Source organism: Plutella xylostella, chromosome 7 (assembly GCF_932276165.1).
Source record: "Plutella xylostella chromosome 7, ilPluXylo3.1, whole genome shotgun sequence".
NCBI lineage: Eukaryota > Metazoa > Arthropoda > Insecta > Lepidoptera > Plutellidae > Plutella > Plutella xylostella.
This window is the reverse complement of record NC_063987.1, coordinates 6,798,680-6,870,768: the sequence shown is the minus strand read 5'-3', so window position 1 is coordinate 6,870,768 and position 72,089 is coordinate 6,798,680. Positions and strand designations below refer to the sequence as shown.

The 72,089-nt window shown below is 36.9% G+C and overlaps 5 protein-coding genes across 9 annotated transcripts; 2 read left to right on the top strand and 3 right to left on the bottom strand.

Moving 5' to 3' along the window:
• Positions 1-27,482: 27,482 nt before the first annotated feature.
• On the bottom strand, positions 27,483-38,866 carry LOC105393945 (stress protein DDR48). 5 transcript variants are annotated; one of them, XM_048622207.1, is made up of 7 exons: positions 38,673-38,832; positions 37,142-37,212; positions 34,131-34,224; positions 31,660-31,758; positions 31,190-31,288; positions 30,712-30,810; positions 27,483-27,809 (listed from the first exon to the last, which is right to left on the bottom strand). In XM_048622207.1, exons 1-7 carry the CDS (start codon positions 38,737-38,739, stop codon positions 27,694-27,696), a joined length of 645 nt encoding a protein of 214 aa, XP_048478164.1. In that variant the 5' UTR covers positions 38,740-38,832; the 3' UTR covers positions 27,483-27,693. The 5 variants fall into 5 exon arrangements, with proteins under 5 accessions (XP_048478164.1, XP_037962944.1, XP_048478167.1 ...); XM_038107016.2 differs by having other exon boundaries at positions 34,131-34,229; positions 37,147-37,212; positions 38,673-38,827; XM_048622210.1 differs by lacking the exon at positions 34,131-34,224 and having other exon boundaries at positions 37,147-37,212; positions 38,673-38,866.
• Positions 38,867-41,117: 2,251 nt separating this feature from the next.
• LOC105393944 (UDP-glucosyltransferase 2) lies at positions 41,118-47,022 on the top strand. Its single transcript, XM_038106699.2, has 8 exons — positions 41,118-41,357; positions 41,953-42,040; positions 43,145-43,331; positions 44,340-44,537; positions 45,200-45,422; positions 45,716-45,935; positions 46,269-46,488; positions 46,736-47,022. Exons 1-8 carry the CDS (start codon positions 41,205-41,207, stop codon positions 46,992-46,994), a joined length of 1,548 nt encoding a protein of 515 aa, XP_037962627.2. The 5' UTR covers positions 41,118-41,204; the 3' UTR covers positions 46,995-47,022.
• Positions 47,023-47,887: 865 nt separating this feature from the next.
• Positions 47,888-56,706, bottom strand: LOC105393950 (UDP-glucosyltransferase 2). The gene is made up of 8 exons (XM_038106698.2): positions 56,318-56,706; positions 55,388-55,478; positions 55,071-55,263; positions 54,805-54,999; positions 54,293-54,515; positions 52,443-52,662; positions 52,020-52,239; positions 47,888-48,167 (listed from the first exon to the last, which is right to left on the bottom strand). The coding sequence occupies exons 1-8, from the start codon at positions 56,471-56,473 to the stop codon at positions 47,906-47,908; spliced, it is 1,560 nt and encodes a 519-aa protein (XP_037962626.2). The 5' UTR covers positions 56,474-56,706; the 3' UTR covers positions 47,888-47,905.
• Positions 56,707-56,983: 277 nt separating this feature from the next.
• LOC119690826 (UDP-glucosyltransferase 2) lies at positions 56,984-61,784 on the bottom strand. Its single transcript, XM_038106697.2, has 8 exons — positions 61,521-61,784; positions 60,014-60,104; positions 59,636-59,834; positions 59,034-59,228; positions 58,609-58,831; positions 58,101-58,320; positions 57,584-57,803; positions 56,984-57,337 (listed from the first exon to the last, which is right to left on the bottom strand). Exons 1-8 carry the CDS (start codon positions 61,668-61,670, stop codon positions 57,073-57,075), a joined length of 1,563 nt encoding a protein of 520 aa, XP_037962625.2. The 5' UTR covers positions 61,671-61,784; the 3' UTR covers positions 56,984-57,072.
• A 2,079-nt stretch (positions 61,785-63,863) lies between these two features.
• On the top strand, positions 63,864-68,829 carry LOC105393144 (UDP-glucosyltransferase 2). The gene is made up of 8 exons (XM_048622121.1): positions 63,864-64,080; positions 64,736-64,826; positions 65,173-65,362; positions 65,671-65,868; positions 67,085-67,304; positions 67,425-67,644; positions 68,025-68,244; positions 68,536-68,829. Exons 1-8 carry the CDS (start codon positions 63,934-63,936, stop codon positions 68,798-68,800), a joined length of 1,551 nt encoding a protein of 516 aa, XP_048478078.1. The 5' UTR covers positions 63,864-63,933; the 3' UTR covers positions 68,801-68,829.
• The last annotated feature ends 3,260 nt before the right edge of the window (positions 68,830-72,089 follow it).

Genomic DNA, 72,089 nt, shown 5'->3' with positions numbered 1-72,089 from the left:
GTGTCAGAAATCAAATAGTGTTCGGCCGATTGGGTCTCTATTACATTTGACTTGCTCCATCTACCTCATCATGAATTAGTAATTAATCCTTGTTTGGTTTGATTAATAATTTTTCGTCTAGATTGAATTTAGATAAAAAAAAAGTTTGCCAGTTTTTTCCGCTATTATTCTGCCTAGACTATAACAGCTATATACGTATGGAAATAAGTATATTTTTTTAACAACGAAGTTGAGCTGCAAAAGAACTCACCAGAATACCCATATTGACAGCTGCAACCAAAATGGACTATTTTCTGAACAGGCCTTAATGCAAGCCAGTAACAACGTTTATCAGCTAGTTAGCGCACAATTATAGGCCTAGCGCCACCGAATTCCACTAATTAAAAGTTAACAGACGTGCAACATCAAATTAACCGGCCAACAGCACGGACGCGAAACAACAAATTGTAGCGCAACAAACAATACACTCGTATGTGCCACCAAAAACAACGTGAAACAAATAAACCGGGTTTAAAAGTTTGGTTGTTAACAAAGTTTAGTCTCAATCTGGGAATTTTGTTATCTGTTCCGCCGTCGTTAGCGCACCGTGTCGGCGGCGCGGTCGCACGTTTAAACTTTGTTTTCGGGATTATGTTTATCTCTGGTTTCGGCGATTGGTGCGAGTGGCCCCACTTACTGACAAGATTCATGGAGCAATGGACTACACGAAAAGTTTACATTTCACCGTAGAATTTAAGCAGGTGTGGAGGCAAAAATATACAGAGTTTTGCAAAAAGGGTATACTAAGCCAAAACCTATATGGTACCTACATATATCTAAAAAAAATATTCTCCATAGTAAAAAAGTCACGTGACCAACAAAGTTTCTATTCTGATTTATGTTTCGGGCTTAGATATAGGCCATGCTGCACATGTAGGTTTCGGCTTTTTGCAACACCCTGTATTTGGGCCCCTTCCTAAATGTGCGTCCATCTTTAAGTTTCTTACGCAATGCACCAAACGGATTGTCACAAGTGTACGGAAAGCCGGCGTCGGCAATGCCGATGAAGTGGGCGTACTTGTGTGACTTCCTATGCAAATAATTCGAAACCATTTCATACGATTCTTAAATATGACTTTCATATTTGCGGAACTAGTATCCTATACTGTATGTGTATACCCAAGTGAATCGCGAGAGCAATGTATGTAGATTTCAACGTTCAAGAACAATATACTGATATAAAAAGAAACCAGCTTTGTATCATCCCAGCGTGCACAAATGGAAACAAAATATCATTTTTGAGTTATTTCCTGTTTGCAAAAGAGATTTGCTTTCAAGTTCTCAAGTCTATACCGACGCTTTGGAAGATTTACATATGAAAACAGAACAAGGGGCTTACGAAAACTCCAGTAGATTTTTGCTCCCGAAGCTCAAGGCAGACAGGACGTAATCTTTTAAAATCTGCATCTCATCTTCACTGGAACGTTGGAAATATATCTATGGAACATTTGGATGTAAGTACTTATATTCAATCAGAAATGTTAAGTGAAGGCAGTGTTTCGTACAATATCCTTAAGAAAATCCTCTATGAAAATAAATGTATATAAATCTTCTTCATAACGTCACTCGAGGAGGCTAGGCTCCTTCCATGCACCCCATTTAATCTATAACTAGCTGTTTCCGCGAGCATCGCTATAAAAAGTAGCCTATGTGTTAATCCAGGGTCTCAGCTAACTTCATACCAAATTTCATTAAAATCGGTTGAACCGTTTTGATGGGAAGAAGTAACAAAACATACACACTCTCAATATTAGTCGGATTACATATATATATATATAATTATGCATATTTTAACAGATTATACATTGGAATCATCCAGTGCAAAGCTGAATCGTAATATTACGAACTTTATTACATTTTTGTTCGTTTCCCGCTCTTTTGATGGGTACAAAAATAATAATAGTTTTCCAACAGCAAAATGAACATTAACTTTCCAATTGCAAATTCTCTGAGCACGTCAGTTACATACATACAAGTTAATTAAAACTAAAAGTTGCAAAAATTTCCACTACAAAATGAATTCATTTATAACTAGGTACCTAGTTAAGTAGTTACCGACTACAGATCCATGAATTTTTCAGGCCATTACAGATTAACCATGTTTTTAGAGTTTGGTAAGTCAAAAGGTACATTCAGAAACCTTTATCTTTTTATGGTTACCATAGCTTACGATAAACTAAGTTTCGGGACGCTACTACTCTGCACTAACCACGACTATATTTCTGTGTATTGAACATGTCAAATAGCGTAACAGCTCTCGATCGTTATTTTTTGTCAACTAGATTTATTGAAACGAGCTGTTATTCTATATAGTAGGTTTTCATATCCAGATGACTGCCATAGCAAGCCTCAGCCAGCGATGGAAAAGCAATGTTTCACTTCAGAAATAGTTTTACATAAAAGCTGCGGAATAAGATGCAATTTTATTCGTGAAAGAAGGAAGCAATGTTGCCATACGCTACGGCGTCTTTAAGCATTTATATAGAAATGCATAAAATATGGATATATAGGGTGTTACAAAAGTAGTATACATACTAAGCCAAAAGGGGGTGACGCAGCTAGACAATCTTAACAACTTAAACACTACGAAGTCCTGAAATTCTGGAAAAAAAAAACTTTATACTGAGCCGAAATAACGATTGATTTGTTGTATCCTGTAACCTACAAATTTATTTAATAGATTATTTTAAAAAACATACTTTTCAGTACCTATTTAATATAAATAGAAAACGTGATGACTTTACATTCTTTAGTACTCTGGCAACACCGGTATAAAGAACAATTTTCCTAGATGGGCGCCGTGGCTGTATAAATCGCTAGATAATGTGCATTTATACATTTAAATTGAAGAAGGAATCCGTTTTTGTTACCATCACGACAAAAAACTAGCTTCTTTTACCCGCAAACGGATAAGAAGCTTCGAATTACATTTGTACGATTTAAGTTTTCTTTGTCGTCGCACGGAATATTTACATAAACTTTAGGATTCCTTTCCTAATTTATTGTGAGCTACTTATAGAAGTGTTGTAGGTATTTTTATTTTGGGTTGCATCGTTCACTAGGTATTTTTCCCGATAGTGCACCTAGTTCATTAGAGTTTCATTTGTACCCTAATTAAGTTGCAATTTGTTATTCCTATGATTCTTTGTTGGTGTGCAAATAAAGCGTATTCTATTCTATTTTCTTTAAATTAACACATGAACACTACTACAAATTGCGAAAATATTTGAAACCTATTTACCTGTAACTACATAGTCCGATAGACGACCGAATGGCGTAGTGGTTAGTGACCCTGAGCCGAAGGTCCCGGGTTCGATTCCCGGCTGGGGCAGATATTTGTTAAACACAGATATTTGTTCTATGTCAATAGGTCTTAAATGGCAATAGGCCCGCCCCCTATTACATTGGGACCAACATAACTCTCTGGCGAAAAGTGAGTGCAGCAATGCACCTCTGCCTACCCCGCAAGGGAGTACATTAGTACAAGGCGTGAGTGTGTGTGTGTGTGTGTATTTACCTGTTGATGTTGATCGACGGAAATATTGTTATCAATAACAATTCTCTCTGTTCCAGCAGCAAATTATTTATTGTACATAAAAATTTGTCCCAACATCTGAAACAAAAGGTCAAAATCGTTACACTGCGCTTACATATCCTACTTTATAGCCTCCTTAATGGTACTTAAAGACATTTTAACTCATTACTTAGACTGAATGTAAGATTATTTTGACTGTAAACCTAATTAATATAAAGATAATCTTAATTTAGTGTGCATTTAATGTACATTATAATTATAACGGATTTCCGTGATAGTTACTGGGGGGTCATTCTATTTTCTAGTTTCGGAGCGCTGTTGCCCTAACTATGACTCTATCTTGTTGTACGTGGTATAGATTGGCAGAGAGCTCCCGTTCGCTTGTTTTGTAAAGCTGGAATACCCCTTAAGGTATCCTTCGTTTGCATAATTACACACTTCTTGGTTGTTTAAGGACCCTGATGAAGTACAAGTTTGGTGAGATGGTGATATACATTTTACATAAACATACATTCATGCATATATTATATAGAAATAGCTACGTAGTATTCTCTATTTACCTTTTCTTGGCGTGGTGGTGACAAACACTGCGATATAATATTATACGTTATTTACTTTAAAATACTCAGAAGCTCAAAAGAATATGAAATACTAGCTGTTCCCGCGCGCTTCGCTTCGCCTTAAAAAGTTTTCCCGTGGGAATTCCGGGATAAAAAGTAGCCTATGTTCTTTCCCAGGGTCTAGACCGTATGTATACCAAATTTCATTAAAATCCGTTCAGTAGTTTTTGCGTGAAAGAGTAACAGACATACAGACAGACAGACAGACAGACAGACACAGTTACTTTCGCATTTATAATATTAGTTAGGATTTAAAATAAACACTGAAATATCCGTTCAGATTGAATTAGTTTGCTCGACTGCTTTCTTCCTTTGATGCTCAAATTAGAGAGGATTCGGCTCAGAATTAATTCTGGTTTCGTTGTATCGAGTGGTTCCTTTAATTGTACAGTAGGCGCCATAATAATTGAAACACTCACAAAAAAAAAAAAAAACACGCACTCACGCCTTGTACTAATTTACTCCCTTGCGGGGTAGACAGAGGTGCATTGCTGCACCCACTTTTCGCCAGAGTGTTATGTTAGTCCCAATGTAATAGGGGGCGGGCCTATTGCCATTTTACGGGCACATCCAAGACCCGAGAACAAATATCTGTGTTTAAACAAATATCTGCCCCAGCCGGGAATCGAACCCGGGACCATCGGCTCAGTAGTCAGGGTCACTAACCACTACGACATTCGGTCGCCAAACACTCACATTAAAGTGTTATATTTATAAAATAGCTGTTCCCGCGAGTTTCGCTTCGCCTTAAAAAGTTTTCAAGTGGGAATTCAGGGATAAAAAGTAGCCTATGTTCTTTCTCGGGGTCTAGACCATCTGTATACCAAAATTTCATTCAAATCCGTTCTGTACTTTTGGCGTGAAAGAGTAACAGACAGACAGACCCAGTTACTTTCGCATTTATAATATTAGTTAGGATAATATTTTTATGGTTCCGTGGAGGAGCAAGAAAGGAGCCTTCTAGAATTTTTCTACACCTGTTCCTGAAATACTTTTCGGTCGTGTGCGGGCACCCTAATAAGTGATTGGACTTACGATGCACCATAAGATATCCATGATGTTAAATTTATTTAACTGCACTTTAAGTGTTAAGTGCAGTTAAATAAATTTAGAATATTTTCAGACATTCATATTGATAATATTTGTGCCAATGTTGTTAACATACAATTGTTTCTAATAATGGAACCCAAATAAAATCTTATAGCAGGACTATTCGAAGAGATAAAGCCCAATATCAATACAGAAATGCCACTATGCCATTACATTCAATAGGATAACCTTAAAATATTTATTTCAGGTATGTGTATCACTTCACATTACCACATTTATATTTTTGTGTGTTGTGTTGTTTGATATCGTAGTTTGGTGCCGTAGCTATGGTAGGTTTGTTGCAAAATTTTATACATGTAAGCCGATGGGGGTAACTTTGACTCATTGTAAACAAACTTAGGGAATTTGTAAAATAAAATCATCCCATACTATACTAAAAAAGAACGAGTATTAAAGTTATCTGTGTAATTGTATATGGAGTGGAGGAGCGAAAATATTTCTTTATAACATTCACAAAGTGTACCTGGCCAATTTTTAAAGTTATAACAGACGTAATGTGGATTAATATAATATTAATTATTTCAATAGTAAACGTTTAATTGAAATTCTTAAGAGTTCACAACTTTAATTACTTTGGTAACTCCCAAACTCTGGTCTTTTCTTTTCCTGAAGTTTTCACGAAGTAATTTGTTTCTACACGAAATTCAATAGTTCACATTGTTATCTTGACTTGTTTGGATTAAATTAGTTCATTCATGTTCTTGAACTAGCAAAGCTGTTGAAACATGTTTCGCTGTAGGTAATTTTGTTCTGACTTACCGGAAATACCAGGGGTTAATTTATAAGTAAACATGTAAAAAAAAAAAATTAAAAGTATACAGGGTTTCAAAAATATATTATGACAGTATAATTATAATAAAATTATGAACAATAAAACTTAATATATATTTATTCGATATTATAATACTTACCTACCTAGGTAGGTATATTTATTTAATGAAACAAATAATGTGTATTCATTAACTTATATGAGGTGTCGGCGTGTCACCGCAGGCGAGAACTATTCCTACCCACATCATATACACCCAAGTAGGTTATAAATAATATTACTTCAGTGTTCGCATACGTATTTTATACAGGTTATACAGAAAGGCATGTTATTATGCAGTCGTTTTATCCCTATAATGCATAAGATTTATATTTTTTTGCTTATCAGTAACACAACGATTTCTTAGATACATAGGTTGATATTTAAAATGTAAGTTTTTTGCCGAAATTTTCTCTATTGTAATAGGTTTTTGTATCACCCTGTATAGCTGAAAATTAAGGTGAAAGTACTAGGCCTACTCCCCTAGTCCTACCAGTCTCCCACCCGTGACGCCCCGACTGGTGCTAATATTTGCGGACTCAGTCATTGTCACATTAGCACTTTTATTAGCTTGTAACGGCTCGTCCGCCGCGCTATTGCACATCAAAACCAGCCTGGGATGGACTAGATAAAACGTTATTTTCTCCCTCACTATCATTATGTTTATAGCTGGAACGAAAGAGACAGTTGAAGGTCAGATTTTGGACGTATGATTTGATTTGGTGTAAAATAATAAAGAAACAACGCTATGACGAGGGTAGCCGTCCACACTCGTTGTGTTTTTATAGGTAACAATATTTATCTATTGTAACTAACTGGAAAACGTACACCCACACACGTTTTTGTTTGAAGTAGTATCAATATAACATGATAGTAATTGTCTTTAACTACGGTATCCTTGATAACCGCAAGGATTTATCATAATATCCAACATTGGCAGTTTGGATGCGAATAGTCCATGATGTTAAATTACAAATGTTAAGTAGCAAAGGTCACATTTATAAAAAAATACCTAAAGAGTTCTACGAAAAACAAGAAATCTCTATACAAAAGCTTATACATCTCATATCAGCAATCGATGATTGTTAGGGCACCAGTTATTCACATTTATAAAAAATACCTAAAGAATTCTACGAAAAACAAGAAATCTCTATACAAAAGCTTATAGCTTACATATCAGCAATCGATGATTGTTAGGGAACCAGTTATTTACAAATCACTGGTTATTTTTCGTAGAAAACAGCATAGACTCCCTTGACATTTAACCTGGCAAAAAAGAACAGCTTTGTAAAGCTCGCTCAAATGATTTATGTCCCCCGCGACCTACATCCAGTAATAGCTGTTACCTAAATGGCCCAGAAAAAAACATAGCCTCGGGAGAAAAACACAACACACGCTTCATTAGCCAAGTGACGGGTTGTACCTTGATTCACGACCTGACTATGGAAGAAAGTAGAATTTAGATAACATAATAGGTACACTCACGAGCAATGAAAAAGTACCAGTGACAATACCACCAAATTACTCCAATACGGAAACGCGTGTTTTGAAACTATACAAGGCCAGAACGCACCCATAGTGTACTAGCACTGTATAGTTTCAAGTGTAAAAAAATAATATTTTACTTGAAAATATACACGATTTGTGCGTACTAATCGCGTATACTTTCAAGTTGGGATTTACTGAATCGTTCTTGAAAATATACAATGCTATTACGCACATTGCTTGATTGGCGTACTTGTCGCATATAATTTATTTATACCTACATGCTGATTCTGATTTACTTAACTATTTCGGTAAATGTACATGACTACCATTTACTTGTTCTGCCTGTCATACCTATAGAGTGTTAATAAATAATAAATTAACAAGCTCTAATTTGGTTGATAAATTGATATTTATAGCAATCATACTTGCAAGTAAGAATACTAATGTGTTATTATTTATATGAATGAATAGTAATACCTACTACACTCACGAGGAATGAAAAAGTTCCAGTGACGACAGCTCCTGAACGGAAAAGACTAGCTTAATGACGCCGTCGGCAATATTTAAGTACATTTAACAGCGCATGAAAATATTATTATATTAACCAACAAAAACGTAAATTTTGATAAAATTCTAAATTAAATGTTTTAAAAAATTGAGGTCATTTTGGTGTTGATTTTTTGCTACTTGGACTTATTCATTGCTCGTGAGTGTAGTAGCTATAACCCTATAGACCTATTTAAGACATATTTTTTTACATCAAGTTTTGAATTCACCGTAGGTAATTGACTTTTATGAATTGGTCTGAGATAATTTCAGTTTAATTTACATCAATTTACTTTTTAACTGTACGAGGTGAACAAAAAACACGTTACGAAAAGTGCGGAATGATGATGCAATGTTTAGAAAGCAATAGACTTATTACTATTTCGCACGAAGGAAAGAGAGAGCAACATTTCAAAATAACTACCTGGTAACTAATCACGTATAGTTTCAAGTGCTCGCATTGCCGCTTGGCGCTTGAAAATATATACGATTAGTACGCAGTGGTAACTGCTGCAGTATATTTTCAAGCCATAATTTTGGCCCAACTTACTTGAAAATATACGCGATTAGTGCGTAATGGCCTTGTATAGTTTCAAGTAAATTATGGCACCATTTTAATTTGAAAATATACGCGAGCAGTCCCAACCTCTGCGTTCTGGCCTTGTATAGTTTCAAAACACGCTACGAAAACGGATAGGTTAATGACGTAGTCTGCAATATTGAAGTACATTTAAAATGGCATCAAAATATTACCAACTGAAAATGTAAATATTTTTATCAAATTCTAAATTAATTATTTTAAAACCTGGGGACATTTTGCAAGTTTAACTTTGTCAATGCTCGTTAGTGTATTATAAACATACCTATACATTTTTTATTGAATGTTTAGAAATATTTAGATTTTGTCTTGCCAAAGGAACTAGTTATTATTCTGTGCTACCAGTAAAAGGCAGTGATTTTTGGACGACTGTTGAGGGCAACAGATAAACTAATGCTACAAGATTCGATGGCTACTGGTGACGGCTACGCAGTGCTACGACGCGCTACGGTTACTTCGACCTACGCTCCCTACTTGCTACGAATGCTACGGATGCTACGCTTGCGGATAAGCTTAATAATACTAATGTGTTTGAAATTTATTTCATCTTTGTCTAGTATTTATTCAGAACTTTCTTTCATTTTTATACTATGATTTTGTGCGCAGGCATTGAATTCAGGCGCTGACATAGCGTACACACTATCGCCCGCAATCATTAATGTAAGGAACTCACATATGACGACCGAATGGCGTAGTGGTTAGTGACCTGACTACTGAGCCGATGGTCCCGGGTTCGATTCCCGGCTGGGGCAGATATTTGTTTAAACACAGATATTTGTTCTCGGGTCTTGGATGTGCCCGTAAAATGGCAATAGGCCCGCCCCCTATTACATTGGGACTAACATAACACTCTGGCGAAAAGTGGGTGCAGCAATGCACCTCTGCCTACCCCGCAAGGGAGTACATTAGTACAAGGCGTGAGTGCGTGTGTGTGTCACATGTGACTGCAAGATGAAGGATATTGTAAATTTTATGTACGTACGTCTGGAATAATTTCCCTGATTATAGTAACATATTCTACTTGCTTGTACCTATGTGTACATAAATAATATTTTATGTATGAAATCAGATGGTAAAAATAACAACATTGTGCCACATCAAACTGGTATAGAAGTAGAAGACCATCAAAGTGTGACGGATAGACCAGAGTGAAACTTGAGAGCACCTATTAGCTGTTGAGAGGAAACTCCACCGTGAACTAGTATAACAGCTCATAAAACTAATTTTACGTGTTTTACCAACTAAGCCATCAAGAACAAGCGAAGCAACATTTTAACGAAACTAACAAAAGTAACTTTGATTTCGTTCACTTCAAAAGTAAGGTTAACTTTATCAAACTCTTAACTTTGGCGTTGGTTATGTCTTTTAGAAAGATTTGATATGGAACAGTCATGTTGGTAAGAATTTGTTTGTGGTAGACAAGACAAACTTATACATAACAGAAATTCGCCTTCTTAGCGTGTCGGCAGCAAACAGAAATGTGAAACTTATAAAGTTTTGTTCATTATCATCATCAGCCAAAAATCGTTCATTGCTGGAGATAGGCCTCCCACGAAGATGACTACACTACTCTGTCCTCGGCGTTACTCATACAGCTACCTGCCAGGGGCTCTTGTACGGGTTTTGCTAATTACGTAAAAGAAAAAAGTTTAGGTTTTCTTCTGTCATCTAAATATTAAAATTATTTTCTATAAAAAATTTCATGATAGGTTCCACTTTGTATTGGAGAAAACGTAAACTTTTATAGTTTTCTAAAAACTATCAAACCTGTACTAGGCAAACATGTTGTCGGTCCAGCGGGATAAATTGAAGTATTACGCCGCACTTGTCTGTTCATTATCATTTTATCGGCGGCTTTTTTAAAGTTTTTATACATACTATATATCATATACATAGTCTGGCAAAATAAACACCAAAAAATCACAAAGTTCGCCTAAATCTACCTATCTTGTTAACATTTCAACACCACTGGTAACGAAGTAACGTCTGTTGCGGTTAAAATACAAGTAACAAAGTTATTAACTAAGTAAATTACCAACTTACACCCAACTGTCCTTCCTTCGGTATTGAATTAAAGTCCCTGTACACTTTTGTGCTGGCTGTACTTTATAACAACGTAACACAGATAGGAGCTTGGATATAAGTGAGTTAATTAAGAGATTTTGTGGAATTCATGGTAATCATAATTATAGTGACGACATTAGGCGGGTGGCGGGTAGTGGTTGCATGAGGAAGGCCGAGGACCGACGTGTTGTGGCGCTCCTTGGGAGAGGCCTATGTCTAGCAGTGGATGTGTGATTATTGGCTGATGATGATGATGATAATTATAGTGTGTGGCAACTACAATTTACAAATGGATTTAATATAAGCTGCACGTACTAGTAACTGGTAGCTAGTACATGAAGCGTTATAACTTACAGACATTATGAAACAGGAACCAAATTGTATGGATAGGTAATAAAATAAAGAAAGCAATTGGAGGAACAGTGTAAATGAAATCATTTATTCACACCAAATTAACATAAATTCACATAATATTCACGTATTAACGCAGTAGGTAGTAATAGAAGAATACATGGTAGGAAAAGTTTATATCCGTATCCTTAATTAAATGTTAGCAGTGAGAAGGATTTTCGCTCTGTATCGTGAGAACCGGTAGGCAGAGACACAAACAGATTCAGGTGGTTAGTTAGAAATCAAAATGGTCTATAATATCAATAGGTAATTGCGAGCAAACTAAAAAAATACAGAGTTGTAATTTTCCACTGCTGGATATAGTCCTCATAATAATTAAGTTAGGCCCGGGTCTCCTATTTACGCGGTAGGCCGCGTCACGATGCTCACTACGTCTAAGCGCCAACGTCGGCGTGTGAGGGAGACCGCATCAGTACATTTCTATAGTGAGCATCGTGACACGGCCTACGGCGTGACGCTGGACGCAACCTACGACGAGAAATAGGAGACCTCGGCCTAAGGCCTTGGTCTCCTATTTACGCCGTAGGTCGCGTCCAGCGTCACGATGCTCATACGTCTACGCGCCAACGTCGGCGTGTGAGGGAGACCGCATCAGTACATTTCTATAGTGAACATCGTGACGCGGCCTACGGCGTGACGCTGGACGCGACCTACGGCGTAAATAGGAGACCAAGGCCTTAGGGAGCATAATTCAATGTTTGCAACAAACATTAACCGTAGACAGTAGAACTGTAATAGAAGTGACATCAACTAAGGTGAAAGCGAGAGAACTAATTAATAACCTGTCTGTGACAGTCTACCAGCAACAATGGGGGTCTTCAAACGCAAACCCACCACTGAAAGGAGTCTTCCACTCAAATTTTCACTTCAGGTCAAGTGGACAAAGTTTGTGTAATTGAATAGATTCGCGGAATGAAAATTTCAGAATTTCCAACTCCATTTCAGGAGGGTTACTCTACACTCTATACTGACGAAAAGCGAATGAACGAGAGCTGTCGTGAAATCGGCACGTTTAATACAACCTGCCTCTGTAGCACAGGGCGCTAATAAGACGTGACTAAAGTTCTCCGTCGCGCTCACTCTGTAGGCTGCGCGATGTGAGTGAGCGCGATGCATAACTCTTGTCACGTCTTAAATGCGCCCCGTACTAGCCCTTCTGGCCCTGTAGCACGGGGGCGCTATTAAAACGTGACATAAGTGTAATGCAAGTTTTCATACTTGTGTACTCACTCTCAGGGTCGAGCGTTGAGGTCTATAGATAACAAGTTGTTAAGTGTACCTCAACATAACGCGGCCTCATAGAGCGATTCCTTCGCTATGAAGGCCGTGTGTCTATGGAATTCACTTCCAGAGAGCGTGCGACAGTCACCATCGCTAGCAACCTTTAAGAAAAATTTGAAGGAACACTATTTTAAAACCCTGGGTTGGCAGAAATAGTTAATACTTATGTTTTCACAGTTGTCTGATATATTTGTGTAGGTTTTTATAATATTTATGTAAGTAGTATTTATATAGGTATATGTAGGGACATGTATTAAATCATATATATATACTTATGTACTATAGTTATGCATATTTTGTAGTTACGTTTAAGTAAGATTAAGAAATACTGATAGGCTAAATTTTCGTTAATATTTTATTGTGCTATTAATCGATTGAAAGCGTTTATGTCCTCTTCTCCCAATTTAACAAGGGTTGACTGGAAGAAATTGCTTTTTGTCAATAAGCCCGCCTTTGTAAATTGTTAGTTTTCTTTTAATGTTCTTCACCTTTTATTAATTGTAACTTTATAATGTACTTTTGCTTGTGTTGGGGTCCACCAAACCGCACTTGGCCAGCGTGGTGGACTAGGCCTAAACCCTTCCTTCATTGGAAGGAGACCCGTGCCCCAGCAGTGGGGACGTAATGGGTCGTGATGATGATGATGATGATGAATGTACAATAAAGTGTTTATAAATAAATAAATAAATAAATAAATAAATAAATAAATAAATAAATAAGTTCTCCGTCGCGCTCGCTCTTGAGGCTGTACGATGTGAGTGATGTAAAACTTTTGTCACGTTTTAAATGCGCCGCTTGCTAGCCCTTCTGATAGAGTCGTGGCTTGTGCAGCAGCGCTCCGAAACTTAGTTTTTGTCATATAGAGTAACCCCCTGAAACTGTGCCTCACTGTGCTATTTTCTGTGACGGACTGGACTATAGCCTGTTGTTGGGTGAGTGTTGGTCAGTCTGGTTTTGTCTAGTAATATTCTAAATATAAATAATAATAATAATAATAATAATAATAATAATATAATATAATATGTGGGGACATCTCACACACGGCCATCCAACCCCAAGCTAGGTAGAACCTGTGTTATGGGTGTCGGACAGCTGATATATCTACACAAATACACAGATAGATAGATACTAAATATAAATATCAACACCCAAGACCCGAGAACAAATATCTGTGTTTAAACAAATATCTGCCCCAGCCGGGAATCGAACCCGGGACCTTCGGCTCAGTAGTCAGGGTCACTAACCACTACGCCATTCGGTCGTCATGCCATATGCCATAAAGGCATATAGATTCTGAAAAGGCTACCTTTGCAAGAGAAAATAAGTGCCAACATAATCTCACGCACTCACGGGCAACATTTTTTTCTCAGAGGAACCTTTTTATTGCCCGTGAGTGTATTATATGACTGTCTTTGCCATGTCGATGAAGATTTTCATATGAATAATAATGACTACATACCAATTTACTGTATGTTTAACTAACTCTCAGTGTCAATAACACAAAGCGCTGATCCATCCGAGACGCAATACATGTTCATTGTGTTTCATTTCCCGGAAAACAAGCAGATAAAGGAGAAAAAAAAATATAGCACTCAGCAACAAATTTGAACCTATTTTAAAATGTTTTTTCTGATGATAGATACTGAATTAATTAGTGTGAGAACAATACAGGTACTCGTAAATAAATTCTCGTGAATATGTGACAGTAGGTAATGAAACCATCAATCTACAATCAATTGACAATGGTTTAACTTTGTTTACTCACACACACGCCCATGTAGAGGTATATCTATGGACATTTGACACACACACACACACACGGCAAAGCCTGACATGTAAATTTAGGATATACCTAAAGGGCATATCGTGTATACGAGGACTACCCCATAATTGCATCAGGGAATTCTTTGAAAGATGTCTTGCGTCACTTGATTTCTAAACACGTCGTGCAAACGAAAACATGTTCTATCCCATCCACATAAGCAACAGAGATAAATGTGTGTCGGGAGAACGAAGCAACAAGACGTTATTCCAATTTACCGTTCCATTCTGATTTGAATCTTTTGAATAGACACTGAATTGAATCCAGGGTTTGGGTTTTATTCGATTTGAATATAATAAGCACTGATTCCGGTGTTGGTCCGCAACCTTCGGACGAAGGATTCGACATGCCCTCCAAAATGCGAGTTGATTAACTCTAGTCTCTGCCCCAAACTTGAATAACATTTATTAAAATATATTCATATTTCTATTTTGAAAAAATGTTTTAATATCGTCTTTTTAAAGATATTAAAAATATATTTATAGAGGATTGGTTGCCTCTTGAAATATAGATACATTTTAGTTATTAAAGAACCTCTTTTAATATATTTCGTTAAAATCTGAAAATGTTCTCAAGTAACTTTGGTATATTATACTTAGCATTTATTTTCTGAAAACTGGGTAGGTACTTAATGTTAGTTGATAGCGAAAGCCCGGGAGCCCAGCTCGTTAATTTGAATACCAGGACTAAACTAAAGACTGGACTAAAGATAAACGTCCACCTATTGGTACCGTACGTATCGGACCAAACGGACTTGCATAAATGTATGGAGAAATGGAGTCCGGACCAAACGGACTTGCATAAATGTATGGAGAAATGGAGTCGGCAATGCCGATGCCGGACGCGCTTGTGTGAATTTCTATACAAAAAACACTGAATCCGATGCGTCCGTTGCCTATGATGCCGAAAGGTGGACGCTTAATTTATTATTTTGGACGAATACCATATGCAGGCTTTCTCTTCTTCTGAAGGTAACTCACGTTTATCTCCATTTGCGTAATATAAAATCTTTAACTCAGTCGTTAAGCCTAGTCAGAGGGACAGTGGGGTTGCCCACTTACCCGACAACTCTCTCAGCACAAGCTTGCTTGTGTTGGGGTCCACCAACCCGCACTTGGCCAGCGTGGTGGACTAGGCCTAAACCCTTCCTTCATTGGAAGGAGACCCGTGCCCCAGCAGTGGGGACGTGATGGGTCGTGATGATGATGATGAACTCAGCGAACTAAGAAGGAACCTAATAAGAGTGAGTGCATTACGTGCCTATGAACAGGTTTTTAATTTAATTATAATTAGTACACTAGATCTGCATTTTATCGAAATTTAACCGAGCCACTACCCAGCTCATGTATACTTTATAAGCTCCACTTCCTGTATTAATGAGATACGGTGCGGCGGGTGCACTGTTTGTTTTTCTATCATGTTTATCAACGAATATTTTAGTGAAAAATTCCCGTATTAAAAATTACTGCTCCACCAGTGTACCTACTCTAAAACGAATTGACAGCGTTTGTAAAATAGTAATGTAGTTAGTACGAAAAAAAAATTGATAAATTTTAGTACGGGATTACAATATAAGTACTATTTTTTTTAAAATCTGTACCTACGTACTAAGTTACATCAACCTCACCTTTTGAAATCGTTTCAAAAAACCTTTTCCAATAAATAATACGTATTTGCGGGGACCTCGTTGGAATCTTGTAAACCTTCTACCCTTTTCAAAGTGATGTTAAGGATTATTCTGTCGCCAGAGCATTATAGTGATCTTGTGGAAGACATTAAAGGTTCGCCAGATAACTTTATTTACAAGAAAAATATACAGCGCTTTCCTATTTCTTCATTTTGTATTTTTAACTTATGTAGTGTAGGAATGTACACGCCTCATGTTATTATCAGATACTTTCATTATTAGCCTCATTTCAGTTGAGCTATTTAACATAATACACTCACGGGCAATGAAAAGGTTCCACTGAGAAAAACACCAATTTACTCCTAAACGGAAAAGGCTAGCTTAATAACGGCTTCTGCAACATTAAAGTATATTTATCAGAGCATCAGAATAATACCAACTAAAACGATAATATTTTGTAATATTTTAAAATGAAATGTTTGAAAAAATTGGGGTCGTTTGGTGTCGGAATTTTATGAGTGGAACTTTTTCATTGCCCATGAGTGTATTATGCAACAAAAATCAAAAAGATAACATAATACGATAAAAGCATGTGTTTTTACTTGCCTTAAAATTGTGGTTCGGTATGTAGGTACTAACCATATTAATTAATGATTGGGAGCATCGCTGTATTGACAATTACGCTTTAATAGCTATAATAATTACATTATACTCCGATTGATTGACATTGTATCGGTAAAATTACATTATAATTTAATTCAACGAATATTTGCCATTAATATAGGTAGGTAAACTGTGTCAACAGATCGTAAAATGTATAATATGCGAACCTTAATTATTATTAAACTTATTTACAGTAGTATTATTTTCGGTTCATAATAATTATGTACCTGTTTCTATTACATACCTATTAAATATTTAATTCACTAACATATTAATTATAATGATATACGAGTATTTCAATTACTTACCTATTATTAATATATGTATCATTAGTATTACTACTCGTACATATTATTACCTACATCTAAACATACATACAGGTAAATATCTCGGCATTCCCATTTCCAATTCAGTTCCGCGCATTTCCATAAATGAGAAGATAGAGGTACAAAAACCAAGCGCTTTGTTAAAACTACGGACTGACCATCTGTCACAACCTTCGTCCTTAAACCTTTCGAGGATTTACGTCCTGAAGATCATATGTTACCACTTATCTATGACAAAGTGGATCAGCGATGGCGATAGGTTCCGTACGGGTTATAGGTTTTGACATGTGACACCAAATAATAAGCCTTCAATGATGAATGTTTTATTCTACCTCAATCAAGTTTCCTCTGTAAACTATTCGCAAAAAAAATATGGTAATATGAAGCTTACAAAAATTTAATTATAATATATCATTTTTGTAACACCCTGTTGTATTTCAACAATATTGACATGATAAGCTAGTATTGACCCTTGAGGAACTGGTTCAGGGTACCTCTGCTTTAAGCGCCAATTACGTAAAATTTTGTACTTTAGAGGCTGCATAGTTTCGGCAGTTTAACGATATTCAGGTATTTATTTATATGGCAGGTTTAACTGGCTAATAATGGACGACAAAATTTGGTCTTTGGACGTAACCTTTACTAAATTAACTTAATCGTTTTCACTGTATTACCTCTCAATTTGACAGTCATATTAAGATTAATATCCATTGGCATGGCAGTATATTAAATTTTCTTTTGCTCAAATTATGTGAGTACTTAGGCAGTTTTGTCCCGAATTTAGTCCTAAAAGGGCTCGTCCTGTGTGTATTCGCCCGAGACATCCACGATCAACGAATCCGCGCCTTATCTCGACTCTGCCTAATGATGTGTATGAAAGAATATTTATTTATGGGCAAAGTTTTGTTTCTGACAGTTAGTAGATACGCACTGTGCGTTCAGCGTTATTTCACCTCTGATATTAGTCTTATTAGTCATTCATTTATTTTATTTGATAATATCGGCAGTATAACTTGATTTATCATCATAGGTCTAACCATTATAATTCCTTATCCAAAACTCAACGACTGGCTAATGAATGACATATTTTATGATAGCTATATTGTTTTTATTATATCGGAGATTAGTTTGAAAGACCACTTTAGAACTGATGATACACTTCACTACAAACACACTCGCTTGCAGTAAGAGCTGGGCTAATGTTTGAAATCGGTTGAGCATGGATTTCCCAGCTGGCACATTTTAGACACATTCGTACAATACCAGTACTAGAACGGTATTGCCAAAGTATAAAGTTCTAAAAAATGCACAGTAATGAACGACGAAAGCTAAAGAAGTAGAAAGTTTTCGACTACAATTTTAAGTAAACTTTTTAAGAATATTTCTACTTGATTTTGCGCCTAAAAGCTCTCGTCCCATTACGAAGTACTTACAAAGATCGTAAGTACCTACTTCAGTTTCTTTGCTGATTTCCCAAAGGAAGCTTTTTTAAAGAAATAGAAAAAAGGATTAAGTAAATGCAGTACTTTTAGTTTATTTTATTGTTATAATACTTATATCTAGGCACAGATAAGACACCTAGGTAGGTACTAACTTTAAATCAAAAATATGTATTACCGGTTCTTTATCTCAGAAACTCTCGAGTGAATTTCGCTGCTTATAAAAGTGTAGTTAGTCTCAGCATACATAAGTTGCTCATAAATTATTCTCAAGGCTTTTACGAATAGGTGCTTCTGGTTAAGTGGAATATGGGTTAATGGTCTTTTTCCCATTTTACTAGCTGGAACCGAGACGAGCCGTAAGTGTCTTTGACTCCCGCTTAAGTAAAGTATTGTTCCTATGTATGTATAGAAAATAGCTTTTCTTTGTACACCTACTCTTAGTTTTCCGTAACTTCAAAAGGATATAAATGGGGACTACTGTTGGGATGAAAATGAAGTGAAATTTTGGAAGCACAATGGTTTGTACTTGACGTCAGCTGACCCATCACATTATTGGGGGAAAAAATAGCGACTGAACCAACTAATTAGAACTTGGGAATCGTACAGTCGTCTAAAGCGCCGCCAATTAGCTTTAACTTTTTTTTACCCTGATGATGACTCTATACCGTAGCCACGCTCCGAAACCTAGTTTTTTGTAAGCTGCACAATGAAACGTGTACAAAAATGTTTATGTACGTAGACATATATTACAAAAATCGGTGTGCGCGCAGCCGACCCCCAGTTAGACGCTTTTTCACTCGCGCCGGAACCGTATATAGGAAATATCTGTTGACTCGAGTCCGCTAAACTTAGTAAAATTAGTCCTGAAATGTTTTTTTCGACTTTACGACAGTATGCTTGAAGCTTTGTTGGATGTTGAATATATATGTATATGTATACTAAACCGAAAATCACACCCTTTTTGCAACACTCTGTATATTGTTGCCTTCACACGCCTTGAGACTTTTCTGACTCACATAGCCCTTCTTATTACAGCGGAGCTCTTTGCTTCGGTATTTTCATTAAGTTTTCTTCTGACACACCAATACATAACCGACTTTACCAGAATCGATCCCCTGGACGTATAACAAGGGATTTTGTGTAAAATGGCCGAACATTCCGGTGCAGCAATTAGTAGCGACGTAATGAGTTTATTGGGCGGCCCCGTAGTCTGGTCACGCGCGCGGCCCGCTCCTGTGTGACATTTCAACACCGAAAAGTAGACATATTTTATTTCTATGATATTATTTTTAACATTGTATGTATGGGCGGAGACACACTGCTGTAGCGTAACACGCTTACACGCAATGAAAGAAACAACATACTGTTTAATGCGCACTACGTGCACGACGCTATATCGGCACGGTTCATACACATTCGTAAAAGTGAGCGCCATACATTCGCTTTTAGTTTCACTGATAGAACGGTGAGAAACGAAAGAATAATCATCATCAAATTACCTATAATATGAGACCCCAAATGTATAAGGTATACGCTACGTACAGTCTTGGAACTATGTAAATCTAGAAGCGTCAATGTTATGCCACCCCATTCTTCACTCACCAGCGGCCGCTTCACGGGTTCGTCATCGATGTCGATAAACTCTTTAAAAACGAATTTCACCAATCACAGTGTCATGTTTGTGAATCACGATATAGCGACGTTTATCCTCGTCGACAACGAGCCTGTATAGCGGCTGCAACCTAAAAATATAGAGTGTTAGGAAAGCTTACAGAAAGAGCCCCTTATCCGAACGGAGAGTAGTTTGTAAAAATTGACGTTCATCAGAAAACTTTATATTTATACGATGAATAAAAACATTTGACTTGGACGTTGCTGACCAGACAGGACTAGCCTGCAAGCATCCGGGTATTGCCGAATAGCAAAGAGACCGGGCCGGGGCCGGACAGATGCCGTCATAACCGGGTGTAACCGGGTCACGAGGCGGTGATAGATTTCCAATAGATAGATTGATAAATCTAAACCATTTCGACTCAGCTGCCAGTGTAGCACAGGGCGCTATTAAGACGTGACAAAAGTTCTCCGTCGCGCTCGCTCTTGAGGCTGCGCGATGTGAGTGAGCGCGATGCAAAACTCTTGTCACGTAAATGCGCCCCGTACTAGCCCTTCTGTGAAGACTCCTACTATGGTATAGTGATAAAGTGATGATAGTTAAGGGAACTATATTTTCCTCTACCATAGAGGTAAATGTATAGTGTTAATGTTTGAATTGTGTGTGCTGTCTTTCGGTTGTACATGCATTATATACGATACTTAAGACTGCAATCCACAAAAGGGTAGTCAGAGGTGACTCGGAAGAAAATCACCTATTTTCGCTCTATTATTGCACTAACGTGTAGCGAGCCGTATCGCCGTGTTATCGTGCGCAGTGATCTCTTTATCTGAAAATAAAAGTTGGGACTTGGACTACTGGATGGTGTAGTGGTTAGTGACTATATGCCGAAGGTCCAGGGATTGATCCCCGGCCGATATTTGTACTCGGGTCTTGGGTGTTACAATGTTTGTGTTGTGTGATATCTCCAACCCGCTTGCCAAACGTGGAGATTATAGCTAATCTATCGGCTGACGACGGCTACCATTCTGTTTCCAGGAAGCCCCAGAAGGCAATTATATAATTTAAATTAAACTGTAAACTACAAACTAGAATATTGTTTGCAGATTATGTCTGCAAAGTTTGATTGTTTTGCTTAAAAAAACAAGGTCGGTCTTCATAGAATAATCTTTTTGATTAAGTTTTATTAACAATATAAAATATAACAAAGGGTTTATTTTGCAGTAGCTTTTGCTCGCAATTTATCATGCTGTAGTAGACTATTAAAGGCTGTGCAAAAACATCATTTGACTCACTGACAACCTTTCTGACAACCCTTTAAAATCCACAAAGAAACACGTAACGGATGACTACAAAAGGGTACCTTACAATAAAGGTGTGTTCAAAAGAGAAAAAGCATTAGTTGCTAGCAAAAAATCCAAGTAAATGTAAAAAAAATATAAGACTTTTTACTCCGTAGTAAACAATTTATCAAAAGGTTGACCCGATGAATAATTTGTGTTTTGTTTTTCTTTGTAAGACTTAATGATATTCTCGTCAGCTGCTGCTACCCGGGATCTGTATAGATGTAGATATACGTCATTATATCGCGATTCGCCGATTAATACAGCGCTGTGATTGGTGGAACGCGCATTAAACGAGTTTATCGACGTCTATAACAACCCGTGTAGCGGCCGCAGTTGTCCTGATTTAGACCTACTGGTGAAGGGAGAAGTTATTTGATAATTTAGTAAGTAACTTTATCAATATCTAGCCTTCGATTCGAGTCTATATCTGTGGAATAGTGATTGAAGTCAGACGGCATACAATACTGGTGTACATTGTTATGTCATTCACATTCATTTGTACATACAGTGTGAGGCAATGAAACCTGACCTATCGCAGGTAGCACTGTCGATCTACAAAAATCAAAAAGAAACAACAAAACAGGACCGAAAAAATTGCAAACTTTAATGTCACTGATTTCCCTTGATACAGATCTGTTGAACAACCTCACGTTGACAAAAAATAATCATTATCATATTTATCTACACAAAGATATACACGACAGCATTCGGCCATTTTGTAAATTAATTCAGTGTTAATTATTATAGAGCAGTGTAACGCTGGAATATTAATTTGATAGCTGCAGCCGAACGTGGCCACACACGATGTGGGGCGTTTCACTCCACAATTTATACGCGAAATATTTCAATAACAATGAAACAATGACGAACGGGTGGCATATTGGTGGCGATTACTGGGAGCATTCTATTCTATTCTCTGCACGGTGTAAGTGGCTGAATAAGTGGCTCATTCGAATGGAACATTTGTGCATAAATGCCCTTAAGGTCAAAGCTGTATTTTTCAGCTTGAATCATATTCCACCACGCTGATGAGATGAGTATGCAGAGCTGACCGCCAACCTCTCAGTAGTGTAGAGGCACTCTAACGGTGAAGGAAAACATCACATCTAAATTCTAGAAGTGTTATGTGTTCCCTAGGTGCATAGTACTCATTCAAAACCGGCGATACGGCTCACGACCTATCTCGTGGGTACCTACAAATGTACAGTGAGAAGCGGGTGGATCGCTTGCGAGTCACCTCTGACTACCCCTTCAGGAATTACAGTCGTGAGCATACGTATATGAGAAGAAGACGGTTTCATTGTCTGGTGGCCACACATTTTTCTTATTTTGTCTGCCGCAATAGCTGAATTTGTCTGCCGGGGTCATATTTACAGTGTCCTTCACGGTGTGCGAACTGAAAAGATTTATAGTGAGTACCGGCATAAAGGATGTTCCTTCAGTTGGCTGCTCAGTTTCTGAAACAAGATGCAACGTCTACACGGCATTTTTCATGAAGTAGTGCGGCGACGAACACTGACATAGCTAGAAGTGACAAGCAATACACAAAAAAGTATAGCCGAAAGGGGGTGACTCAGTAATCATTCTAACAATCTAAACAATGGGAGATTTTCCAGTAGTTCCAATATCGACCAATAGATGGCATTCGGCCTGTCGTTTTTAGTAGTGAGCTACATTCTTCTGAGGAAACGGAGATGACAAATGTCACAGACCTACTACAAAACAAATGTTATGTCATTCGGTTTCTCTTGTAGCTACGCGAATGTCTCCGGTGCTGTGTTTTGTGATAATTTCGACGACTCTGGCTATTATTTTGGACTTTTATACACTTGGAACAGCTTCTTTTTTTAGCATTTTCCTTGATTTACCTATAAAATAAAATGCCTCAGGTTTAGTTAAAGATAATAATTATTAAAAAGTTTGTTTTAATTACCTACCTACTGAATGAGCAAGAATAAGTAAGTAGTATTACCTAAGAGGTAGTCTGATGGTTTGAAGTGGCCGGGGCATATTCTTGAATGCTTTTTTATGTTTAATCCAGGCTTTAATTTGTGGCGGACTCCTAGCCACTAAGTTCAGACGAAGATCAACAGATGGCGCTCGGAACGCAATACAGAGAAGATGTATGGGAACTACGCAAATTACTATGAAAATCCTACATCGCGCATTCGAAGTTTCTCACCTACTCTGCAATATATAGAAATCCCCAACGCTAACCGTTGGGCAGCTGCCCGCCAGGCCACACCACCCGGCCTGGTCGGAGGATCCTCCCTTTGCATGGGGATGCTCCAACACCTCCAGCATCTCCATACTGGTGACCCCGTAAAGAACATCAGCGCAGCCTTCTGAAGACCCGCAGAGCAGCCTCCACGCCATCTTCCATCGACTTTCTCTCCTCACCTCAACAGCCGTGCAGCAGAACTCTCAGCAAGCAGCCCCTGGAGCCAACCAGCCAGCATCCGGTCCGGTATTTGTGCTTTAAAATTAAAATTAATTCATAAAAATTATAATCATATTTAATATTTTATTAATTGTATAAATTCTAATTTAAAAGCACAAATAAAAGCAAGCTATTTTGTATTGTATAAATATCTACCTAAATCTAAATTAACTAAACTAAAAAGTAAAAGTAAAATAAACAATAATAATAAATACCTAACATTAAAAACAAATAAGTAAATAAATAATCAATAAAATATAAAACGCTAAATACTTACCTTCACGTCACGAAGAATGATGTCGTGCCGTCCCGCTGATACACTGGACACAAGTCGCCGCTCGCTAGTGACAACTACGTCACCGCCTCGCCTGTTCTAAAAATAGATTACGGGCTCGCGACTGTCCGTCGCATGCGCCGCCCGCAGTGCCAGAATCACTACCGCGCTGAGTGCATGTCGCTTTACGCACGCTATACCTACGCGAATATTTACGCGCTTACATTAAATAATTTACTAGCTTTCTACTTGCTTGTGTGCTATAGTATCTAGTGCTTGCTTGTGCTTATATTGATAATTATATAAAGAACTTATAATTTGTGGATGTGCAAATAAACTGTGATTAATAATTTACCAAGTGAGTTATTATTTCTACAACACACCACATACCACAAATTCTTTTAATGCTTCCATCCATTTTGCCCGTCTTATTTCGTTTTGTGGAATTTTGTGCACCCCCCTTTCTCTACAGTAAGCTACAATACAACACGACGACATATCTACTATAAATGCTATTCAGAGAGTCGGAAAACTTTAGTTTTGTGGTGTGGGTAGAGAAAACTAAGTACCCACCTACTAATGTCTGCTCTACCATAGAGAAATCATTACTTCCAACGTGCCTCAGAATAATTATGATACTTACACACGGCGGTCGCGCCTCGGACATGGACAGAGGATGCAGATGATCTCAACTAGTTCACACTTAATATTATGTATATATATAACAGCAATTTATTATTATTAGTTTGCACGTTCTCAACAAATACCAGTTATGCTACGAAATCATTTGTATTTGGCAATATTTGACTAATAGGCAACTTGTAGGCAAACTATTTAATCATAGTATTATTCACATTTCGATGACAAGTCAGTTAACATAGGAGTTTGGTATAAGACAGTACAAAATCATCCCTTGAGAGTGCCATGGTTTGATAATTGCATACTGGGCAGAAACGAAATTGTTACGACTTTTAGACTACGTTCCGGACACATGCCACTCAACAAATTTGCGTTCTTAATGGGTAAAGTTTTATCACCAAATTGTAGTGAGTGCGGAGTGGTTGAAGACGCCTATCATATAATAGTGGAATGTGTGCGGAACGAGTCTAGAAGATTTGTATTAAATCAAAATAATATTTATGTGTGTAATGGAGGTGTAAATACCATATTATCATATCCATTGTCTGATGAGGCACGAGCAATTGTTAAAATGGTGCAACTGGGCCTTAAAACCAGATAAAGAGTTCCTTTTAGTTTTTAAGTTTCTGAATGTAATAGGTACCTATATGTTAATTTTACAGAAGTTGTAACCTAGAGTTAAGTAAAATAGTTTTTTATTATCGTTATATGTGTTATGTTCCGATGAAGGCGACATGGTCTTCCTTTGTTAGTACCAAGCTTTCTATAAAAATAAAAGATTAAAAAAAAATAAAAAAATAGTATTATTCTGTGGAATAAACATGGATTTTTGTATTGGCTGAAAGGACTCGAATCCATGCCGGCTATAAAAAAATATGCAGTCCTGTTCAGTATGAAGATTTACTAGCGCCATCTTTTGTCGGGTTTTGTCTATGGACGTTGTCTATGGTTGAAAACCTCCCATTGGAGCTCTAGGACTCACGAAAACTATATTGCTTACATATGTTGACCTTGTTAGTCACGTGGCTTCTTGCTATTTGAGAAGAAATTTATTTTCACGAATCTCCAAAAGTCATAAAATATGATATTGAGTTGTACGGAATGTACGCAAAAGTTGTATAGTAAGCCAAAATTGCGACACCCTGTAGATGTATATTTATGTGCACTTCTCTGAACACTCGTGTCTGGTGCATAAACAGTTTTGTTACCGACTGTCGTATGTAACTCGACAGCAGCTTCAGTGAGGCATTCTCAACCTTATACAGTATGACATAAGGTATTCAGAGCAGGAAGCTTGAAGTGGAAGGGAAGGAAAACATTTCCCGATGAAAGACAGTTATGTATAAAGGTATTAATATGATATTCAGGTTTTTTCAGGCAAGGCCTTTTTTACCTTTTCTTCCACTTTGAACAACAAATCATAAATCTCAGTTAGACATATTCGACAATAAACTTTCTTGTGTGCATGTAGATCGGTAAGTACTTATAGGTATTTAGCTTTTATTATATATTATGTAATATGTAAGTATAATACCTATAGGTAAAAATAAAATTTATACTTACTTACATAAGTAGCTAAGGTAAAGAGTAAAGCGCCACCAATTGAAAAAAAAAACTTTTGTTGTAAAGCGTTTTTTTCCTTAAAACTGCAACGACTCACGCCCTTTTCATGCTAATTTTTTTTTTAATCTACTTTCCCAGTACCTCGAATCTAGCTCCTCTGTGTAGTTTCTGCCAGAAACAATAGTTTTTAGCGTTTTCGGCAAAAAATATCAAAGTTGCAAATACGATATTTTTACAGCATTCAGTTTTCCGTCGAGTCCACTTGTACAAGTGAACTGGAAGAGGCGATGATTGTCGCTGGCGCTTCGACGAGCAATTATCGTACTCCGTACTCGTGAAACACTATATTGAATAAAGGCTAGGCTTCTCGTCTTTAAAAATTAATAACTTAACTTATTATAAAAAAGATTTTCCATATTATAGATTCAAAAATATTAATCTTACTAATAAATATGCTTACCTACTTCTAAAACCTAGAAACTGTTCGTTTCAGGCGTTTAACTTAGACATTCTAGGCAAACGTTCTTGGTCCAAGTAGGTGATCGCTTCGTATATTTACTTGTTGGAAAAAATCTTTTGAAAAGACGAGCAATGAAAAAGTTTCAGTGACATATGGAAGGCCAATGGCAGGTGGAACTTTTTCATTGCTTTTGATGGTAATTTATTGAGAGCGAGAATGCAAGCTCGACGCAATACCTTGAATTTCAAGAGTAGGCAGACTGGACATGACGGCGAATAATGAACTCGCCCACCACTCGCTACACTACTAAATTGATACCAACTTTAGTAGCATTAATATGAACTTTACAGGAAAACTGATTGTATTGATGAAAGTTGGCTTTATTTTTACTTTTAAAACGTCTTCATAGAAGGAGGAGGTTTTCAATTCCAAAAATACATACAGACGTATGTATTTTTTATGTATGTTCATTGTTCACCGATATCTTCGCCAGTTGTGGACCGATTATGATCATTCTTTTTTTCTTTTAGAAATGAAGGCTGTACTCACGCCACATCACAAAACAACGAACACAAACTTGTAACACCCCTCTATTCGGTTCAAAGTGAGCTCCCGAGCGAAGACACAATAACAGTTTACATGCTTATTTGTGCGGCTTCTGTGGTACCCATTCAATTTCACAGTCGGCTGCCGAGCCCGAGGAATACACGGATTATTCAAATCAAATTCGGGGTAAAATGATACAGGGGAAGTGAATGAGTCATTTCGTTGGCTTTTTTATATCTGTTTAATATTGGCAAAGGAAATTACGGATATATTAATACATATATTATACTTTAGACCAGCTTACGTCAAAATAAAAGAGACAAAAGTATCAAATTTATAGTATGAGTACTCCATAATTTTCCGTCAAAACTAAAGAAAACAAGCAATGCAGTTATGCAGAATTATTGAAATTATAGTGATATTATATGATATTCTACATAGAATGAGTTTTTCCAAAACTTTTATGCATTTTCTGAAGTTTCGCTGCCAGTTGTTTCAAAGACCGCTTTCCGGGGTTAAAGCCTCCATTGAGGTAGCCGTCGTCAGCACCTGAAACCAAATAACATTAATTATTCATTAAATTATTCAAATAAAAAAACGCGAAAGTATCCTTTTCAAGAGTCAGTTTGTATCCAAAGGTAGGTATTACGCTAAGCGCTAAGCCATTGAGTATGAATGGTCTGGAGACGAAATAGGCAGACGTTCCCCTCTGGCGGGGTGGTAGGCCAGAAATGCCCACCGATTTATAAAAACTAGTTGCAGTCTCAATTTTCACTAGACTCAATCTAGTTGGCAAAGCGTTCGTTTCATAGAAAATGAGTTGTTTACATACTAAAATGACAGCTTCAATTCATAGAATATCCGGATTCCGGATTTGATCACAGATTTGGTCATGGTTTATTGTTATTAGCTGTTTCCTAGCAACCAATGTCAAAAAAATGCAATAGTGATGTACCGGTATGTAGATATGTATTAATCGACAAAAAAGGTCATAGTTGGGAAGCGTCCGTAGTCGAATTGGCTTCAGTAATCGTAACTGATCACTGAGGTTAAGCAACAACTGACACGGTCAGCCATTGGTAGGTACAGCATCAGTTACCGATTTCAAATGGTTCTTTTCTGGACGCTTCCGTGCTTCGGACGGGACGTTAAGCCGTGGGTCCCGGTTGCTGTTTCGGCAGAAGTCGTTAAGCCTAGTCAGAGGCCGCCCGAAGGGGCGGCTTGAAAGCATCTGACCGTCGGGTTGCCCACTTACTCGACAACTTCATTGCATTGTACTCATTCAAAAACGGCGATACGGCTCGCGACCTATCACGTGAGTATAAATGTACAGCGAAAAGCGGGTGACTTCGTTTATTAATCATTCCTAATTAAATACAACTATACCTAATTAATTTGAAATTAGTATTTCTAACCCATATTCTCGAATTCATCGATAACACTTATCGATAATGGACAACATTTCAAAAAACTAAAGCTGCTGTAAATCGAAAACCATTTCGAGATTTAGCTCTAAAGGCCACAAAAATAATGTTTTTGTATTTTTTGGATGTATCATTTTCGAGAAAATCATAAAATAGTAAAAAAGTGCTGATGACGTCATGCATCAGGTGCGATGCATTTTGATGATCAAAGCCTACAGATTTAAAAACAAAATAACTGTCACTTTCATTTATGATTGACGTTGACGTTTTATCGTGACGTTGTTGTTTATTTGGGTAATTTTCATAAATTCTGTTCTGACACTTTCTGACTATTTTTTTTATTTATCATATAAAATGGTTAGTACTTATTAAGAGATGACCGCTATATAATATGTCCCAGAGCATGCCACTGCCTACACAGCTGAAAAAATGCTTCTGAAAAATGCTTCTGCTTATTTTTTTACATGATAAGTACTTTAGTATCATCAGAAATATCAATGTCATTTGAAAATGACCCATTTGTTGGTTGGCATGTAAACAAAGTATAAATGTCACTTGTCAGTGTCATTTATATTTTTTTCGAGACTATGGCAATAGACAAAAATAAAAATTGAGCCTAATATGTGACATCACTTCCGGTTTTAAAATAATTAACTTTAAAGTTAAAAATAACATGCAAAAATTAATGTATATACAAAATAAAAAATACGGGTCCTCTAATTTTTTATAAACTTTCCGAATAGCTAATAAAAATATAGGGTAAAGAAAATGAAATGTTGTCCATTGTTACATCCATTGGCAAGAAAAATGAAGACACTGTGTTCATTATTAAATGTCACTTCACGTAACCCTTATTGCTGGGAATTAAAACTCATAATGATATGTCCCATGAGACATAATCATGGTAAACGGTAAAATTTCCCCCCGCAAAAATTGGCAGACTTTTTTGTATCAAGAAAGATCGCTATGACGCTTCCCGAGGGTACACCAGAGTCCGCGTTGTTCTATGCGCTAAGCAGTCAGCGAATGACAACTTATCTGACAGGCTATCATTTCACCACTGTGACAAAGCGTTGTATGTCAGGGACGGATTTTATCACGATTTTATATCTTTACAGTATTTGAATTATTGGGTATCGACCATCAGATATATCTACATAGATACCTACATATTTAACACACAAGACAAATATCTGTCTATCAAAATGCATCGGCACAGGTCGGGAATCGAACCTGGGACCTTCGGCACATCAGTCAGGGCCAAAGCTGAAGCTAAAAGAGTTTCTTAACCTACTTAACCTAACCTACATAATGTAGTTCTTATCTAGTTGCTCTATTAGGTACGTAGGTGTAACTAGCGATAGCTTTATCTCAGACTCTATTCATAAATATTCTAACCCTCAACCACGATATATCCCGTTAAAAATAACGACTACCGTATCTCACTACAAAGAGGTTTACCTAAAGAATTATGTGGAGAGAAGAGACGAAATCGATAGTGGTATAGTAGTAATCTATAGCTTCAATACAATGGTCTATCTATACAAACCCGCAGGCGCCTTGTCACAATACAATATGCCTGTCCTTGTTCCAATAAACGTTGCGTATCATGACTAGCTAATAGTACCAAGCTACACTTACGAATCTTGTTATTTTCGTGTGATAATACCATACATTAGCGAGTAATGAAAAATACAAAGCAAGTTACCTACTGCCAGTTTCAATAACTCTCCATACCGATGCGCGGTGACTGTAGTTAGGTACTTTCACACGATTTTGACAGGTTGTAACTTTCATCACGACCCATTACGTCCCCACTGCTGGGGCATGGGTCTCCTTCCAATGAAGGAAGGGTTTTAGGCCTAGTCCACTACGCTGCAGGGAGAGCTTGACTTCTTCTCCTTGACTTTTTATGTTGAACGTTAAACGGATGTTGGAAACTGGCAGCTGGTGGAACTTTTGATTACTAGCGAGTGTATAACTTATAGTAATTAAAATACAATAACACATTATAATGTTTAGCATACCGGAGCCGGCGAGTTGTGAGTTGATGCAGCCCTCGTCCCACATGTTGACGCAGCGCTTGCCGGGGTTGAACCCGCCGTTCAGGTACGAGTCGTCGCTGCCTGCAATTATACACTGTTACTTACTGATGCCGTAACGCGGATTCATGCGAAACACAATACAATTTTAAGACTTAAATATCATGGAATAGTGCTTATACCACCCTTCATCATTTATTTATTTATTTATATAAGGCACATCATAATCAGCTTATAGCAGTCTACTACTAGACGTAGGCCTCTCCTAAAGGTCGCCACTAGATTCGATCTATAGCTTTTCGCAAGTCGTCGCCCCATCTAGCCAAAGGGCGTCTTACATTACGATTGCTTAATCCAGGTCTCCATTCCAGAACACGTTTATCAAAGCAAATTACACGTTCGACAAAGATTCTGAATGTTATTAATAATACACTCATTATTATTTTATGTAGGTAGAGCGTACCGGAGCCGGCGAGTTGCGAGTTGATACAGCCCTCGTCCCACATGTTGACGCAGCGCTTGCCGGGATTGAACCCGCCGTTCAGGTACGAGTCGTCACTGCCTGCAATTATACACTGTTACTTACTGATGAAAGAGCGCTCCGTTGCGTTAGCGCCCGCTTCTCACACCAGAGATGCGGGTTCAAATTCCGGCGATGACATGTAGGTACAGTAAGGGGCACAGAAACCTGACCCCCTCAGAAGCATTATTACTATGAGAGGGGGATCAGGTTTCTCTGCACCAAACCGTACCAATGAGTTCTTTGGAATTTATATAAGTACAGTGTGTACCATCGCTCTTACGGTAAAAGAAACCTGCACATCTCGATTGTACTATCACATAACCTGCACATCTAGATGGTATGTACATTGTACTCTTCTTGTGAATACAAATGTACAAATGTATGTATGATATAATGTAGGTTTCACGTACCGGAGCCGGCGAGCTGTGAGTTGATGCAGCCCTCGTCCCACATGTTGACGCAGCGCTTGCCGGGGTTGAACCCGCCGTTCAGGTACGAGTCGTCACTGCCTGTGGAAATTATTATAATTAAATCATATAAATGCCATAATTTGAGACTGATGTCTGTGAGAGAGTCTGTCTTTACTATATTACAATTTTTAGTATCTTTCTAGGTATATTATATAGACTGACTGGTGCCTTTATCTGTTTTTTATTAATTAATATTTCAACCAGAGGGTAATTAGTCACCAAATTTTTTACTTGTCTTTTCGGTATGTAATTCTATAATCGCTTCAACGGAATTAGTATGCGTTTTAATAGTTTCCAAAGTTCCCGAAAGGAGCGCTGATCAAGATGTCATACAAATTGCGGTGAACCGCCTATCGAATGAACTATCGATAAAGTGTCAAAAAAACGTGATTAGCCCACAGCCATCCGGCCCAAAAATACCTATAACAAATGGAAAGTTTATTCCCGGCAATGTCAACAACCTTCACAACTTCAGACAGATACATGTTACGATATCTATTACCAAGTTAGGGCACAAAATAATATCCAACCATTCAACAAAGTTTGACACTGTGCGACCAGAATTAGACTAAGTATTTTGGCAATTTTTTTTGTTTGAAAAGTGCTTAGCACATTGACTAATAGGTATATTATATACTAGCGTAAGGACCGGGCCTACCGCTCAAGAAACGAAACGCAACTGCGATGGCCCTGAAATACCATAATTATTTCTGTGTGGGGCCAGCGCGCAAGTGCCATTTTTTTAAGGACAATGTTCTGATGGGTGCATCCTTAGTTTCGAAATCATTGGTATATTTATTAGTGTACTATTATGTGTTGTAGACGTGAATAAAATTAAATGTTCTATCTATCTATATCTATTATATTTATGTAGGTCTATTATAAAATATATAAGTATCATTATTTTAGGTATTTAAGTATAATTAAGGACATGTAAGTTTATAGATTAACCCCCTTATTCATAGAAAAGTTACAATACGTTTTAACTAATAAACTGTTTTGTCCCTCTCCGACAAAGAGCAATTTGTTCTTTGACAGAGAGGGACAAAACAGTTTATTAGTTAAAACGTTTTGTAACTTCTCTATGAATAAGGGGGTTAGTTTGTAGGAACTTATATAATAACAAAATCATTATTTTAATTATTTCTTTAGAATTATTTATAGTACCCTTGGCCCCTCTTTGATCAAAATATCCTTCCACCCTAAGGTTGTCTTGAAAAAATCGCTTTAAGCGATAAGACCGCCATTTTTGTACATAAATGTGTTAGTATTTAAGTTATGTAAGTTTATTTTATGTGTGTTCAAATAAAGAATATTCTATCTATCTATGTATCAAAAAATGTTTTTCGCACATTCCTTCCGAAATGTTGTGAACCGATGCAAACAAATTCGATTTGAACTACGCCTACATATGCGCATACCTAGTTATGTAAACGTCTAGATGGACCAATTTAAATTGGATCACGATGCTTGATTGACTGTCAGTCGCCGTAACGAGCGTTCGCCTATTCCTATTTGTAGAGGGCAAAGCTATTTCCAATCTGGAGGAGAGGGCGCCACTGAGCTAATCCCACGCCAAGGGTAAAGAAAATTAATGTTGCATGCAGAAAGGAGCTGTGTTTAGTAAATCAAACTGTATTATGCTTATAGTGATATAATTACAGATATTTGAGAAAGAGAATCATATTTTTTCATTATTTTTTTGTCTTATGTGTGTGTGTGTACAACTGTGCAGTGCACTGAATAAAGGTTTTTCTTGCTTACTTTCTAAATTCATTTGAAAAAACCCTATGAAATAAGGAATTTTTGCAAGCTGTATTTGATTCCTCTTTGATAGATTCGCATGCCTCAACGTAGAAAAAGTCCAAGTAAACCGAACACTTCATATCCGTCATTGACTCATCAAATCCTGGACAGCCGGCTTTTGCTCCCGGATTTTTAACCATATTTTACCACTATAAATTCGTTAGGAAGTAGTTTTTAGAGGAGATATTTTTCGTCTTGTGGTTATTATTGGAATAATTACTACACTTTTATATTACGGATCATGTAATTTTTTCTTAATATAAAAGAATATTACTTTATTGGTCACCACATAGTAAAACATACAAAAAATACTTATAAACTAGGAACAATGAACAATAGGCGGCTTTATCGCTATGTAGTTAGGGTTAAACTAAAATCACGGAACAGTTTATTGAACACTAACTGAAAAAGCTCCGGATATAAAACTTTGCTTTACACAATCTTACTTTGAGTGGAACATACATAACTATTTTATGTTTATTGGAGAGGCTCGGAACAGCACTACATGGATCGTTTGTAAATGTTATTTATCCGTATTGTTCTGATCTACACTGGAAGCGAGGAATGAAAGAGTTCCGACTGGAATTGCCGTGCATTATTCTTACCTGATCCGGCGAGTTGTGAGTTGATGCAGCCCTCGTCCCACATGTTGACGCAGCGCTTGCCGGGGTTGAACCCGCCGTTCAGGTACGAGTCATCATTGCCTGAAAGAAAATGGTTCTTATACATATCTTATACATACATATAAATAAAACACATGACATTAGCTGAAAATCAGCACTGGAAGTTATATACTGTACAATAACCTAACCAACGTTAAAAAACCCGGCATCTAACACTAAAAGTCGCATAAATTTTTAACGGCTAAGCCGATTTTGATAAAATATGGCTAAGAAGTAAGAACACTCGGGGTAACATCTCCTATGACTCAAAAAACAAATCGAGAATCTGTTTAGCCGTTTAGGAGTTACGCTACGACAGACAGATACACAGACACACATGTTAAACTTTAAAAACACTTCTTTTTGTCATTGTTAATTAAAACAGATTGAGGATGTTTTAGCTAATGCACCGGCACCAAAGAAAACAAATAAAGGAATGAATACAGCGTGCTTCATTTGTTAGTCCTGTGTAAAACTATTTGAACTCCAGTTCTCCGAATCTCACTATCGAGCATAAATTAGAGTCCCCTATGAAAAGGAAACAAAAGGCACAATGCATACATAATGCAGGCAGCACTGTGTAGTAGATGCAACAGTAACAAGTGAGTAAACTCGGTTTAGAGCAGCCATTATGTTGTGTCTAAATACTTGTTTGTAGCGACGCGCTGCAACCAGCACATTACTGAGACGTAAACAAACAAACGCCAGACGAGACATACGCTCAAGACTTTTGTGAGCTACACATAAACATAATTAATTTCGACTTACATTTGTTGTTTCTTGGCATAATTCGTTTCATATTTGATGAAAAATTGTAGTTAAAAAAATATTTGTTTAATTTAATATTTGAAAGAGGTTCCCTAAGCAAACAACGGCATCTAGTGGTGCAAACATGAAACAGCTGACTGCAACGAGCTAAAGGAACGCGGGTAAATATAAACACGCGACAAACAACGCTCCTGTGTGCGAAATTCGTGACAGTTGGTCGACAAATCCACAATTGAATAACTGAATAAAGTAAGCTCATTCACTGATGATGACGTTGCAAAATTATTTGATAAAATATCATAAAAATATACAGGCTCAAAATAGCTGTTTCATCTTAGATTAACACTAACCCTCTTATTCATAAAATATTATGTATAGGACGTTTTAGCTATTGAACTGTTTTGTCCGTCTCTTTCAAAGAATTATTAGCTAAAACGTCCTATAACTTTTCTATGAATGGAGCACTCACCCCTTGATAACACTCCATTTTGTTCGTAAATACAGTCCAACTATAAAGTCCTGACAATAAAGAGTGCGATATTTGTAAGACTTTTTATCATTATCAGTTATTTACTTACATTTAGATACATTTTAAAAATAAAATACCGTTTGGTTATGGCTTTTATGGATTTGTCACACTTCCGTTTTCAGGACTTTATGTTTTACTGTAGTGTAGTAGTCTTATTTAGTTTTTTACAAGCCAACACAGTTGGATAAGATTACAAGCGGAATTGCAAATGAGAGTGCCGTGATTTGTACCAAGTCAAACAGCCAGCCGTGTGCAGTTACCAACTACCCCTGCGGTTGCCAACCAGGCTGACTTATTCTGGTAGGCATAGTGTTTCTAGATAGAAAGTGAATAACCTAACCTAACCAACGTTAAAACCATACACCCGAGTCCGCGTTGCTCTACGATAAAAATCCCGCTAAGTTGGTTTTGATAAAATATGGCTGAACTGTAAGAACACTAAGGTCGAACAATATTAGCTATGCCTATGACCCAAAAGAAAACCAATTTAAATCAGTTCAGCTACTAGCTAGCGTTTGGGAGCTACGAAGAAAACACTATGACAAAGGGATTTGATTTCGAAAAATTGTCCTCGTTCAAGTTTTGAAAATGAAAAGGCATGTAGGTAAGTGTGTACAAACTTACTTTTATAAACACATTACGTTGAAGAAAACTAGATATTTATCTGTTCACTAGAATGTGTTCCGTCTCTTCGAAATAATTTAAATGAATTTGAATACTCGATCAGTGTTTATGTTTGCGCTGCACCAACTAGGCTTGTTTTAAGCCTTTAATTAAATTTCAGTTTCGATAGTACACCTGCACACATGGCTGTATTTTACTGTTTTATTTATAAACACTTTATTGTTTACTAAAAACACAGTTACAAATATTGACTTAAAATTAATGTAGGTATACAAAGGCGGGCCAAGAAGCAATTTCTTCCAACCAACCTTAACTGCTATGCTAAATAAATCTACAAAACTGGTATTTTTAATTAAATTAGGGTTATTCGTAATTTTAGGGGGATTATTGTAATAGACAGGTAGTTTGTTAGTTTAGTTGTAGTTTGTTACGTACGAGTCTTACGACTGTAAGCGTCTACCTTTCGGCATCGTATGCAACGGACGCATAACATTCAGTATTCTAAAGTGCGTCCACTCCGTTCGGTGCGATACGTACGATACAATACAATACAATATAGCTTTATTGGTCACCACAAAAACATAAAGACAATACTTATAAACTAGAGACAATGAACAATAGGCGGTCTTACCGCTAAGAGCTATACCGATACGTGGACGCTTATTTTTACGAGCAAAGTTGCCTGACAAGTCAACGGACCCCTAATTATGTTATCAATTCAGGTGTCACAAACCTATGACAATGACAGCTGGATATGGTTTGACCTTTCTCGCGATATGTAGAAGGGTTTCTTTCATAGGGGATGTAAAATATGTTATAATAAGAAGGGATTATACAGGTTGTTGCAAAAGCAGGATATGTAGAGAGCCGATAGGATCACCTCTGTGTAAAAAATTTGATCTCCATAGTAAAAAGTCACGAAATTCCAAAAGTTGTTGGAAAAGGGGTGTCTTACGGCTTACTACAGGTACTATCGCTACCGCTGATACAACATCCTGCATATTTATGTGTAATAATATGAATAATCCATCATGTTACCTGCCCCTGTCAGCTGTCCGTTGATGCAGCCCTCGTCCCACATGTTGACACATCGCTGCCTGATACCTGATCGGAAAATAACAATAAATCTACACAATCATAAAATATATATATATATATATATGAAAACCCAATATTGATAGTCCCATGCTATGCTCTCACTTGTACTAACTGATTTTTTGATCTTGTACTAAGTTATGCATTTTCATTGGCCGCCATTTTCATATTATATCTTTATTCACGCGCGTTATGAGGTGCAATGGTTATTCCGTGGCATCTTGTAAGAGCTTATCTAAGGTACCTAATTCGGTAAAATGCACACGTGTGCATTTTACCGAATTTTGTGATCAAAGGGAACCTATGCCATGTGTAAGTATATACAGGGTGTTGCAACAGCCTGTAGATACCAAGAAACCGTTACTATTATCGTTGAGTCACTATAACCAAAACAATAGAGATGAATAGGGTACGACAATAATTTAATTAAACCTTGTACCGTAAACTAATACTATTATGCGTTAATTACAACCGGCATAGCAGGCTCCACCGGGACAATAATGATTCAATTATTAATTAAGATATCACTGGATGACATGAGGTTATATTATATCTAAGTGATTCTGTGAAAAGTCATCGTAGGCATAATAATATGCTCATGAACGACATAACAATATCTGGTAAATAGTAAACTGCAGGGGGTCACTCTCTAAGGGCGACTTGCACAAACATATTAAATATAGATTTAGTGTTAAATCTCGATTTAAGCCATAAATTTATATGAAAAAATGAAAATGAAAATGAAAAATTATTTTTATAAAAATATAAAGTTTAACTTACATAACAACATACTGTGATCCTCACACTAGGTATCACCTGTATCGTGAGAGATCAGGTTCGAATATAGATTGACGTTTCTTAAATCGAGAAATGACACTAAGAGTGGGGTGGGTTGCACCATTTAACTTTAACTATTACAAATGTCAAATCCCTTGACGAGAGAGATCAATATTCAAGAGATTTGATGTTTGTAATAGTTAAAGTTAAATGGTGCAACCCACCCTAAATATATTTGTGCAAGTGGACCTAAGTTGACAAACGAACGAAAAAGAAGCGCTACAGTTTTGTTTTTCCAATGCTTAGGAGCGCTGCCAACTGAGTTAGTACTTAGTACGGTAAGTGTTCATAACTTGCTATAGTTTTGCGCTTACTCTACGCACCTAGTAACTGGGCGAAAGGTTAGTCTACTAGAAACGCTATAATACTTGTCTTCAAAATTGCGAATCACTTAGAATACGAATAAATGAGTAACTTGGAATTACTCATAATGTATACATGTGTTACAAAAGTAGTATACTTAAGTACCTTACTAAGCCGAAAGGGGTGACTCGGGGTGACATTCTGAAAAACTTTCGTTCTAAGACTTATGAAAATTCGTAAAAAAAAAACTAGTTCCCATAATAAAAAAACTCCAGAGTCATACCCTTTCGGCTTATAAAACCACTTTGCAACCACCTGAATAATCTTACCTCGCTGCGGCCGCGGCAGACCCCACACCAGCGATACAGATGCTAATACAATCAAAACAGCCCTCATTTCGACGAAATCGCCTAACAACCCGTTAAATTATACGTTTCAAAGTATCCTAATGTACGGCTGACCCGTTACCCCGCTTTTATACGAATATCGAATTAATATTAAACCACTTGAGCGTATATTAAAATTGGAATAAATTATACGGCGGCGCCCTATCTCTGAGTGCTCTTTGGGCTCCAGGTTTATTAACTTTGGGTTAATTAATAAAATGATTGGATAGTTTTTCTCATTACTTTACGTGGTTTGGAGCAGGTAAGCTTAAACAAAACTGCTGTGTTAGTGCTACTTTTTAGACAAATTACATAATCTATTAGTCAAACTGAACAATATTTATTCGAAAAAAAGTTTTCGACCACCTAATATAGAAAGTCAAGGCAACGTATACATATAAGTAACTAATTGTACAGTTCTGTATAAGAAATCTCTATAAAAAGTTATTAATAAAGGAGGGTATGTTTCTTTGGAAAAGTTGTGAGCAGACCAGTAGAAAATGTTTTTTTTTTTCTAAATAACACTTGTACCGATACAAGTGTTTACTTGATTAGATTCATTCATAAGAGGGCAAGAAAAACTTGACTAACTTAAGAGGTTTAATTTAAAGTGGAAAGCTTTAAGTTCGTTAGTATTGTTGTATTATTGATTTAATAGACGTAGTTTTGCATTGATTATCCCAACCATCGGTAATTTGGGATACAAATATATGTTAGACTGTTATTACTACTGTGTTGATTGCTTTACTACTCATATCACGTAATCCTGAAGCGTACTATTCTATAGCCCTCGTTAGTGAGCAACTGTGATCAGTGCTCAACTGTTCACCTAAATACATAACAAGCTGAGTACGGGGCAATTATCTACATGTATTTATTCGTTGGATTGTTGCCATGCATTATATACAAAAGTTAAAGAATTTAAAGCTGAAATGGATGAGCAGTTTTTTTTTATTAAATATCAATTATGCACTGCATAAGATTAGTGCTTATAGGTTGATTGCAAGAAACCACTCCGAGTGGAGTAAGTATCGTTAAAATTTGTTCTTGATAAACGTCCGTTGCACGCTGGAAGTCAGAGACTGACGCTTTTCTGACTAACTGCCAGTTTCTATAACTGTGTCTACCGATGACTGGTAGTTACTTTCATACGATTTTGACACATTAAGGGTGGGTTGCACCATTTAACTTTAACTATTACAAACGTCAAATCCCTTGACGAGAGAGATCAATCTTCAAGAGATTTGACGTTTGTAATAGTTAAAGTTAAATGGTGCAACCAACCCTAAAAGTTACAACCTGTCAAAATTCTAAGTAACTACCAGTCATCGGTAGAAAGAGTTATTGAAACTACAGTACCTAAGTGATTCACCACGGTGACCTTAGAGGAACAATATAATGAGCAAGATGGTATGTCACATAATAAAACAAAGCAAGAACTGATATCTAGATATTGCAGATGAAATGTTTTTTTGTAAGATCATATTATTTAACATTTCAAGATACATTAGTTTCTTATCACAGATAATAGTCACATAGTATTGTAACTTATCAAAATGTTTACCCGATATACCTACTATAAATGGCAAACGTCACATTTTTTTGTTTAAATAAAAGTGGCAAATAAATTTGTACTCACTATTTATCATGCGTTATCTTTTCCGATTCTGGTGCATTCCATGTAAATCAACTTTCCTATTAGGGCGCCTTCAAATTAGCCGCTAATTGTCCATATAAATTTTGTAATTTAAAAGATGCGCGGCTGCAGCGCCGTAGCAGCGCTGCAGTCGCGCGTTAATAATTTATATGGAATTTTGACAGCAGCGCGGCGACAATTAGCGGCTAATTTGAAGGCACCCTTAAAAATACCTTAAGACCTTAGACAAGTAAACCACTTAAGACCTAATATAAAAAATATATTATAATTGTTTTTCTCTACAAACTGTCTGCCAAGAATGTAAATTATGTTGTGAAATAAATGAAATTGCTATAAGTATATTTCTATTTTTCTTCTTATTTCTTCAGATGGAGATGGAAACTAAATTTAAAATAATAAGAACCTAAGTTTACCTAATTATTATTATACATACATACACATTACACATACATTGTGTACATAATTATGCACTCGCGACTGTAATCGCCGAAGCGGTAGTCAGAGGTGGCTCACAAGCGAGCCACCCACGTTTCGCATTATTATTATTATTTAATACTTTATTCTTTATTGCACAAATGTAATGTTCAAGGTATTCCTACATTTAAGAGCGTAAAACTGAAGTAGTATCGTACCGAGCATTTGGACATAATTTGTTTTCGCCGTATACACAGACTTCACAGACCATATAGGAATGAACTGTAGTTTTAATGCAACATAACCTGCCGATTCAAAGTCAACAGTCTTTCAGTACACCCAATGAGCACACACAAGTGTCGCAAATAATTCTATAAATACTCTCAATATTTATTTAATAAAAAATGTTTAAATTAAATGTTATTATAGTGCTGCTAACAGTGTTGGTGCAGTGTAGTAGTAGCTATAAGTTGCTATGTTTCTTCCCATTCCCGAGTCGAAGTCATGCCAATTTAGGGGAGGGGTTTGTGAAATATCTCCTTAACGATGGACATGAAGTAAGTACCATGGCATCTTTAAATTCTCTTTCATAGAATAGAATAGAACAGAATACTACTTTATTGACTTAAAAACAATGCACACAAATAACAATTTACAATACAACGCAATCGACGGCCTTATCGCTAAAAGCGATCTCTTCCAGGCAACCTTTGGGTGGAGGAGAGACTTAAATAATAAATGAGGTAGGTGTATAAAATGCTGTAGTAAACATTCATGTTTAATAATAAATACTTAAATACATACATACAATTCATGGCATCTGTAATAAGTTATGTACATCTACACTACCTATAACAGAGTGATATAAGTGAAATATTAATCAGAAAGAGGATGACATTGAAGGCCCATTCTATTCTATTATAATATTCTCTGTGGGGGTGTAAGTACGTGCACCTAACTCATTAGCTGAAACGTTTGTGCATATATCCCCCCGCAAGGTTTAAACTACCTTCTGGATATGCAGGTTTCCTCACGATGTTTTCCTTCACCGTAAGAGTGATAAAACACATTCTGATTAAATTGAGAACCTCCACCTTTTTACAAGTCAGTTAAAAATGGTTTTATTTTACTTCTAAACGTTGTGTTATTCAGATCACATACGTAACTCCGATACCGATGAGAAGCACCCACGAGAGGCTGCGTCAGGTCGACGTTGGCTCATTGATGGAATTCGCTAAAGGTACCTACTTATATATAAAACGTAGTGTGGGACGCCCTCCGGCTAGACGGGGTGACGACTTGCGAAAGGTGGCTGGTTATGATTGGATGCGGAAAGCTAAAGATCGCATCCAGTGGCGTGCTTTGGGAGAGGCCTACGTCCAGCAGTGGACTGCTATAGGCTGATGATGATGATAATGATGACTTATATACAATTTAATATGAAACTCTAATTCATTTGCAAACACAACTATGTTCAATTAATAATTATTGTGTAACAGGACTAACGGGAATCACATTTCTGAAAGTCATGCGCAGACGCCATATAAAAATCCACACAAGTGCATCCGGTGGATGCTTACCTTAAGTTGGTAAATAATTGTAGTTTTTAGTGACCTGTATAAATTCTTATTTTAATATTATTTTATGTAACCAGTAAAGCCATACGATAAATAAGGCTTTATAGATTATTTACCAACTTAAGGTAAGCATCCATCGGATTGTCATAAATGTGTGGACAAACGGCGTCGGCAACGCCGATGAAATGGATGCACTTGTGTGGATTTTTATACAAAGAATACTGAATGCGATGCGTCCGTTGCGTACGAAGCCGACAGGTGGACGTTTACCTTTGTAGAGAGATTTAAATTTTACTGTCAAAGAGTTATGTCGTTATCTACTATCTATTGTTCATCTTATCGATCATACAAACTTTTAAAATTCGCGGTCATTCCCCTTCGCATAAAAAGATGTTCTTCAGGTATATCAGGTACCGTCAACCAAAGAGATAAGCATCCACCCCCAGCGGAAAGATGAATTATTGAAGATCATTTTATTTATCGATAAGTACATGCAAGCTCAATTTGATAAAATTATTTTCATGACACTTATCTTTATCACTCTCGTCTAAATCAATACTTATCACCTTTCCTGACTGTACGTCTATCACAAGATTTGATAGTATGCGAGAAAACGAAAACTATAAAAGTTCACTCTAGCTTAAACTATCATGAAACTTTTGACAAAAAATTTATGCAGATGACAGAAGAAAACCTAAACTTTCATTTTCGTAAATTGCAAAACCTGTATGAAGCTCTGTACTTACTTAAAATGACAAAATTCCCAGGGTTAAACTTCCACGAAGTGCTGAAGCTAGAAGCCGACGACCGGCAGATCCTGATGGTGATGCATGTGATGAACACGATCTCGGAGCTGGCGGTGAAGCACGAGCGCGTACAGCAGTTAGTGAACCGCCCTGGGGAACACTTCGACGCAGTGATCGTAGAGTGGATGTTCAATGAACTCTATTCAGGGTAAAACATGAGAATATAACTTTACTGTGCAATAAAAACTTAGCCTAAATACCAACCTAATTAATGATACCCGCGGACTCCGAAACTTAGGAGTAAAACTAAATGAATTTTATTCAGAGCATTTAAGCGACTTCGGATAAAGGATGAGGTTCTCAGTTCTATGCTTTTTTGCCGCCCCGAAAGAAACATCTCATAAAAGTCATAGTTATTATTTAGTCAATTCAAAGATATTATGAACTACTAATAAAAAAAAATATTTTATCAACTAAAGTTAGTCTATGGAGAGGCAATTTAAACAAAATTTATGTTCCGAATGACCATATAAATATCTTTTAACACCATAATTATATGCGGCTGGCCTTGTTACAAATGTACCTGTAATTATTTTATCGTAATGAGTTCAACACATTTTAATGAGTTTAACTTGTCAGTATCAGTAGTACCTATATCTCTTCTATATAATATTGTCGTATTGGTAAATACCTACTGTTTAATTATTGGAATGCTGAAATGAAACTAGCATCGGCAACGTGAAAAGAGTTTTCAAAAAGATATTTTTTAAAACAACTATGTAGTTGTACACTGTTAAATAGGTATGCACTATGCACCTATTTAACTTTACAGTGTTTAACCATAAAGGCATGAATATATCGAAGATCTATTCAGAGTTATAAATATTTTAGATTTTTTAAAATAATAACTCGTTGAAAACTTATTCATTATATTTCCCTCCTAGAAATCGCGCCACCAGCCCAACACTAAAGACCCATAGACGCGGCGCTAGATATATGTACTTACCATAGAAACCTTAACCTTACCATACGTTTCCATAGAAACTTTGTTGGTTACGTAACTTTTTACTATAGAGAATGAATTATTTTTTTCGCGAATTTGAAAATTCAGTATTCATTTTCGGGCTTAGATATAGCATGATGGACATGTAGGTTTCGGCTTAGTATAGGTACCCTTTTTGCAACACCCTGTATTATTACATTTGTAATTTTCCAGTTTCTCCGCCGTGTTCAACTGCCCCCTAATCTGGTCGGCATCCATGGACGTGCACTGGCTGGACGTCCGCATCATGCACGAGGCCCCTCCAGTCTCCTACAGTGCCTATGCCGTATCTGGAACAGCCCCCCCTTTTACGCTGAAACAACGTGTGTTGGAACTGTACGAGAGGGTGAAGGTTGTGCTTCTTCAGAAATGGTGAGTTAACACTTAGGATAGAGCTACTTATTTGATTAGTTTTCGAGCAAGAAGTTCAAATCATTGGCCAAAGCCTGTTAGGTATATGAGATAGTAAGGGTATAAAATTATTGTTCTAAATGTTCAACTTCTGAATGATGTTGATGGTCACCGGCATTTGTATGAGATCTTGATAAGCGCCCCTGTTGGTGTTGGTAACGTTTGCAAGTAATAAAACATACAAATCCCAGCAAACTGCATAGAAATTCCAGTGACAAATTATTCGGGATTGCACTACTGTCAGTAAATTGATCACGAATCGTGACTCGCGACCCGAGTCCGCGTTGTTCTAGCTCGTGAGCCATGTTTGTCAAAGTAATCTATTCTGTGCATCATTTCTCTTACCGTGAGGCCCCATTGCTGCGCCAGATTTCGGCACCAGTCACTGACCCTGTCTAAATCTGCAATAATTCATTGGATGTCAAGGACTATAAATAGATATACTGAAATATTTAAGGACAAAGTAGTACATGCCATATATTTTCGTTTAGGCCTAGTTGTTGCTCGTTTTCCTCATATTCATGAATGTAGTTTCTACATAATTTAATGTAACATAACATGCAATGCGACATTTTACGAAATAGTTCCACTATAATAATATACCTACTAAATATCTATTACAGGTTCATATCATCTAAAGAAATTCAACTTTACTACGAAGCTTTCGGCCCAGCAGTAGAAGCAAGAGGCAGGGAGTTGCCTCCCTACGATGATCTACGTGTGAATGGATCTATGATGTTTGGGAACAGCCACCCCTGTATCGCCGATGCCATTAGTCTACCTCAGAACTACAAGTTCATTGGAGGCTACCACATTATTGAAAAAGACATGGAGCCTTTACCAAATGTAATTTTTACTTTTTGGTACTTACACCAAAAAAAATATCTCTCTACACAAGATCTTAAAGAAAAAATTGTTTATTAATACTCAAATAAATTTAATTAAGTTGATAGTGTGAACAACAAGTTGTCTGTTGTTGGATAATAAATTTAAAATTTTCTTTTATGGTTGACAGCATTTTTTATACCTATATTATATAATATAGGTATAAAAAATGCTGTCAACCATAAAACAAACAATTTAAGTATGGAATATAGGCGGTCTATTACTATACTATTTTTACGACTATTTTGTTTTAGGCCTTAAAGCAACGGATGGATGAATCGAAAGACGGTGTAATATTCTTTAGTTTGGGATCAATAGTAAACACACAAACCATTTCTGAAGAATTCAAGAATAATCTACTACAAGTATTTGCGTCTTTGAAACAAACTGTGATATGGAAAATGGATGCCAGAACCAAAAACGTACCAAAAAATGTTGTTCTAGTCAAATGGGCCCCTCAGCAAAGCATTTTAGGTAAGAATTTTGATGACCCTAGTCAATTTGCTATGCATTAGTGTCAAGTTTATTGAATGCGTAATCCAGTGCGTAATTAATAATTCACAGTATACACTTATGTGTCAAGTCTTATCCCTCTAGCATAGCAGCCATATTCTTCTATATCGGTATTTCATTGCCTATGCAGGTTTGCACATTCAGAGCACTCAAACATTACCTTTTAATTAGAGTGGTGAAATGAAATAATAACTAAATAAATTATGGCGATGGTGCGACCTTTATAATATGGTGGCACCACGACTGAAAATACTTACGTTTACTTTTCATAATCCATACACTATCATATACCAGCTCACCCGAACACGGTCCTGTTCATCACACACGGGGGTCTGCTCTCCATCAACGAAGCCATACATTTCGGAGTCCCAGTACTCGGCACTCCACTGTTCGGTGACCAGTTCATGAATATCGGCAAACTAGTACAGAAAGGCATGGCCAAGAGTGTCAGACTCTCTTCTGACCTTCAGCTGCATTTGAAAAATGCTATTGTTGAGATGGTCAGTAATTCTAGGTAAGTGTTAAGTTTTATCATACTAGCTTTTAAAAGAGTCATTATATGAATTACGAATAGTTTTGCGCTTAAAGTTCTCTAAATTCTGAACTGCCTTAACTCCAGATACTTACATAGGTGATTCATAATAGCCCAATATATTTATTAGATATCCACCAATCCCCAATAATCGTCCACTATTGGACAATCGCCAATAATCGTGCACACGGACAGGGCACAACCTCATACCAACCAATTCTTATTCCAGTTACAGACTAAGAGCGCAGGAGTTGTCGGAGATATACCACGACCGTCTAGTGAAGCCGGGAGAGGAGATAGCGCACTGGGTGCGACACGTGGTCCGCACGGGAGGCGCTCCACACCTTCGGTCCCCTGCACTCCTGGTACCCTGGTACCAGGCCTTCTACTTGGATGTGCTCGCTTTAGCGTTTGTTGCGTTTTATGCAATCCTGGTTGTGTTTAGATTGTTGATTGGAAAGAGGGTGTTGGTTAGTGATGTTAGGTGAATTGATGTAGTTTTAGTTAGGTTAATTGGGTTAAGTAAGATTAAATATTAAGTATGTACCTAAGTAATTGTTAGTTTAGATAGAGTAATCTAACATACATTATTTTGAGTTCACATTTCCAAGACTGTACATTTGTATCTGCCCAGGGGGGCTTATTGCTATTGTTGTACCTTTCTAAAGAGTTTGTCTCGAATAAGGTCATCTGAAAAGGCATTAAGCAAGCATGAAAAACTAATAAGCCAGCCGAAGGGGAGTTTCTCTATCAAATCTAATTTTCCCCATAAAGGCTACATAAATAATTGAAGTCGAACTAAACATGTCACGTAAGGACGAAATTAATTTTCCCATCAAAGGACCTTACAGCTGTATCCACGTAGCTCTTTGCAGACGGCTGATCGAATCCGCTGCGGTTGAAGTCTGTCTGATTAGTTTATTGAATTTCTGGACTAATTCCCAAGTAGCTATTACAGCCCCACTAATGACAAATCTTCGGTCAAAGGTAATTAAATGTTTTTTTTACGCAGTTAGTTAGATGGTGTAAGTGACTGTCAAACATCTATTTCGCAACTAATAAGTGTAAGATTCAACTATAAATTGCTTTTATCTAATAGTTGGTAGCATAACATAAGCAATTAAATAACTGAAAAATAATTAAGATTAAGTATATGTAAATAATTGATAGCTTTCCTGTGTTTTATTTACTTACATGTATACTTAGATACCTCGTAAAAATAAGTCCCTGATCTGATAATAAAATTACACTCTGGGAAAATTCACTTTAGGTGCATCTGTATACATATACACATTACAATCATAAGGTAAAGTTATGAATACTGAATTTTCTTTAAAAACTTACCTATTGGTCAGGACTTAGAAAAAAATAAAGCAGGACATAATAAATTACTAAATATTTAATTAGATTTGACTTTGGCACTTTTAACTGTAAACATTAACTTTTTGGCTAGTAAAAACAATGACAAAACTACTAATAAAAATAGAGCTACCAAATCAAGATAGGTCTTCTGGTACCAGGGCACCATGAGCGCCGGGGAGCGCAGGTGCGGGGCGCCGCGCGTGCGGACCACGTGGCGCACCCAGTGCGGAATCTCCTCTCCCGGCTTCACTGGACGGTCGTGGTATATCTCCGACAACTCCTTTGCATTGCTTTTGAAGCTGAAAGGAGGGAAAACAATCTTTAGGTAAGATAGGACACATGGAAAGAGAAAGATGAGTGGAGCCTATTTTCGAAAGCTATAAAATTGTCTTTTAGTGGCGTATCACCTATATCACATAATGCAATAATAATAGGACCATTACCAATGAATTTCAATGCAAGGATCGATAGGTGTGTGGCAGAGAATGGAAGTCCAGACGCCAATGATAATTATCATGTTTCCAGCTGAGCACAGGCGAATTTATTGTGCTATGGTCTCCAAGACATGCCTTCCGGATGATTGCCAATCTCTTAGATGAAATGGCAGAAGGCTAAGATAAGCTTCACTGAAGGGTCTGCAATAGGGAATCGAGGGTTGGCATTGTCATAGAATTATGTAGTAAATGATGCTCTACAGCCTTGAAATTTGTGATTTGTGATACCTGTGTGATTGAAAAATCACACAGGTAGCCGAAGAGTCTAGCTAGGTGCTGAATCATTCGAATTTAAGTAAATGATTATGGATAACTGTAAAATAAATTCAGAATATCACGAAAAACCAGGAAATGATACTCCCGTATTGTAACAACTGTGTCGTAATTATCAAGAATTTTCACATGATTCTTATCAAATTATAAAGATAAATGCTTGGACTAGGCGCTAAATACCTTGTTTTTAAATAAACACACACCTATTTTGTGTAAATTAATAACAAACTTGAGCAATTTTTTTCCCTCAAATCTTCATACAAATATCTATGGCGGCTTTATGTGTTATAAAATCATAAACACAAGCGACGTTTGACTCAGTCGGCCGCTGGCCTCCAAAGAAGGGTCACGTCGGTTTAGGCAGCACTGACAGCTCGCGATCTTTTCGTGTACAGATACAAAATCACTGCACATTGGTTGTCATTGCACTTTTTCAACTTTTATGACACCAACATAATTTGATTTGAAATTGAGGAAGCATAATTCTTACACTATATTCAATACATTAAATTAAATTAGATAGTGGGCAATGTTCTCGCGTGACATTACAGTCTCGTAAAGTACCGATGAGGAGCTGGAATATAGCGAATGGATCTAAGTGATGACAAAACGTAGGAACATTAGATTAGGATTCAAAAACACAGTCTCATGGTGCTGGTTGAGGTATGGTCTCGTGAGGATCTGATGAGGGCAGTAACAAGGTGGTGACTGAATTTTATTTTCAAAGATGTTAATAGCTAAAAGCATCGAGTTTGAGCTATTAAGTATGTTTTTCAGAGAGACAGAAAGATATTTTAGGTTTCCTCTGGATTAGTTAGGTTTACTGGGTTTAATAAATTCATTCGTAACATAAAATTGACAATGACGGAATTTCTTCTATAGACAGTAGTTACTAAAAAAACCAACGATAGATGGTGTAATTTGCAGAAGTACCTATCTAGTCACGGGGTGACTTCGGTTGGTAACTCAGAAAAAATACTATATGTTATTGCATCAATAATAAAAAAAAACAAGAAAATATTCAAAGTTTCAATCCTCGCACACAAATCACAAACTCATGCCTTGTTCTAGGAGCAGGGTCTACCCTAGTGCATTTCCATGACCACTTTTCACTTGTGTCCCACCGGTTTCAGTGCTCAGCGGAATAGCACCATTGACCATTATTATTCTGAGATATCATCACTTCTTATTCTGAGTTACCCAACATAAAAACACGCCATCTATTGAAATCATTTTTTATTTAGGATTTGTCTATGGTGTGGTCCCCAAATTTAAGGGTAAAAGCAAAATAATAATATTTTAACCTTTTTTATACCTATTATATTAAAAGACCTGTTCAACGATACCCTACCTACACCATCAAAATAACCGGAAAAAATATCAGCCCCAATTTACTTGTATGGGAGAGGGAGTACCCCAATATTTTTTGGGGTACTCCCCATATCTATGCAAAATATCAGCTTGATATCTTTACCCGTTTCTGAGAAAAAGGGCGGTGACAGACAGTCAGTCAGACAGACGGACAACAAAGAGGTCTGTTGCTTTTTTCCTTTTGAGGTACGAAACCCTAAAAATAAAATAAAATATTATTCGGCTACCAAAAAATATACTTACAAACATACATACATACAATCGAATAATATTACACTCCTCCTTCGGCAGTCGGGTAAAAACAAGTGAGACAGGGGTTCATTCTGAACTTTTGTTCTACGAGTTTTAAAAATTAACAAAAAAAACCTTTTTCATAGAAACTTTGATGACACGTGACTTTTTACCATGGAAAACGAATAATTTTTTTCGCGAATTTGCAAAACTCGTAGAACAAAAGTTGTTCAGAATGACTCCTTGAGTCATCCCCTTTCGGCTTAGTATACCCTTAGTATCTACACTTTAATACCTGTAGTTACCTTTCTACAAGTAAGTAAATACTACATTTGTTTAGAAAGGTAATCGGGTTCCGAGGCGTGTTTTGAAACTATACAAGGCCAGAACGCAGAGGGTGGGACTGCTCACGTATAGTTTCAAAAAATTAAAATGGTGCCATGATTTACTTGAAAGTATACAAGGCCATTACGCACTAATAGCGTATATTTTCAAGTAAGTTGGGCCAAAATTATGGCTTGAAAATATACTGCAGCCGTTACCACTGCGTACTAATTGTGTATATTTTCAAGTGCCAAGCGGCAATGGGAGCACTTGAAACTATACGTGATTAGTTACCAGCTAGTAGGTTTTTATATTTAATACCCATAGATAGACAGGGTAGGCTTGATGAAAAACTTGATGAAAAATATGTCTCTAATAGGTTTATAGGGTACCTAATACACTCACGAGCAATCAATATGTCCAAGTTGCAAAATGTCAACACCAAATGTCCCCAATTTTAAAAATATTTCATTTAGAATTTGATCAAAATTTACGTTTTTAGTTGGTTATAATAATATTTTGATGCGTTGTTAAATGTACTTTAATATTGCCGACGGCGTCATTAAGCTAGTCTTTTTGGTTCAGGCTATCGTCACTGGAACTTTTTTATTTATCGTGAGTGTAGTAGGTATTACTCTTAATTCATATAAATAATAAGATATTAGTATTCTTACTTGCAAGTATAATGGCTGTTAATATCAATTAAATTAGAGTTTGTTAATCTTTATTTATTAACTTTCTATAGGTATGACAGGCAGAACAAGTAAATTGTAGTCATGTACATTTACCGAAATAGTTAAGTAAATTAGAATCAGCATTTAGGTATAAATTATATGCGACAAGTACGCCAATCAAGCAATGTGCGTAATAGCAATGTATATTTTCAAGAACGATTCAGTAAATCCCAACTTGAAAGTATATGCGATTAGTACGCACAAACAGTGTATATTTTCAAGTAAAATAATATTTTTTTTCACTTGAAACTATACAGTGCTAGTACACTATGGATGCGTTCTGGCCTTGTATAGTTTCAAAACACGCGGTTCCGAGTATGGAGAAAAGTGGCACCCCTATTAATTTCTACTCTTTCCTGGTGCTTACCAGTGTAATTAAAAATTATACTTACCCTCAAATCACTACTTGAAAATAATTGTCAATAAAGTTGGTGAGTAAAAGTTTATGACCCACTGTGCAAACTTACATGTGTGCGTGTCACTGCGTGTGCTGTGTGAAGAGCATTGAAAACCCAAATTTGGCGCGGCACGTCACCCTGTACCGGGCCTTAAGAGGAAAGATTTGAAAACTAGTAAACTATAAGCCAATGTTTGATACATTCGATGAAGAATTTGAAACACAAAATGAAACATTGACATACAGGATAGTAAACTCAGCACAAAATGGGCTTACGGTCTTGACCTTGACCAATAAACGTTTTAAACAATCAACTGCAACGCTTACCTAGGGTCAGTTGCAATTGTATCAATTGCCACTTTTAAATCGTTGTGTAAATTGTATGATAGCTTCACACTCAGCGCATATCCTTTCGATACTGCTCTATTTATGTTCAGGAATTGATCAAAAGATATCGGCACGCCTAGAATTGGGACACCGAAGTGAAGTGCCTCTGTAGAAGAGCCGAGGCCGCCATGTGTTATGAACAACATGCAGTTTTCATGAGCTGAAAGTAAGAAAACATATTAAATATACCAAATAGGCAACTAAAATCTAAATTAGATTGAAATTAAGTATCAGAAAAAACATACTGACACTATGTTGTACAGTAACCACTTGTATTGTAAGCCTATTTTCACAGTTCATGGAGTAAATACGAATTTTTGTATAATATAATTACTTTTAGAAATCATAATGGTCTTGACTGACCTAATATGCTATGTTGCGGAGCCCATTTCAAAGTGTGAATGTTTTTGGGCAGATTTGGTATTTCCTCTTCGAATTTCCAAAGAACTGTCTGCTTCAATGATCCGAACATACGAACTAGATTATCTCTTAAAGTTATTGGCATCGAAGCACTCTTCCAAATCGAGCCCATGCTGAAGTAAATCACTCCGTTTGTAGAACTGTCCATTATTTCTTTTAAATCCTGAAAAAATAAATAAATATTCTAATGTCGGTTAAAAAACCATCTTATTAAAAGAAAAATAGATAGAGTTATCTTTGTTTGTATACCAAGAAATAATTATACATTTTTTATGCCAACTTATTTAGGGATCAAAAGGCTCGATCGCTTATAGCGATCCCTTCCTGATAACCATAGAACGGATGGACTAAAAGAGACTAAAAACTTGTTGCACTGATGGAATAGGGAATATGCAAGAGGTTCAAATAAAGGTCCAATATTATTTATAATAAACTTTGTTATTTTATAACTACGCCTCCATCAATATTTTTGATTATAATTTATTTTTGAGCAAGTAAATGAAGTTGAAAAGTACAAATAAACTTCGGTAAATTCTAACTTCAGAGAAACGTCACCCATTTTCTTAGGGCGGATGTGACGTCAAAATTCTTTATATATCAATCTCAGAATAATAACTTCTTTGCGTTTACGGCGGAAGTTAAATAAATGTCAAGTGTAAACAAAGAAATGTTAATGTCACCGAGTGTTTGTGATGCTCGTTGTGATCAGATACGATGGATCACATAAAAATTCTTCCAACAGATCCTAGCCTCCTATAACCTCTCCACTTCTTGTTTGATATGCTTGTTTGTTTGCAAAGTTTAGGACTTTTATATTTTTTGTTGGTAGTGTATGGGCTGCCACTAGTTGTTCTATTGTAATGAGGCGTAAACAGCCATTCGCTAGTCAACGAGCCACTCAAATATGCTCCATATTGCAACACAATAAAATTAAATTTGTATTGTAAGTATTATGACATGAACAATTAAATTCGGGGATAATCATGTAGCATGTGAAAGAAAACATCATGAGGAAACCTCAATATTTAGATTAAGCACATTTAGATATGTGAACCCACCAATCCGCAGTGGACCAGCGTGGTGGGAAATGGTCCAAGCTTACGAAGGGGGTTTAGACCTTTGACATATGCACAATGGTTCCATTCAAGAGAGCCAGGTGCAGGTTCTTACACCCCCACAGATAATAGAATAGAATGACCCACTAACCCTAGCCTCTCTTACTGAGAACCAAAGTACTTACATACAATACAAATATTACTTTATATTTATATTGCCATAATAGCGTAATATTGTGTACAAAGGTCCTCTGGTTTGCGCGCTCCCATTTCAAAAGAGCTACTAGTAGCTATTTACGAGCTCCCATTACAAAACAGCCACTGGTCACACTTTATTACCATTACAAAACAGCCACTGATCACACTTTATACACTTCCTTTTTCGTTTGTTACCATGACAACATTGGTTTGTTGAAAATACAAAAGTACTCTGTGATTACTTGATTAGGTAAAAAATCTATGCCGACTGACGGGACTCATTATTCTGAGCCGTGAAATTAAAAGATTATGACGTCACACCAGCCCGCCATCCTGACGGGAATTTCAAAGTGGTCGTGATGGTTGTAATTTTTTAACTTTCTTTAAAATACCTTAAATTACTTATTTTGCGTTGAATTTTTTTTTACTATAATAAAGTGATGTAAAACTATCCAATAAGAGTATTAAAAAAATTTATGCATATTCCCTATTGCCAGTACAATCATCGGTATTTGAAATTTCATCTTTCTTGAAACTTACATCCGGAAGGGGTGCAACAGGTCCATTGATATGATGTCCTCCGATCAGTTTGACACTTTGAGGGATGGCCGCCAGCCCCCCGGACGCTTGGTGAGAGTTCACCAGCACCAGAGATGCGTTATACATGACATCCTCATACGCTGGCAGAGGCTTTCCTTTCATTGCCAACAGTGGTTTATAGAATTTCTTGTAAAATGCCAACTCTCTAGGCATAACTGAGTGCCTTAAATTGAATAAAATGAATTTAGCATTGCTTGAAGATTTTGTAGTAAGTAGTTTATGCTTATGATGATACTTATCCGACGTAGCTTTTCTATTAACAAAGAGCAACCTTGCTGATAATAAATTTTGTTCTATGTTTAATTCTGTAGGCTCCAATTTTCTTTTACATGGTCGTTTAATTTCGTACGTTCATGAGACATTCGTTTGTTTTTTTTTTTTTCAAAGTAATGACAACATTATATAACAATTAGCTAAGTTGGTTCGTATGTATTATTTTAATCCTACCGTACCTTTTTACCCAAGTGTTACGTATCAGAGTCCACAGCTCTCCGACACGCTGCGTGAACGACATAGGCGGTATGTTCAAGGATATGTAGTCCGGGATGTACGAGGGGTTCGTCGGCTCGTGAACCAGCTTCAGGATTGCAGAGTCCACACCCATAGAGTAGCTCCATATCATTGGGCAGTCGTAATAGTATGCTATTCTGAAAAATATTAAATTATATGAAAAATATAAAAAATATTTGCAAGTAAGTATATTTATGATTCTTCTTACCCGGCTACCAGTTCTGAGGCTAAATAGTCTCCAACAACAACATCAAATTTCTGAATTTTATCATTTAACAGTTTTAACATATTTGGATTCGTTAGAGTCATTTCTGCTACTTCTACACCCAGGTGCATTATCTCCTCTTCATCACTTTCAAAGTGCGTGTTCTCTAGTAAAAACGTTATGTTGCATATTTCCGCTGTAAAAAACACAATTATATATTTTTGTACAAGTAAACGTCAAGCAACAGTCTTTCTTTACTATTTTTAATGCATAATTATTTGATTTAATTTTATCTTACCACCACGACAGTGTTTACTCACCAAATAACTTGTCCACACCTTCACTAACATCAACTTCATGGAAATTGTTTTTTGGTTTATTTTTCATTGGGAAAGGCGTTACATAAGTCACCTGAATCAAATATAATATGGCAATTAATGAAATGGCACGGAAAAGTGTACGTTTTTACGTAAGCGTCTACTTTTCGGCATCGTACGCAACGGACGTACCGCATTCAGTATTGTTTGTATAGAAATTCACACAAGTGCGTCCATGCACTTGATTGGAATTGCCGACTCCGTTTCTTCATACATTTATGAAAATCCGTTTGGGCCGATCTGTACGATAGCAATAAGCAGACGCTTACCTCTTACAGTAATCACGATTGCTCGATTAGTTCAGACGTTGATTACAAATTACAACAGAAGTACGCGGCAAAATATCTATACCTTTTTTAATTCATTTATAAGGTGTGGCGAGGGACCCCCTGAGTCACCCCTTTAAGCCTTACTATGCCCTTATTTATACTCACACTAAGACTCCGACAGGCGGGAAGAATATAAATAAAAATTCAGAGTTACCAAATACACTGAATGCTAATTAATGTGGCCTTGTACATTGGAACTCCACACACGCTTGTTTTGTATTTATTATTATGTGTTTTCAATTACAATGGTCTTATTTCTATGGTCTCTAGTATTAGAATCATCACAAATCGCACCCTTACAACTTAATGGCTTTATTTAAAGATTGTTTAAATCTCATATATACTTGCAAATGGTTAAATTAAAATTTATCGTTTGTTTGTATTCCTCACACAGTTCTAGCATTCATCACAGTTCTAGCGTGAAGTGTCAGGTAAAAAAGTATCTAAATAGAAAGCAAATCTGAAGGTATTTCATTGTGAACTATGAACTAACTAAACTTCATGTTTTTAAAGGGCACTGCTTCTGTCGTAAACGGTCACTCACCTCATGACCTGCATTCAAAAGGTGCCGAACGAATGATTCTCCAAGTATACTCAAACTTTTCCCCGGCAAATTAAACACAAGTAGAACATGATAACAATCTGAACAATTCACTAAAAACACCAACAGCGTCAAAGACAACACTTTAATAGACACCATCGTAACATTAAATTATGTATTTATCTAATAATATCTACATACAACTAACAGCGTAGAGTACCGTCCTCCATTAAATAAAACAAGTGAATGAATAGATCGGAACTCGTTTGTTACTTGACCACTCAAGGTCAGTTAAAGATAACTACCTAATAAAATTTTATCAACAAAGATTAGACGGATAATCTTTTTAAATTTTCACTCCTGTTTGTTGCTAGCCCTAAAAGTCAACTAAGTTGAGTTTAAAAACCTACATAACTAGCCTAAAATAATATGAAAATATTCCTTGTTCCATTTTATATTATTCATTCATAACAATGAGTACCTAGGATCTTCTCGTAGAAGCGCACCACTTTTAAAATTCTTCAGAAGACTAGTAATAATAATAACTATTAAAGTTTATTTAATTAGTTTTCTTCAAATTCAAATAATTAAAAAACGCAAACAATATAGCAAGTTTGGCATTAAAATAATTACGTACAAGTAATGCATTTATGTTCTGAAATGAAAATATTTTTTTTATTACTTAAGTAACTTTATTGCTAACTAAAAATATCCTTAGAAATCAAAATAACAATTTGACTAATTTCTTACATACTTAATTAATTTCTCTTTACTTTTTTCGTGTCTTTCACTGTACACAATAACCTCTTTACAACAAAAACAATTGACAAAATAACTAATACAACTAGTGCAAGAAGGTCCAGGTATGACTTCTGGTACCAGGGCACCATGAGTGCCGGGGAGCGCAGGTGCGGGGCGCCGCGCGTGCGGACCACGTGGCGCACCCAGTGAGGGATCTCCGCCGCCGGCTTCACTGGACGGTCGTGGTATATCTCCGACAACTCCTTTGCTTTCCTGGTGAATCTGGAAACAAAGATACCATGAAAAGGTTCGACAGATCTATCGATTCGAAGTCACTCAGTTATAAAGTTTATCTGAAGGACCTTGAACCGGCAAGCAAGCAGCAGGAAGAACCATGGCTGCTGTCGTCATTGATCAGCTATTGTGGTACATGTCATATTCCTATCAAATGCCAATCAAATATCTGATATCCGTGGTTCCTAAATATTGAGAGATGATAGCCATACAAAATAAAGTTACTTGACTTACCTGGGATTGCTAGCAATAGTTTCGATAGCCACTTTGAGGTCTTTATGCAAATTATGACTCAGCTCAACATTGAGCGCATATCCATTGGATATAGCTCTGTTTATATTCAAGAACTGGTCGAAGAATATCGGTACTCCTATTGTTGGTACTCCAAAGTGTATCGCCTCAGTTGATGAGCCGAGTCCTCCGTGTGAGATGAACACGAGGCAGTTCGGATGACCTGGAAGTAACAAAACTTTTCTATAACATGTTATAATTATAGGATTTTACCTAGCCGACGATCGATAGGGACTTGTGGAACAAGCATGGGAAGGCCTTTGGACTGCAGTGGAAAACATAAAAAGAAACTTAAAAAAACAGAATCTCTCCTCATAAGTGTTATTCTGATCTAATAAACTTACTTGCAGCTGGCGAGTCACTTGACCCTGCAGATGTATTGCAGATATTACAGTTATCTAACTAATGGCTCGATAAACCAAATTCTTCACTGCTTCCAGAATTAACATTTATATCTTACCTAATATGGCATGTTGTGGGGCCCATTTCAAAGTGTGTACGTTTTTCGGTAAGTTGGGGATGTCCTCCTCAAATTTCCAAATGACAGTCTGCTTCAGGGATCCGAACATGGCCAAGAGGTTGTTCCTCAAACTGTCCGGCATACTGGCGCTCCTCCATATCGAACCCATGCTGAAGTATACCACGCCGTTTGTGGATTTGTCCATGATTTCTTGTAAATCCTGTAATCAGTATATTGAATTTCATTTGTGTCTTGTAGGTTTATGTATGAAAATACTGTCTGGAAATTTTAGTAAATAATAATAATAATATGTTGTTATATACCTGGCACATTTTTTATTATATAGTTATATATAATAAAAAATGTGCCAGGCCAGCGTGGTAGACTAGGTAAGGCTTATGACCCTTCGTTCATTAGAAGACCCGTGCCCCAGCAGTTGGGACGTGATGGGTTATGGTGATGATGATGATGAGTCATAACCCTAAATAAGGCTTTGCAGAATACTCACTTTTGGCAAAGGTTCAAAATGTCCATCGATGTGGTGGCCCCCGATCAGCTTGGCACTTTGCGGGATGGCGGCCAGGCGACCCACGGCCTGGTGGGTGTTTATGAACAGGAGTGACGCATTGTACCGTATGTCGTCGTACGAAGGCAGAGGTTTTCCTTTGCTTGCAAACAATGGTTTGAAGATATTGTCGTATATGGCGTACTCGTGGGGTAAAATTGTGTACCTGAAAATTTAGACATGGAATTAAATGTTACAACGTGCTGTGAGGTACCACTGAGTTAAGATGTTTTATTGAGTATTGGACTAATCTTACTTAGGCTTTTTTGTAGGCTCTTCTTATTCTTTACTTATTTTAAAAACAATATTTTTAAAAACCTTTGTTTAATTACACCTATTATAAAAAAAAACAATACACTGTACTGTACCATTTAATCCAAAAGTTGGTCGCAAGTGTCCATAGCTCCTCAACTCGTTGTAAGAATGTCAATGGCGGTATGTTAAAAGATACGTAATCCGGGTAATAGGCGGGATTGACAGGTTCATGGACTAGCTTCAGGGAGAAAGAGTCTACCCCCATGGAATAGCTCCATATCATTGGACACTCGTAATACGCTGCTAATCTGGAAGAAACATAATATCTTATCATTAATGTACTACTACATAATTATAAAAATTGTGCGCCCCCCTGTGGGCACGGCGTATTCCGTTATACAACATGTTGCTTTTCGAACCCGAAAACTTTAAGGGGGGATTCTACGAGTAATTCCATCGGGAAAAACCCCCATATGTGGAGTCAAATCTCAATATTCTAAAAATGGCGGCCATTTTAAAGTTTTATGAGTTTGTCGGGTTCGAAAAACAACACATTTTATAGTACCTATGACTCCGTGGTCCAGTTGACTACTTAACAAATTCAATATCTTTACTTAAAAACGATTAATCATTCTAACATTAATGCCTTTAATGCCTTTAATAATTCTCAAATTATTGTAGCAACATTTTGCATAGAACTATGCGAAATAATTACCCAGCTGTCAGTTCTGTAATAAAATATTCTCCTATGACCACGTCGAACTTTTGCGTTTTGTCGTTAAGAAGTTTCTGAACGTTAGGGTTCTCGAGGGTCCGGCGGGAAACCTCGACCCCGTACAGCATCAGCTCTTCACGGTCGTTTATTATTTGTTTGTTGTCCAACAAATAGCTTATATTGAAGAGGTCACCGACCGCTACAAAAAATAATATGAAAATTAAAATAAAAATATATTTATTTTACACTAAAGATTATGAATAACGACTAGTTTATCCTGCGGGCTTTGCTTTGCTTTTAAAAGGTTAACATTTACCTATGCTACTCAGAGTGAATGGTACATGTATCTACCTTCATACATAATAGTAAAAAACTTACCAAATATGTGACTCAAGCCCTCACTGGCATCTACCTCATGGAAGTTTTCTTTTGGCTTATTTTTCATTGGAAAAGGCGTGACGTAGGTGACCTGGAAATAGAAAGCACTCTCACCTTAGAACCAATAAACGGGAATAGCTATTAAATTCCATCTATAAAGTCATGAAAACGGAAATGGCTTATACCTAATAGTAGATGATTTTTATTAACTTTTTTTTAAACACAGCGGTTTAAATTAAAAGAAGTTATCAATTGCTTTTTTATTTTTATCACATAGGTATTTAATTTTAAAATATTTAGAAATATTTGGAAGCCTTTATTTCCACGACTTTTGAGATGGACTGTGCTAGATTTTTCATATTCTCAGTTGTACAGGTACCTGTTTACATACATATTTGATTGAAACACGTGATAATTATTTGTGTTGATGCACAAATTGGTAGGTATCTACCACTTATGTACCTTTATTTTACCTAGACGATTATTTATTACGTAATTATAATGCATAAATGTGAAAGTAACTGTGTCTGTCTGTCTGTCTGTCTGTTACTCTTTCACGCCGAAACTACTGAACGGATTTGAATGTAATTTGGTATATATACGGTCAAGACCCTGGGAAAGAACATAGGCTACTTTTTATCCCGGAATTCCCACGGGAAAAGCTTTTTAAGGCGAAGCGAAGCGCGCGGGAATAGCTAGTAATGCATATAGGTCCATCGGTGATACCACGAAAATACCTAAAGGTCCTGAAACCTTTGAGTACTTATTTTTGAAGAGATTACGCTTTGCTAAACATTCTAGACAGGAGCTCAATTCCGGAGGTACGGAGCATAGATCTATACAATAATACTATGGTACGGAGATATGCATACAACAAGCTAAACGTTGCTTGAGTATCTCCGCTTGTATAGAAAACACGCACCGAAAACGCATCTGCGTGCGTTCATTCATGCGTTTATGAAATACACGCAACACGCAGCGTGATTTGGAGTAGTGTGAGAACCGCCATAATGTCCGGTGTCATGATACCGCTGAGATAAAGTTGTGAACCTTGAAAATATAATATTCTCTCGATTAAACTGCTCTCTATATTGGAAATGGACATGTTAGGAGATTTATATATTTACTTTTATAACACGTGAGCATACATTTTTAAAAATATCTACAGATGAACTGAGAACGGTGTGAACCTCCTCCTTTTTTCGAGGTCGGTTAAAATCAGATGAGTAGGTCTTACATAATAAGGAACAGCTGATTTTCTTTTCGCGATTTCAGAGTTTTGGTCGTTTATGTTGAATGATAATTATGGTATATCTACCATGCAGGTAAGAATCCAGGTAAGAATTCCTACTCAACTGTTTCACGACTTCAGAATATTGTTTCCATAAATAAAATTTGGATGGTACATGACATGGCCACGGAAAATACACTGATTTAATTTTGCCCTGTAAATTTACGCAACACATAATCTACACAATAATCCTATACACAACTGTAACTATCTCACCTCATGACCCGCTTTCAGAAGATGCTGTACAAACGCCTCCCCGTGCAAACTCAGGCTCTTTCCCGGCATCGTATACACCAGGAGAACATGATACGCCTCGCTCGCAACCACCATCAACGCGAGAACAGATATTGTTCTCAAACTAACCATTATGCTGAGTATTTTCCTCTACAAGGTTAACGACTAATATTGTTTATATAGTTAGTGCTGAGTAGTTGTAAAAAATTGACCGTTTCAATCGGTATTTAAGGAAGGACTGAATCGGAATCGTAGTTATATCTTGTTTTGTTGCTTGGTAGGTATGGATAGGGTGGGGTTTTATCAGTGTGCGTGGGTAGAAAGATGTTCTTGAGCAGTTATGTTTTTACGATGTGCCATAGTGGACGTTGCTCAATATGTGGAGTACATACATTGACCGGGAGGCCTATCGGAATCTCAAAACGACTAAGAATCTAGAAATTAAAGGCTCAAAAATTTGATTTGAAATTATTATTTTTTACAGTAAAAAGTATTATAGTAGCTATATAATAAAAATTCGGATCTGATTACAATAGGTATAGGTACTTAATGCAGATGTCCAAATGATTTCGCGACGGGCCTAGCAACATCACTGATTAAATTCCCCCTGTATCTGGGTATGTGTGTGCTTACATATATTATCTCAACGTACAGAAATGTTTTAAGAGATAAAATAGTTTGTTTTTGAGTAAGATTTAACAACCACGTGTATTGTGTATGTGAAGTCAGATGATTTGCAGTTAATTAAAACGAATTTAGAAGTTACAACGTTAATAAACTTATATGCAAGTCAGCGAAACAAGTCTAGATTCAAATTTATTTTAGATAGATATTCTTTATTTGTACACAAAAACATAGTCAAAAATTACAAAAAAAACTTAATCTAACACATTATGTACAAATGGCGGCCTTATCACTTAAAGCGATTTCTTCCAGGCAACCTTTGGGTGGAAGGATATTTCGATGAAAAGGGTTAAGTGTACTAGTGTATTTTAGAAATTGTGTTAGGAGTGACTTCAATAAATTTATAAAGACTACTTTTCTCAATTCGCAAGGTATAACCATGGGGAAACTTTTTTTTGAGCATATGTAGAGGTGCGTTTTTTGCTGGCTGTGGTCTCTTTTTCTGCTTTAATAACAGTACCAAAAAAAATTATGTCTACTACATTTTTTCAGGTAGGTACTTATTAAATATCAGGTACGAGACCTAATATCTGCTTTGATTTAATAGATGTACATAATATAACACTTCGTTCATTATGGGCCAATGTTTTAATCCGTAGTTAACTCAACCATTGGTCAAAAATCACAACCATTTTGCCATTAACACACAACTTTTTTATGTAGCTGTTATACTTCACACGTGATTTGACTAATGGTTATAGTTGAAGTTGACTATGGACCTAAAAACCGGCACTTGTCTGGTAGTAACTTACATAACTTATAGTTAATAAGTATGACAACAAACAACAATAATTTATAGCTACCCAAATGTTTTTGCGTAGCGACTCTAGAAAAACAGTAAGTAGGTATCATCGTATGATAGTAAAATTTATATGTAGGTACTTATGTCTGGGATCATAACAACAACAGATTATGCCTACCTAATCATAAGAAGTACATAAGTGTTTTTTTAGTAAAACACAATGTAACGATTCAAATTAAGACAAATTATAATAAACACAAGTCATCATGATAATAATGACACAGATGTTGTCATGTGAGTAAACTGATAAGTGTTAACTGTGTGTATATTATGAATAGTATTTTAGATAGACGAACTTCAACCTTTTATCTCCGGTCATTCGATCACTTCTCGATCGTCATGATGTTCATACGGATTAATTCGTCATTACGTAAAGTTGTATGTCATGCACGCCTTTTTGTAAAATGGCGAAGGCAAATTAAATATGCGATTAGGTATATTAAACCTCTAGAATTTTATTTATTACTTATATAACAAACAATATTTACGAAGCCTGATTTTCAAACATATTTATTTTCATAAACAAGGCTCCTACTCGAAGTTTTATTTATATTCAAGTATTAAATAAATATATATTATATACCTATATCATTTTATAAACAAGCGGCAATTTGCAAACTGACGCGGCGGTTTGTATAATGACGAATCTAATAATACGCCGCGCTCCGTCTCGCGAGTAGATGTGTAGTGTAGACTACTGTAGACCAAACCGTATGTTTTTCACACCGAAGGTCAAGACTACATAAATATAGTGATTCCATACGAGTTCCTTAGATTAGAATCGGATGACTTGTGGATTGTACAGTGTTACTCGCGCTTGAGCGCTGTAATGTTTGAACATTATTTAAATTTAAATAAACTATGAATTGTTTAGTTTTGTAAGTAGTTTGTTAAAAGTAAATAATCACGATGTGGAAGCTTCTGTGTGTCTTGGCGGTGTGCGCTTCGCAAATTGTTTCCGGATACAGGATCCTAGTTGTGTTTCCGTTTCCGAACAAAAGTCATTCGATACTCGGCCACGGGGTCGTGAGAGTGTTGCTGGACGCCGGACATCAGGTATTGTTGTGTTTGTTTTAAGAATATACACTCGCGAACAATGAAAAGGTTCCACTTACAATATTCCAATACTAAAGTACCCCATTTTTTAAAGACATCAATATTTACGTTTTTAGTTGGTGATGCGCTGTTAAATATACTTCAATAGGCGGCGTTTTCCGTTTAGGATTAATTCGGTGCTTTTGTCACTGAAACTTTTTAATTGTTCGTGAGCGTTTATTGAAGACAGAAATGTCTGATAGTTATTGCTCTCTCCGTAACGATTGCCCCGAATGTGACTAATCTGAACTAAATTTAATGCATTTTTAATTTCATAACATTTTTGATATCTTTATTAGCGACAAGATAAATAAATCTTTTACTTATATTTTCAATAATAAGTACTTATCTGTCTATCGGTATGTCTGGTTTACGAATTCTAGAGCATCGTAGATAAGATAAAAAGTGAAAAAACTGTTTTACCAAAAGTAATGTACAAAACAAACAAAAAACATTTATAATTGCGGTGATAAGTATGTATACATATACTTACTTTAATACTACCTACCTATATTTTTACTGTAGATAATTCTATGTTCGCTTTTAACCAACATCGAAAAAAAGGAGGATATTCTAAATTCGTGTGTATGTATTTTTTTTATATCTGTGTTTGTAGGTGACGTACATCACGAATTCTCCGATGAAGAGCTCCAGTCCCAACCTTCGCCAGGTGGATGTCAGCGATAATGTCAACCATTTCCCCATCAGTAAGTACCTACCTATGATTACGAAATCTGAAAGGCAATCGATCTAGTTTCTAGATAAATGTCCTGTCACTAAGCAGTGTCGCTCGCTTTTCAAGTCTGACGTGACTTGTATAGATCTGATAGATGGTATGACTCAGAGGTAGATTAACTGCTACATTAAACACATCAACGTTACAACCTGTCATAATCGTATGAAAATAACTAGGTACCAGTCATCGGTAGATAAAGTTATTGGAACTGGCAGTCAATAAACTGAATTAATTAATTTATTATACGTACTTCACTGACTTTTATACGTAACTCAAAACACACGTAAAATAACCACAACATCCGTATCCTTCCACAGACGCATTCAATCTGGAAACGTTCCTGCAAAACCAAATAAGAACCGATGACATAACGTTTTTCTACGAGGCATTCTTCGTGTTGAACAAGGCGACGATAGCCAACCCGAACGTGCAGGCCCTGATGGGAGATCCTGCGCAGGAGTTTGATCTCGTCTTCGTGGAGTGGATGTTTAGCGAGCTCATGTCTGGGTAAGTTGCTAAGTAATTCTTTTGGGCCAATGCTAGTTGACCCTTATAGTTTCCTTGGAAAAAACGCTGCCACGCCAACCGCTCTCTCTGGCATTCGCCAGGGTACGATTCTCGTGGTACGAAAATTATTTCCAATGCCGAGATTTGCCCAAGATGACTTAAAACGTCAATCGTAAATTTTTCTATGATTTTGAAATTAGAGATTTGAAGCGGAGATATATCTCGGTTTAAGAGATTAATTTCATTTCATTTATTAATCACCTCCGAAACTGCTACTATTTAAGTAAACATGTTTTTCTTACCTACAGTTTATCAGCAGTATACAACTGCCCGTACGTTTGGTTTTCATCTATGGAGCCGCACTGGATGATCCTGGAACTCATAGATGAGGCTCTGAACCCGGCGTACACCACAGAGATAATGTCGTTGAACTCTGCGCCACTGACGTTCACGGAGAGGGTCAGCGAGCTCTATGGACAACTGCACACCAAGGCTTATAAAGCTATGTAAGTAAGATATTTTATTAAAGTCCTGTAATCCTTGACGAGGAAGTACATCAAACGAAAAGTTTTTTTTTGGGATCGCTATCCATCGCCTACCGTGTTTTGGTTAAGATTGTTCTACGTAGATGTTTACACTAGACCACTGGTAGATTTTCCTTACTTTATGCCCTTATCATAGTAGGTAATGAATATGAATAACAGCTAGAGTCAACTTCTTCTTCTTCTTCTTCCTAGCCTTTTCCTTATTTAGGGTCGGCTTTGTGCGTCATGTCACGTCATTTTACCCTATCCTCTGTCATATCCTCATTCACTCCACACTCTCTCATATTTTCTTTCACACAATCAAGCCACGTCTTTCTTGGTCTTCCCCTCTTACGCCTTCCTTCAGGTCTCATTTCCAACACTTTCTTGGTCACATAGTTATCTTCTCTTCTCATGACATGCCCAAACCAAGAAAGGCGATGGCTTTTCGACTTCTCCACTATAGGAGCCACTTTCATACTTCCCCTTATATACTCATTTCGTATTCATCCTTTTCTCATCACATACTTTGGTTGCCCAGCACTCAGCCCCATACAACATCACCGGCCTTATGACGCTTTTATATATTTTGCCTTTGATCTTGATTGGCATCTTGCGATCGCACGTCGTGCCGGTGAGTTGTTTCCATCGCATTCATTCGTCTCGTCACATCCCTGTTAATACTTCCATCACTCTGTAGAAGGGAGCCGAGGTATCGGAAATCCTCACCTACTGCAGTGGCGAGGTACCCAGAGATATCGACGCAGCTGAAGTAGGTCCTCCGAATTGACAGAACACATATTCTGTTTTGGTCCTACTCAATCTCAATCCCACACTCTCTAGGGTGTCTCGCCACTGGTTCAGTTGCTCATGTACTTCATCCCCACTCTCATCGACAAGCACGATGTCGTCTGCAAAGAGCATGCACCAGGGCGCATCCTTCTGGATTGCAGATGTTAATGCATCCATTACCAATAAAAATAGGTATGGACTCAGGGATGAGCCCTGGTGCACGCCCACTCTGACCTCGAACCTGTCGGTGGTGCCGACTGCAGTGCGGACCTGCGTGTTGGCACCTGCGTACATGTCCTGAACAATACTTATGTACTTTACGAGTACATCCAACTGCGAAAAACATGAAAAATCCACCACAAATGAACAAATCCGAACCAACTAAATACTGTTACAAATCTTACAGACATTACGACTCTCTGGAACGGCAGGCTTACGAAAAAGGTTTCGGGCCTTTTGTGGCTGCTAAAGGTCGAGTTCTACCTCCGTGGGAGGATGTCAAGTACAACGCATCTCTCATGCTGGCCAACGCTCACGTGTCTATGGGAGAAGCCACCAGACTGCCTCAGAGCTTCAAGCCAATAGGCGGGTACCACATTGACCCTAAGACTGCTCCTTTACCACAGGTTTGTCTAGAAAGTAAAGCTTTTACTTGTCCCATTTTAGTAAGATCTCCTAAAAATGCATTTTAGGAAATTGTGTATTAGTCTTTCAGCATAGAGACTCAGACAATTATGTTGTTTCAGGATCTTCAAAACATTATGGATAATGCCTCAAATGGTGTGATATACTTCAGTATGGGATCGACCCTACAGAGCAAGGATTTACCAGATGAAATCAAAACAAGTCTACTGAAAATGTTCGGCCAGTTGAAACAAACAGTATTGTGGAAGTTTGAAGAAAATGTGCCAAACCTACCGAAAAATGTTAAAATTATAAAATGGGCTCCACAGCCAAGTATTTTAGGTAAGATTCCAAGGTACAAACAGAATAGAATAGGTGCAACTTTATTGATTTACAAGAACAAAAAATATACCTATTTATATACCAGATAAAATGGCTGACAACTGAGAGCATTATTAATTAATAACTTTTTACTTACTTATCTGATTTCACAAACGTTTATGTTGAATGTAAGGATATATTGTTAGGCTTCTTGTATATTTCTTTCACTAAGATTTTTGGTGTTTTCGGTTAATAAGTCTCTAAGTTGAAAAAGTTACAAAATACGGGGGCAGTTCCTGTCACGACAAAAAATCTCTCACATACAATGAGAACCGTGAGAACCATATAAATCCTCTTTTAGGCCATAACTTGGAAACCAATCAATTACCCTGTATTTCCAGCTCATCCAAACTGCATCCTCTTCATCACCCACGGCGGTCTGCTCTCCACGACTGAGACCATCCACTACGGAGTCCCCACCATCGGCATACCAGCCTTCGCTGACCAGTTCCTCAACGTGAAAAGATCTGTCAAGAAGGGCATAGCTAAGATGGTCTACCTGTCTTACAACTTAGCCGATGAGCTTAAAGAGGCTATTGAAGAGATGATTAGCAATTCCAGGTAGTTATTTAAAATTTGGTAAAACCAATTGGTGGTGTTGGCACAGGACCGGAAGAATTGGCGTACAAAAAAGGAGGCCTATACCCTACAGTGAGCGATAGAAAGCTACTGATAATGATGATGATGATGATACACTAGATGTGTTTATTATTAGTTACTGTTCTCAATGTTCTTATCCAACTAACATTTGAAGTTAAGAAGTTGAAGTTAGCAGCAATGAAGCTAATCTAGCCCACCCCTCCTCTACTTCGGAGACTCTTGACACAACTTTACAATGATTGTATTTTCCAGTTACAGACAAAGAGTGCAGGAGTTGTCGGAGGTCTACCACGACCGACCGGCGCCGCCCGCCGCTGAGCTGGCCCACTGGGTGCGTCACGTCATCCGCACGCGCGGTGCCCCGCACCTTCGCTCCCCTGCTCTCCTGGTACCCTGGTACCAGAAACTCTACCTCGATCTCGCCGCTGTTGTGTTTGTTGTTATTGTTTTGTTGTTTGTTGTTGTTAAACGATGTTTGTTGTGTTTAGTGTCTTCGAAGAAAGTAAAGAAGAGTTAAGTAATTAAATAAAGATAAATTATAATCTAGTTATTCGTTATTTTCTGTGTGTTTCTTTTTCATAACAATCTCAATCTCTATCTAATATATTATTATAATAATGTTATTATTTAATAGTACCTAACGATGTAGGTAGGTACCTAACATAATTTGCCTCCATGTTTTTTATTACATGTCATGACTTCTAACATAACCTAAAGTAATTATTTCGCGGAAACGATAACATAATATTATATGTATAAGTCATAATAAGAAAATACCTAGAACGGGTCTAATATTCTGATGCGCTGTTAAATGTACGTCATTCAATAGTGCACACGGCTAGTCTTTTTCCCTTTGACTGGAACTTTTTCATTGCTCGTGAGCGTGAGTGCATAAAAAAAACACACTTTATTTCTCTCATTCTTACTGCGGCAACCGCAACCGGCGCCAATGCAGGCTGCAATCTGTGAAACACATGTAACAGCGTTACAGGGGGCGGTTTCCACTATTTGCATTTGCACTGAAGAGAAGGAAACAATTTGAGGTGCCTTGAGGCTTGGCGAATGGCAATTTGCAAAAGTAGCGGAACTGTTTCTGGGGCCATAATTTTAAGTGTATGGTTGCAGCCAGTGCTTTATGGTACGCGAAGCAAATGTGCATAGTTGGTGGAACTCTTTACGGCGTAGTGAATGTGTTTATTGTAAAATGTATTTTATGTTAAGTGGGTAAAGTAGCGTTTTGAGTATTTACAATAATAATTTCGAGAAAAATATGTAAGTAGGTAACTCTATTGGGTGTCTAGTAGAGTATCGTGAGATTTACTTTGCCCGTGCTACTAGTTATTACCAGATCTTTAATGAATCTTTGTAAAAGGTCAAACAGCTGTATTGTAATCAATGAAGTATACCGTAATAATTATGAATCGCAAGTGGAAACTTATTAAAATATCTACTTACTTCACATTTCTAAATAATAATTTTCGGTACGAACAGAACAATGTAAGTTTGCTTATTTTAACATGAACCCATTGTGAAACCAGCCCTAAGGTTATGTAAAACGAAATTCCGAGTGAATTATTCAATTGGCCTTTTTAATAAATGTTACCGCAATGGCGCACGACCGTTTGAATTTCAAATCAGGAACGACGGTCGAACGGTGTTCCACATTCGAAACCAGACCGTTACAAGTTCCTCCCAGTTTCACTTGCTGGTGAACTACCCTCGTTACATTCTGGCTGGATGCTCAAAACAAGAAACGGTAGGTAGCTAATGGTTTAATTGTAAATGGTTATAGGTTTACACAGGCCCCGGTGCTTAGGTAATCATTTTAGCGATTCATAATTTTCACCGAGCTAGCTATGTTTAAAATGTATGCAGTTTGCATTGTTGCACGTAGTATAGTAGTAAGTTGCATAGTAAGCCAAAATGGGATGACTGACTTACTTACCGTCTTTCGACTTACTTTACCCTTTCTTAACATCATGTAAAGATGTTGAAGCTCAATTAGCATAGCTTTATGAATTGTGGAGCACGTCCTCAAAGAATCACATCACAAATAATCTTAATGTGATAAATAGTAACTTATTACTAATGCTGTATAATTAATAATGATGTATAATTTAATTAGGTATCTGTTTTATTTCTGAAAAACTAAATATAGATTTGGTTTTCAGCATGTCAGCAATTCTATAATTTCGAATCAAGCTTGCCATCAATGGAAGATTTCACGTAAATTCACGTAAAGTCCGCACCAATACCAAATTGATTGGTAAACTTCAATGCTATTAGCAAATTGGGCCGTGTCAGACTTTACCTAAAATTTTACGGTTAATTAAATTTCTTGTCTTAAACACGTACCGCACACACGGGGGCACAAAGTCGAAAATTATCTTTCCATGCGTTAAATTACGCAAACGAGGGTCTCTGACTTCAAACACGCGAAAGATTGGAAAAGTTTACAGGCGAGATAATTATTTGTAAGCGGTTCGGCTCGCGTACCTGTTGACTTCAAAGTGATGATCAACACCTTGAATATTTCATTTCTATCATATTATAAATAGGCTGGAAGCGGTGGTCCGGGAGACTGGTTGCTGTTAAACGATTGCTATTTGCTAATTATATCTAAATATAACAACGGGGTATTAAAAAAGGCTTTAGTAGCCGAAAGAACATAAGTTTACCCTTAAACGTTTTTTCCGGATATTTTTTTTTAATATAAAAAATATATATCTAAACAATCATACCTTGTACTAATAATGTACTCCATTGCAGGGTAGGCAGAGGTGCATTGCTGCACCCACTTTTTGCCAGTGTTTTTGTTAGTCCCAATGTAATAGGGGGCGGGCCTATAGCCATTTTACGGGCACATCCAAGACCCGAGAGCAAATATCTGTGTTTAAACAAATATCTGCCCCAGCCGGGAATCGAACCCGGGACCTTCTGCTCAGTAGTCAGGGTCACTATTAGCCACTACGCCATTCGGTCGTCATTTTTTTAATAGTGACCAATAAAATTAAAACCACTGGACCGATTTGAGAAAACTCAATATTATGCTACAATTATAATTAATGTATTCTACTACCCAGGGTATGATTCATAAAACAATTTAAACAATAGAAGAAACCGTAAAGTTTATGATGAAGACTTTGTTACAAATTAGAAATGCAAAATTTGTACAAATGGGGCGGAGTAATAAAAGGTGGAATATAATAATAACGAAAGATTTTGCTGAACGATAGGTACTTACTACTTACTGTAGATATACAGGCTGATTATAACTTATCCACTTGCTACAAAATTATTTAATTTCCACACATAAAAGGTCCTAAAAAAAGTTACCAATTTACTTATTAAGTAACATTTCTGTAAGAAGTAGATATATACTTATTTTGGTTGTGGTCGGAGTCTTTTGAACGGAAAACAAATAACAAACATTTTAACGGCAAGCCACTGAAACAAAAAAGTGTTGGGTACTACAACAGACAGGTATTTAAAAAAAATATTTTACATAATTGTTTATGTAAAACTCAGTACCACCCTGTATATCAACCCTTTATCGCTTCAACAACTGATGGCTGTAAAGTTAAAGTAACAACTCACGGCTACAGGCAGTTCCGCAGTTTGTCCTTTGTCGTTAGACAGATATTATTTTACAAGTAATAAGTACCTACTACTTGTAAACACTCAAAATGAAAGAGCCGTTAGGAAAGTCAAATAATTTCTTATTTATTTGGTTTGTGTATATATAAATTGATCTCCCTCTTCAACTCCGTGGTGAAGTCGGTTCTGCTGTTCGGTTGTGAAACGTG

Coding starts and splice junctions, on each gene's coding strand:
- LOC105393945 (XM_048622207.1), bottom strand. CDS start 38,739: ATGAGGGCTGTTTTGATTGTATTAGCATCTGTATCGCTGGTGTGGGGT. Junction 31,759..34,130: donor CTCACAACTCGCCGGATCAG/GTAAGAATAATG, acceptor TAATTTCCACAG/GCAGTGACGACTCGTACCTG. Junction 30,811..31,189: donor CTCGCAACTCGCCGGCTCCG/GTACGCTCTACC, acceptor GTATAATTGCAG/GCAGCGACGACTCGTACCTG.
- LOC105393944 (XM_038106699.2), top strand. CDS start 41,205: ATGTTTAAATTAAATGTTATTATAGTGCTGCTAACAGTGTTGGTGCAG. Junction 41,358..41,952: donor TCCTTAACGATGGACATGAA/GTAAGTACCATG, acceptor TGTGTTATTCAG/ATCACATACGTAACTCCGAT. Junction 44,538..45,199: donor GTTGTGCTTCTTCAGAAATG/GTGAGTTAACAC, acceptor TATCTATTACAG/GTTCATATCATCTAAAGAAA.
- LOC105393950 (XM_038106698.2), bottom strand. CDS start 56,473: ATGGTGTCTATTAAAGTGTTGTCTTTGACGCTGTTGGTGTTTTTAGTG. Junction 55,264..55,387: donor AGGTGTGGACAAGTTATTTG/GTGAGTAAACAC, acceptor TGTTTTTTACAG/CGGAAATATGCAACATAACG. Junction 52,663..54,292: donor CTGTTGCACCCCTTCCGGAT/GTAAGTTTCAAG, acceptor TTATTTTTTCAG/GATTTAAAAGAAATAATGGA.
- LOC119690826 (XM_038106697.2), bottom strand. CDS start 61,670: ATGGTTAGTTTGAGAACAATATCTGTTCTCGCGTTGATGGTGGTTGCG. Junction 59,229..59,635: donor ATTACAGAACTGACAGCTGG/GTAATTATTTCG, acceptor TGTTTCTTCCAG/ATTAGCAGCGTATTACGAGT. Junction 57,804..58,100: donor CCCACAACATGCCATATTAG/GTAAGATATAAA, acceptor TGTTACTTCCAG/GTCATCCGAACTGCCTCGTG.
- LOC105393144 (XM_048622121.1), top strand. CDS start 63,934: ATGTGGAAGCTTCTGTGTGTCTTGGCGGTGTGCGCTTCGCAAATTGTT. Junction 64,827..65,172: donor TGTCAACCATTTCCCCATCA/GTAAGTACCTAC, acceptor ATCCTTCCACAG/ACGCATTCAATCTGGAAACG. Junction 67,305..67,424: donor AGACTGCTCCTTTACCACAG/GTTTGTCTAGAA, acceptor ATGTTGTTTCAG/GATCTTCAAAACATTATGGA.